The sequence below is a fragment of the Vombatus ursinus genome, unplaced genomic scaffold (genome assembly GCF_900497805.2).
Source record: "Vombatus ursinus unplaced genomic scaffold, bare-nosed wombat genome assembly UNPS02000580.1, whole genome shotgun sequence".
Lineage (NCBI taxonomy): Eukaryota > Metazoa > Chordata > Mammalia > Diprotodontia > Vombatidae > Vombatus > Vombatus ursinus.
In genome coordinates this window covers 31,121,379-31,193,467 of record NW_020940358.1, presented here as the reverse complement: position 1 = coordinate 31,193,467, position 72,089 = coordinate 31,121,379, and the positions used below count along the sequence as shown (strand labels likewise).

General features: G+C 42.6%; 2 protein-coding genes across 4 annotated transcripts in view; both read left to right on the top strand.

The window, feature by feature from the left end:
• EPHX2 (epoxide hydrolase 2) overlaps nt 1-2,398 on the top strand; it is a 72,437-nt gene extending 70,039 nt beyond the window's left edge. Inside the window, exons 17-18 of the mRNA XM_027852996.1 lie at nt 902-960; nt 1,567-2,398. Of these exons, the coding sequence (XP_027708797.1) occupies nt 902-960; nt 1,567-1,645 (138 nt within the window). The 3' untranslated portion in view covers nt 1,646-2,398. The remainder of the gene's footprint in view (nt 1-901; nt 961-1,566) is intronic.
• A 13,936-nt stretch (nt 2,399-16,334) lies between these two features.
• On the top strand, nt 16,335-69,771 carry LOC114034520 (L-gulonolactone oxidase). 3 transcript variants are annotated; one of them, XM_027850263.1, is made up of 12 exons: nt 16,335-16,471; nt 18,285-18,386; nt 20,829-20,954; nt 22,858-22,952; nt 27,825-27,915; nt 36,283-36,468; nt 47,279-47,386; nt 49,054-49,130; nt 54,305-54,427; nt 58,239-58,403; nt 67,404-67,494; nt 69,600-69,771. In XM_027850263.1, exons 1-12 carry the CDS (start codon nt 16,466-16,468, stop codon nt 69,726-69,728), a joined length of 1,299 nt encoding a protein of 432 aa, XP_027706064.1. In that variant the 5' UTR covers nt 16,335-16,465; the 3' UTR covers nt 69,729-69,771. The 3 variants fall into 3 exon arrangements, with proteins under 3 accessions (XP_027706064.1, XP_027706054.1, XP_027706072.1); XM_027850253.1 differs by having other exon boundaries at nt 54,305-54,454; XM_027850271.1 differs by lacking the exon at nt 54,305-54,427.
• The last annotated feature ends 2,318 nt before the right edge of the window (nt 69,772-72,089 follow it).

The following is a 72,089-nucleotide window of genomic DNA, read 5'->3' as shown; positions in this document are numbered from 1 at the left end:
GATTAGCTTTATGTGGCTCAAAAACGTCCATAGTCATTCATGTCTTTTGTGATCATTGGTCATACTTGCTGCCCCAAGTTCGAGACCAAACTGAACCAAGTCACACATAGAGAGAGGCGCATACAGATTTGTGGAAAGAGATTGTTATTGTTCAGTTGTTTCCGACTCTCCGTGACCCCATTTGGAATTTTCTTGGCAAAGATACTGGGGTGATTTGCCATTTCCTTCTCCAGCTCATTTTTACAGATGAGGACACTGAGGCAAATAAGGTTAAATGACTTACCCAGGGCCATATAGCTAATAAGCATCTGAGGCCAGATTTGAACTCAAGTCTTCCTGTCTCCAGAGTCGACCCTCTATTCACTGGGCCATCTAGCTGCCTCCCATAGAAAGAGATGCATCCTTCCTAAAGGCAAGGTGGGGGGATGCTATGGAGGAGGTGACGTGTAGGAAGAAGACCTGCCTGGACCTGAGTGCCTGGAATAAGAGTTAGGGCCTGTTATGTTAGATACACAGTCTATTTAATGGCAACTGATGCTTATTTGGACCTAATAAAGAAAGATATGCTTTGTAAGCAGAAATGAAAAACACTCATCTTGCAGTGTAGACTAAACCAAATTAAAATGTAATTGGGTAATGTTTAGCAAAGTAAATAAAAATATAATACAATATAGATAATGTTTATTTCTGACTTTCTAAGTGAATATACCACCCTAGGATCTGTTTCTATTTGAGTTTGACACCTCCAGGCTACAGGGACTAGAAGGGAATGTGTCTTCTGCCATACTAACCTGCCCCTGCCTCCATTGCCTGTCCCATAGTCGGGAATGCAGATTTATGCCCAGGTTCTGCATTAAAAGATAAAATGGCTTCCTCTCACCTTGGTGGTTCTTTGTTTCAGATCCCCAATCTGACACGGAGAAATATTGAGGAATGTGGACACTGGACTCAAATGGAAAAGTAAGGAGATACTGGACAGCCCCTTAGGTGGGATTCCTTGGGAGGCATCTCTGGCATAAAGTGGAAAGAATGCTGGATTTGGGGTTAATCCGTACCATTCCCCCGCCCCAGGTTCAGACCCTAGGTCTGGCACTGACTAACTGTGTGCCCCTGGACAAGTCACTTTGACCTCTCAAAGCTTCAGCTTCTCCCACTGTGAAGGAAGTGTTTAGACTAAGTAATATCCCTTCCAATTCTAATAATCTATGAAAATTGGGATAATATTATTTACATCATTTGGTTGTTGAAAGGATCAAGTTAAATAATGTATATCACGTACATAGTGTATGATATAGGATGTCCCAAAAGCCATGAGGATGGGGGGGGAGTGGAAGAACTGCACTAAGACTTTTGGGACATCCTGTATAAGGGGCAGCTTGATCATTCAGATGAGGGTAGAGTGTGTAGAATTCTAAGTTCCCAATTCTTCACTCAGTTTCATTCAGGTATGAATTATCTTGACTTTGGTCTTTGCTATGCCAAGTTCTGGCTTTACCATTTACAGCAGATCCAAACTAGTGTAAATGGCACCAGCAGAATTCTTTACAGCTTTTGTTTCCATTGCAGGCCAAGAGAGGTGAATCAGATCCTCATTGAATGGCTGCAAGATGTGACCAAGAATCCACCATTGCTCTCTATGCTCTAATGTGGGGCATATATGTATGTGCGTGTGTGTGTGTATGAGATCCTGCAAACACCTCTATCATTTCACATGGGGAGATTACTCCTGTCAAATGATGGCTTTCTTTTCCATCCACCTCCTTTAACGAACAGCATTATGAGAGCCTGGTGGGATGCACCAGAAAGGCAATGATGCTTCCTTCTCCTCTTGCTACAGCACACACCACAAATAAGGGCTTCAGTTCTGGGGGGAGGGAGGGAAAGGAGATGAGTCTGTTTAATGAGCATAGATGGGAAGCTATTTGAATTACTCCCATTAACACTTTTTTCCTTATGATAGTAATTAAAATAGGTGATAGTTATTAAATAATAGTGATTTAATTTAAAAAGTCAGATTGGGAAAGGGTAATCATTATCAACTGGCCCACAAGTCAGATGCTCCTGGGTTCCAGCTCAGCTGCTTATTAGCTGAATGACCTTGGGCAAGTCATTCAACCTTTCTGAACCTTATCCATCCAGTGAGAGTTGGACTAGCATGAGATAAACTCTCTGGCCTCTTCCATCTCTAGCATAAAAGAGTCAATCAGGAAATTTAAAATGGGGCAAATTTTGCAGGATAAAGAAACCACTAAATGAGGAAGGTCTTCAGATTAGTCTTCAGGTGTGAGATGGGAGAGGGAAAACTGGGGTTTCTAATTTGATTGAATGTTTGATAGTGTTGCAAATTGATTTGTTAGTCGTGGTTATGACTACAATAAAAAAAAAATTTTGTGAAATACAGAGTGGCGTTGAGTTTGCTTTGTTCAGGAGGTAGATGCCAGACTCATGCTTGGAATAAAGTCAGTGATGATGAGCACAAGGGAAGGAGGAGATTTCTTCTGTGAATTTGGATTAGTGGAGGGCCCTTGGGAAATTCTGCCTGTGGTTATGGGACACTAGAAAGTAAGTGGAATTCAAAGAAGACTTTGAGACTCCTGGGATTCATGTCACGCAAGAGGAAGCCACCTCAACTCTGACCTGAGTCTGGCTTGGCCTTGCTCAGAAGCCTATTCAGTGGCCATCTCTTCAGGACTTCCTTCCAAGGTATTCAGCTTACTCCAGGCTGTCCTCCAGGTAGGGGCTTGAGGGCCCAAGGAAGATCATGTTGGGCATCTTAATAATGCAGTGACCAGAGCAGGGCAACTCGGTGGCACCAGAGTGCACAGAGCCCCAGGCCAGGCGTCAGGAAGACTCCTCTTCTGAGTTCAAATCTGGCCTCAGACACTTACTAGCTCTGTGGCATTGGGCAAATAACTTCACATTGTTTGCCCCAGTTTCCTCATCTGTAAGGTGAGCTGGAGAAGGGAATGGCAAGCTACTCCAGTGTCTTTGCCAAGAAAACCCCAAATTGGATTGTGGTAAGTTGGATACGACTGGAAACAACTGAATAAATGGCAAAAGCCTTGATTTTAGGGGCCAAAGGACCTGGGCTTGAAACCGAGCTCAGCTGCTTGCAGTATGTAACAGTAGACGCATTGCTTCAACCTCTTTGCTTTCTTACTTGTAAAAAGAGAAGGATTAGGCTAGATTATAGGGTAATAGCTTATGAGCTAAAAGGGTTCTCACAGACCATCTAGTCCAGCTCTGCCATTTTATAGATGTGGAGTCTAAAGGTGCAAGAGGTCAAGTGAGTTGCCCAGGTCACACAAGCAGAGCCAGGATCCGAATCCAAGGCCTCCAGCTCCAAATCCAGTGTTCTTTCCACTATATTGTGCATCTTCCCTGTTTCCTCCTTAGATGATCTCTAAGGTCCTCAGAAGCAACCAGGAAGCAAAGTGGGGAGAGCTCAACGCCTGGAATAAGGAAGAGATGAGTTCAGATTTGACTTCAGATACTTTGAGCTTTGTGACCCGGGAGCAAATCACTTAATCTCTGTCTGCCTCAGTTTCCTTAACTGTCAAATGAGGATGATAATAAAAATAAAAATATTAATATAAAAATATTAAAAATAAGATATTTTAAAAGTGCTTAGCACAGTTCCTGGCACATAGTAGGTACTTAATAAATGCATGTTTTCATCTTCCTTTCCAATACTAGATCATATGAATTTGTTAGCCTTCCCACACCCCTCTCATTTTTATGAGTATCCAAGGTATGACCCTGAAAGGGAAAAGAGGAGGCGACAACACAAAAAGGCAATGTGCATCTGGTTGGTTGTGTGAAAGGGGGGAGGGAGGTCAAACATCTGGCCTCATCATGCTGATGATGACTTTTCAATACTTTAAAATAGCTGTGGTTTCTTTGGAGGGAGATGCAGATCATAACCCCCTCCCTTCCCATGCCTTAGTGGGAGGCTTAAGGAGTTAAGGAGAGCATCACCTGGTGGCCAGCTGATGAGCTTCTCTGAGTTTAACTGGGCTGGTCCTCAGAGGACGTACCCAGTCTTTGTACCACGGGTTCTTTACTTCTATGGCTCTTTAGCCATTGCCTTACAGGTTCCCTAGGTTCCCACCAACCTTATGCCGTTCCCAACCTATGGATCCTCATCCTCCACCGTCTGATTTCTTCACTCTTGGTTCTGAACTGCTGAGCACCATGAAATAGCATCACAAAATTGAGCTGATTTCATTTGGTGCAAGTTTATGGCGCATCACATCAACAGGGTCGTCAGTGCTGACCATCGATCTTTCTTTTATGCTCCTGGTGACTCCCCATTTGTTGCCCCTTAATGACTATTCCAAAACCTCTTTCTCAGAAACAGATTGTGGAATTAACAAGTGCCCCAGAGGCCATCTATTCAACTCATACATGCAAAGGAATTCCTACTATACCCCATCAAAGGAGCCCCCGCTAACTCCCCTACAACGAGGGGTCGTTCAGCTTCTGCTTGAAGGCCGTTGATGAGGCAGAACTCGCCTCCCCTCTGGACAGCCCAGTCTACTTTGAGGCAGCTCCAATTGCTGGGAAGGTTTTCCTGATATCCTGTCAAAATTTATTCCCTTTGCAACTTTTACCTATGACTGCTAATTGGAACTAAAGGAAACAAGTCTGATCCTTCTTCCATGATAGCCTTTCTAATACTTGAACACAGTTAATACATCCCTCCTCAGTCTTCTGCAGGCTAAATATTCCCCGTTCCTTCAAGTGACCTTTAGATGACACGTTTCCAAGGCCCTTCACCTTCCTGGTTTTTGTTCTCCAGCTTATCGATGTCTTCCTTAAACTGTGAGGCCACCAACTGAACACAATACTCCAAGTAAGGCAGAATCACCTCCCTGTTTCTGGAAGCCATACTTCTGCTAGCACTGCCCAACATTGTATTAGCATTTATGGTTACCACATCACACTGATGACTCATGGGAATGTAGCCTGCAGATCCTTTTCAAACAAACAGTCTAACAACGCCTCCCATCCTATCCTTGAGAAGCTGATTTTTGAACCCAAGTGCAGGACTTGTTACATAGATGCCTATTGAATTACATCTTATGAAATTCAGGTCCAAATTCTAGGCCCTCCCAAGATCTTATTAGCTCTCACTCCAACCCTCATGATGTTGTGGGTCCTCTTCCAGAATGAAGGACAAACGACATCTGCAGATTTGATCATTGCGACATCTCTCTCCTCCTGCTCCCAACCTCACACTTGCCCCCCAACACTTTCAGCAAATGATGACCTTTTCCACTGAGGCGACTGAGGCCATCTAATGTGAGTTATCTTCAACTATTCCTCAGAACCCCTCGGTATCACCCCTTGCTCTCTCCTTTTTCATAGTAATTAACAATAATATTAATAATGATGATGATGGCTAGCTAACATCATATAGTTCTACTGTATGCCAGGCACTGTGCTAAGCACTTTACAAACATTATCTCACTGAAACCTCACAACAATCCTGGGAGGTAGGTGCTGTTATTATCCCCATTCGAGAGTTGAGGAAACTGAGGCAGATAGAGGTTAAGTGACCTGCTTAGGGTCACACAGCTAGTAAATGTCTGAGGCTGAATTTGAACTCAGCTCTTCCAGACTCCAGGCCCAGCACCTCGTCCGCTGTTCTACCTAGCTGCCTACTTACAGGAGAAGTCGCTCTACTTCTCACTAAGGCTAATATCTCTACCTGAACCCATGATCCCACCAAACCTTTCCCTCCGCCAGGGGCACATCTCCCGTCGTCCTGATCTATATCTGGCCACTGGATCCAGATGGCTCCAGAGGAGAAAGTGAGGCTGATGACTTTGCACAGCCCTGCCTCGCTTAAATCCAATTCACTTGCATGTCATGGCATCACCTTCCTGATGTCATGGTCCTCTTTGAGAAGGAAAGACAAAACAACAACAACCTCCTCCAGGACCTTTCTCCAGCAACTTTTCTTAAGCATCATCCATCCCCCGATCTATCAGCTCCTTCCCCAACATGCTCAAGTCTGCCCAATCCTAAAACTGCTTCCCTTTGACCCCTTCAGCTCATCCTGCCACCTACTATCCCATGTATCTCCTCTATTTTATTGCTCGATTTTTTGCAAAAGCCATCTGTATCCACTGACTCTATGTCATTGAGGCCCAGGAAGAACATGACACTTGGGCAGTTATGTCAGTCCTCTGCTTCACTTTCCTCACCTGCAAAGTGATAGTGTTGAACTAGACAATTTCTGAGGTCCTATTCTGGGATTTTATAAGCCTATTAACAAATTTGTCTAATTGCCAATGCCCAAATTAGTTTTGATGGACTAGATATCAATCAATGTAATGGTTTCTGTTTTTCTTGCTTTTTCAACGGGACGTGGAGGTGGAAGGAAGAGAATTTGGATCTGAAAAGAAAATTGAATTTATAGAAATTGTCTATAGGATAATCCCTAGGGAGGACAGGGTCCTAGAGGAGCCATCACGGAGGCAGCCTGAGAGTACAGAAGAACTGAAGGAATTTTAGAAGCATAGAATCTCAGAGCTGGAAATGACCTTACTTAGGTCCCCTAATCCATTCCCAATCTGAAGCACAAGAGTCCCCAGTGATAACATGCAATTCAGTGGCTGAAAAGGTTATGGGATGTAAATGTAATATAATTTTATCATCCCACAAGAAATGAGGAATATGATGGTTTTGGAGAAATATGAACAGATTGGTAGGAGCTGGTTCATTCAGCAAAACCAGGAGAATAATTTACCTAATGACCTCAATAATAAAATGAAAGGAAAAAGCTTTGAAAGACCTAAGGACTCTGACCACATCAGTGACCAATCATGACTTCACGGGACTGATGACGAAACACACTGCCAATGGTGGGGAGGGGGCGTGGACTGGAGGTACAGAATGAGATGTGCATCGTTAGGCTCCGTCCTTGTGTGGATTGGTGTGGCTCCACCATCCTTATTTGTTACAAAGGAGGGCTTCTATTGGTCCAAGAGAAAGTAGGTTAGTAGGTGGTGATAGACATAAAAAATAAACATCAATAAAATATCTTTTTAATACACAGAAAAAAAGCACAGAAAGGGCCACAAATAGAGCAATATTATTGCTACCTTGCTTGTATGCCCATATATGCATCTATATATATAACATATTTGTATACAATTCTTGGCACATGGTGCTTAGTAATTTTTTCTTTGATTCATATACATATATATGTCTTCAGAAAACTTTTATAGAAGTTTATAGTTTCTCATACGATTCTCTTCCCTGTTTTTCAATGATTGAAATGTTTGTGTTTGGCGGTGATGATGAAGTTCACAATAAGAATGGCTCTCTTTTCCCAGGGCAGCCACAGGTGGTGTATGTCAGAAGAGCGACTGAGAGTGGGGACATCCATCACCTCTGTTAGTTCCCAGATGGCTTCAGGAACATTCAAGTATTGTTGTTGTTCAGTCGTTTCAGTCATGTCTGATTCTTCGTGACCCCATTTAAGGTTTTCTTGGCAAAGATACTGCCTTTGCCATTTCCTTATCCAACTCATTTTACAGATGAGGAAACTGAGGCAAACAGGGTTAAGTGACACGCCCAGGGTCACACAGCTAGAAAGTGTCTAAGGTCGTATGGGAACTCAGGAAGAGGAGTCTTCCTGACTCCAGGCCTGGCATTGTATCCTCTGCACCACCTAGCTGCCCCATCCAAGTGTATCTTACCTAAACCTGAACCAGTAGTGTCAATTCTATGAGGGGCGAGGCAATACCCTCCAAGCCAGGTGCATCCTTTTAAAAGTGATGCACCATTTTATTTTTGGTTAGACTTAGAAACCCCATCTTAGTGCCTGGTGATCCCTGATGGCAGACAACAAAATCTTCCATCTTTCCCTCTCCTTTTCAAGACAAATCTTTCCACTTGTGCTTTTGACCCCATTCCCTCTAGAAATTCTATTTCCTTTCTCACTCTGGACCCTCTTCCTGTTTCCATTTGGTAAGTACCTCATCTGGCCTGCTGGGGGGACCCCAGCCATGCTTCACTTTACTGCCCCCATGCTCCCCAGTCATCCTTTTACCAGCCTCAGGCATAACTGTCTCCTCATCACCTCCGCCCTCCTTCCCCTTTCCAGTTCTGGAACCACAGAGATAGGGAATAGGATCAGAGGCACCCCTGGGAGGTTAGGGAAGGGCGTGGGAGGTGTTGTGTAGGTTCATTTTACCAATGAATGCCTGCTCGTTTTCTGCAACTTAAAAGCCTTCCAGCATTGCCTAGAACACTGAGACATTATAAGTGATTTGTTCAAGATCATGGAGTCGATGTATCAGAAGTGGGTCTTGATCCCAGGCCTTCCTCACTCTGTTCCTAACTTCCTCACCAGATATTTATCTATTACTCCAGACTGCCTTTCTCTGGGGCCCCAGTGAAACTAATAATGTCAGTGCTTCTGTCAATCCACTTCCTCATGGCTCCACTCACCATCCCAGTAAATTTCCACATGAAAATATCCCTTCATGGTCACCACAAAGCTTCTTGAGGGCAGAGAATGTCTTTCTTTGCAAATGTATTTGTATTTCCAGTGTCAGACACAATGCTTGGAACATTAAATAAATGCTTCATTCATTTTAGTCTCTTAAATCATTACTTCCTCCCTCTACTGCCTACTGTGATCTCCCCCCATCCTGATCTCCCACTTTCAAACATCTCTATCTTGAAAAAACACATTGCATGCTCCTTCTGCTTTGCTTGACATCCTATTTTCTTCCTTCATTTCATGGCCAAATTTTCCAATGAGTGTTCTCCACCTGCTGACTCCATTCCTTCATTCCTCACTCCCTCCTGCATTCCCTCTGAGATATGGTTCATAAATATTCATTGATTGGATTGGATTACATTTTCTACCATTCTGCTGAAACTACAAGAGTGCAAGTCACCGATGACCCCCTTGCCAAATCCTTTGGCCGTTCTCCCGGTCTCTTTCTCCTTGACCTCTTTTTCTTTCAAACTGGTCCTACCACTTCTTAAAATTCTTCTCTCCTTTTGTTCCAGTGGTATAGCATTATCCTGCGATCTCAAAGGTTTTCTCACCTCTTGAATCATTCTTCTGTCTCTGCCAGGCCAGACAATATTCCACAAAACAATACAATTTCACTACCTCTGCTATCAAGCCTGTGTGGCTGACTCTCTAATCTCTTCTTAGCTGTGGAAACTTGTTCAGTCAGTCAGTCAATAAACATTTATTAAGTACCTACTATGTACCAGTCACACTACTAAGTGCTCGGGATAAAAAGAAAGACAAAAACAAAAGTTCTTACCCTCAAGGAGCTCACAGTCTAACCAGAGTGAAAAAATGGAACCAACTATGTACAAATAAAATATCTACAGGATAAATTGGAGATAATCAATAAAGGGAAGGCCCGAGCATTAAGCCTTAAGGAAAGGCTTCTCCTAGAAGATGGGATTTTAGCTTGGATTTGAAAGAAGCCAGAAGGCAGAGATGAGGAAGAAGCGTGTTCCAGGCACAGGGGAGAGCCAGTGAAAATCCCTGGAATTGAGAGATGGAGTCTTGTGAAAGGATCAACTGCCAAATTGTTATTCCCAAAGCATAAGTCTGACCATGTAGTTCATCTGCTTAAGAAGTTTCATCGGCTCTGTATGGCCTCTAGAATAAAATACATTCTCCTCTGTTTAGCGTTGATAGCTCTTCACATTCTGGCTCCTGTCCATCCTTCTAGGCTGATTTCACTTTATTCCTCTCTCACATATTCTATATTAAAGCCAAACTGGCTTACATGACGTTCCCCATTCATGACACTCCCATCTATAGTCCTGCTGCTAAACCTTCCTCATCCTTCTCACCTGCACTTTTTGGTAACCCTTCAAAGCTCAACACCAGGGCTGCTTCTTACAGGAGGCCTTTCCTGATTGCCTCTCTTGCTCCCTTCCCTGCCACCAAAATTACTTTGTTGTTGTTCAGTCATGTCTGACTCTTTGTGACCCCATTTAGAGTTTTCTTGGCAAAGATACTGGAGTGGTTTGCCATTTCCTTTTTTTTTTTGGCTGGGCAATGGGGTTAAGTGACTTACCCAGGGTCACACAGCTAGTGAGTGTCGAGTGTCTGGTCTGACCCTGGATTTGAACTCAGGTCGTCCTGACTCCAGGGCTGGTACTCTCTCCACTGCGCCCCCTAGCTGCCCCTGCCATTTCCTTCTCCAGTCCTTTTTACAGGTTAGGAAGTTGAGGCGAACGGGGTTGAATGCCTGAGGCCAGATTTGAACTCAGAAAGAGAAGTCTTCCTCACTTCCGACCTGGCACTCTATCCACAGTGCCACCTAGCAGCCCAAAATTACTTCGAAAGAGATTTTGCATTCACTACTTTTGCACATGCTGTTCCCTTTTCCCATTAGAATATAAGCTCCTGAAGGACAGAGACTTTTCATTTTTGTCTTTGCATCCCCAGAACCTAGCATAGTGCCTGCCACAAAGCAGGTGCTTAAGAAATGTTTGTTAAATTCACACACACACACACACACACACTCACGTACATGCTCCCTTGTAACTCTGCTCATTCATGACGTTGCCGCCTTTGAAGTGGAGCTGATCAACAGCATTGGCCTTGACCAGCAGCAGGGTCACAGGACAGGAGAGGATAATGAAACTCGGGCCGAAGTCAGTTCAGTTCTTACTGGTCACCACCTACACTGACCCTGGTTGTATCTGACAGACTACACAATGCTAGCTATCTTATCAGAACAGAGCCAGAGAAAAGAAAGCGAAGCAGAAGCCAAAGCAAGACCTCCCAGTAAAAGTAAAGAAAATGTTCAGAATTCTTCTGTAACCTCTTCCTCCTTATGAGGCATGAAGGCCACATCCAAGCCAGTTCCTCCCAACACAACCCCTCCCCAGATGCTCCTAGGCTACAGGCTTCTACCACAATCTGGGGGCAACCTCCTCCAATTAGCAGGATAAACTTTGCCCCTTTGGATCTCCCTCCAAGAAGGAATTCTTGTATACTTTGTCTCTGACTTTGAAAGCGCACAGTATAGAGGTTTTTATTCTATGTCTTAAAATCAAATGAAACTTACCCAAAAAATGAAGTAGACATACTCTGGACATGAATAATGAAGAAGGGAATCAATGACTCAGGTAAATGTAAACAAATCTTCAAAGGAAAGCTAGATTTGAAATCAGAAAACTTGAGTTCAAATTTTGGTTCTGGTACTTACTCCCTGTGTGAACATGGGACTTAATCTTTCTGAGCCTCAATTTCTTCAAATATAAAATGTCTGGGTTGAGCAAGATGATTTCTAAGGTCCCTCCAAACTCTGAATCTTATGATCCTAATCCTTTTTTTTTTTTTCAGAAATATAAACGAAAATTCTGCTGACTTGATATCACAGAGGCAATGAGTACAACCTATTCAGAATAACAAGGGTGTGTTAGTAATGCCTAAATTTCTCATCTTCCCTGAGCTCCAATCCTGCAATAGCTACTGCTTGCTGGACATTTGAAAGTGAATGTTGGGGCAGCTAGGTGGTACAGTGGATAGAGCACCGGTGGGCCCTGAAGTCAGGAGGTTGTGAGTTCAAATCCAGCCTCAGACCAAACACTTGACAAGAACTAGCTGTGTGACGTTGGGCAAGTCACTTAACCCCAATTGCCTTACCAAAAAAAAAAAAGAAAGTGAATGTTCCATAGATGTCTCAAACACAGCACGTCCTAAAGAGAACTCACCCTCTTTCCTACCAAACCCACCCCTGAGTTTCCGTATTGCTGTCTAGGGAAAGCATCACAACCTTGGCAGCATCCTCCAGTCCTCGCTTTCATTCACCTCATGCATCCAGTCAGTTGCCATATCTTGTTTCTATCTCACAATATCACTCTTATAGGCACTTCCCCACCTGCTACCTGCCCCTCCACCCCACTCACACAGCTACCACCCTAGTTCATCCTCTTCATCTTTACCTGTCCTGATGCAATAGCCTTCTAATTGATCTCCTTGCCTACCTTGGCTCTCTCCTCACTCCAACCCATTCTTTACACAGCTGCCAAAGTGATTTGTGTTTGTTGTTCAGTCATATCTGACTTTTCATGACATCATTTGGGGTTTTCTTGGCAGAGATATTGGAGTGGTTTGCCTTTTCCTTCTCTAGCTCATTTTTGTTATTGTTGTTCAAGCAGTTTGTCAGTTATGTCTGACTCTTTGTGACCCCATATCTTAGCAAAGATACTGGAGTGTTTTATCATTTCCTTCTCCATCTCATTTTATAGATGAGGAAACTAAGACAAACAGTTAAGTGACTTGTCCAGGGTCACACAGCTAGTAAGTGAGGTCAGATTTGAATGCATGGAGATGAGTCTTCTTGTCCACCTTGGCACTCTATCCACCATGCCACCTAACTGCCCCACACCAGAGTGATATTATTTTATTTTTTTAAAGTATATTGTAAAATGTATTTTACACTGTAAAACGTAGGTCTGCCCATGTCACCGTCCAACTCAATGAACATCAATGGCTCCCTATTAGCTCCAGGATCAAATGTAAAGTCCTTTGTTTGGCATTTAAAATTCTTCAGAACCTGGTCCTTTCCTAACTTTCTAGTTTTCTTATACTTTACACCACTCCTTACACTCTACAATCCAACCATATTGGTCTTCCTTCATCTCCTCACACAGTCATAAAGCATTATGTAAACACTAGTTTTACCATTATGATCATACCATGCAGCTTTTCACATAGTAAGCATTTAATAAATACTTCTTGACTGGTGGTCTGAGAACTCCACTTAGTGGAGAAGTCTTAGAGGGTTATCTCAGGCTCAGAAGATGTATGCAACTTGCCCATGATCCCCTAGCTGGTATAAATCCCAAAGGCAGGACTTGAACACACATCCTGATTCCAAGTCCAGCACTCTATCTTCAATACCATGATGGCTCTTGTAAGGGTAATGCCTAATGTACAGGTTAATGATACCTGTGGATATCCAGGTTTTAATTACCGGCTCCTCCCCACCCACAGCTATTGAGCACATGATCATTAGTCATAGCTAGTGAGTTCTTGTACTTATTGTAATTATTATAATTAGTATGATTTGTAGACCTCCAAACCAAATTTTTAGGATTTTTTTTGATTAGTGCTTCAGAGTTTCTGACCAGCATGCATGTTGATGGTTTTATTGGCTACACTGATAATTACTCTTTCAAAGGCAAAGGACTGGGACTGGGCTTCCCTTATGTCCCTACTCATAAGCAGGAGATATTCTTCAGTCTCCTTCCTCCTCAACAGGAAGAGCTAGAGCCCTGGAGGCTGTTGTATTTATTCCAGGTAGTAACTAACAGACCAGTGTAATTGTAAGTGGGGAGTAAGAATCTACCCCAGAGCAATGCCTCTGGATGGGGAGAGGACAGATTGAAGATGGAACCTGGACCCACAACATCTTGGAGTCTTGAGCCAGGAGGAGAGAGACTGGATGATAGTGGGAGAGACAAACACCAGCCACCAGCCGGATAGTAGAACCTGTATTCTGGCAGGGTGGACTTTGGGGCCTAGACCTGTGTTTCAGAACCCCAGATCCCAGACTCCAATCCCCAGGAGCTCTGGAGATCAAGCTTTCCACACCTCAGACTCTGAAATATGTCTATGGTACGGTGGGGAAAATACCACTCTGGGAGACACAAAAAAGGCTTGGATTCTAATGCTGGGCTCAGGATTCAGAAAGAATGGAATTCAAATCCTGCCTCAGACACTTGCTACAGGAACCTAGACAAATCACTTGGCTTCAGTTTCCTCTTTTGTAATATGGGGATAATAACAGTAACCACTTCACAGGATTGTTGTGAGGATCAAATGAGATAGCACTGAAGGACTTTGTATACCTTTTGTTCAGTCATTTCAGTTCAAAGAAGCAGGAGGTAGAGGGCACCAAAGGTAAACTCTATTTACTTCTCGTTGCCATGCTGGAAATGGGGCAGGCAGATAATTTTGTCTCTGGAGGATCAATATCTGTGCCAGTGATTTAGCAGGAAGACCTGAGTTCAAATCCTCCTTCCGAAACTTCCTAGCTGTGTGACCCTGATCAAGTCACTTAATCTCTATTTGCCTTAATCCACTGGAGAAGGAAATGGCAAACCACTCCAGTATCTTTGCAAAGAAACCCCCTGGACAGCATGGTTCATGGGATCATGAAGATTTGGACATGACTGAACAACAACAATCCCTCCAGATTGTTGGGTTTTTTTGTTTTGATTTTTTATTCTTGGGGTTGAGGGTTAGGGGAAAAAAGGCAGAGAACTACTTTATAATAATGATGAATAATATCTCCCACTCTCCCATCCCTTTCTTATTTTGTTGAACCTTCCAGGACTGACTTACAAGGACCTATTTTAAGGGAGAGACCCCTTTTGCATTATCCAGATGCTCTACTCCATCTAAAGTCAATCTGCTTATACTACTGACTAGGCATCTATTCAAGTCAAGTCAGGTGGAATCAACAAGCATTTCTTAAGTCATAGACAAATAATGCGAAAAGGATACATACAGGATAAATCGGAGATAATCAATCTGAGAGGGATTCCTTCTATTTCCCCCTTTTCTTTCTGTCCCCTTTTTTATCTCTTCTCTTTCTCTCCCCTTTTCTTCTCCCCTCCTTCCCCTTCCCCTTTCTTCTCTCTTTCCCCCTCTTCTCTTACATACATACAACTGCCCACTGATCACTTTACTCACATACCAAAAGCCAAACATCACACTTTTTATTCATTTTCTTTCTAACTCAGCCATTCTTCAACTGATGGACATGCCTTCAGTTTCCAATTTTTTTTACCACCACAAAAAAAAAACTGCCATAAATATTTTTACATAAAAGACTTTTTCCTATTTCTTTGATCTTTTTCGATCTAACAGCACGGCTGGGTCAAAGGGCATGTACTGTTTAGTAACTTTTTGTGTATAATTCCAAATCACTTTTCAAAAGGTTTGTATTCATTAACAGGTCCTATTTTCCCACAACCCTTCCAACATTGATCATTTTCTGTTTTGTCACTCTGATGGGTGTGAGAAGGAATCTCAGAATTGATTTAATTTGCATTTCTCTAATTAGCAGTGATTTGGAACATTTTTTCATATGGCTATAGATAGCCTGGGTTTCTTCCTATAAGAACTGCCTGTTCATATCCTTCAACCATTTATCAGCCAGGGAATGGCTCTTATTTTTATAAATGTGAATCAGTTTCTTATGTAATCTTAGAAATGAGACCATTTTCAGAGAAACTTGCTGTAAATATTTTTCCCAATTAATTGTTTCTCTTTTCATCTTAGCTACATTGGATTTTTTTGTGTAAAAACTTTTATTTTACCCAAGTTATCTGTTTTATCTTCTGTTATCTTCTCTATCCTTTGTTTGTTTATGATTTTTTCTTCTCTCCATTCTTCTTGTAGGAATTTTTTCCCATGTTTTTCTTTGGATAACTCTGGGCTAGACCACTCCCCTAAGTAACAAATGTGGGTCCAGTGCAGTCCAGTGCAGTGAAGCATCCTAGAGCCTTATAATGGGCCATTTCCTTCCCTGTTGTTCAGGAGTGGTTGCTCAGAGTACCTTTCAGGTAACTCACTAGGAGCACTTTAGCTGCGGATGCTCTATAGCTTAAATTACCAGGGATATTGTGCTTTGTACATACCTAATGTGGTACAGTGAAAAATATGCCGGACTAAAAGTAGATACAAGAGGGGTGGAAGGTAGGGAGGAGGAAGAACTGAGTTAGATGTCAGAAGACTTGTCTTTACTAGCCCTGTGTCCCTGGACAAGGCACTTAACGTATCTGGGGGTGTATCTCCAGTTGTCCTGATCTTCCCACTGGACCCAGATGGTTCCAGAGGAGAAAGCGAGGCTAGTGACTTTTTACAACCCTGCCTCACTTAAATCCAATTCACTTGCAAGTCATGGCATCGCCTCCCTGATGTCATGGTCCTCTTCCAGAACAAAGGACAAACAACAACAAAACAAAGGTCTTGGTCAAAAAGCCAGAAAGTCCAGGAGCATTCTTGCTCCCTGGACCTCAGCCCCTGGGCTTAACCTGGGGAAGATGTACATTTGGAAGAACTCCCCTCCCTCCCTCCCTGCCTTGCCTTCCCTCACACCAAAGAAGTCTTTGGAGATTGGGATAAGTGATCTGAAAGATCCTACAAACTCTAAATTCTATGATCTTGAGGTCTATGCAGCAATTTTTCTCCCCCAAATCCCAGTGCCCTGGGCTGCAGCCTATAATCTCATCTCCCAAAATGGGGAAAGGGGTCAGTTACATATTACCTAGCCCAAAATCCCTGAGGGCTGACTCAGCAGTTGAGGCGGGGCTGTTGAAACCGGGAGAGGGCTCCTTGCTTCTCTCCTTTTAAAAATCACCTTTCCTTTGAGATCTCTGCCCAGGACCTTCTCATTTCCAGAGGGGAGATAGAAACACATCAGGAGCACCTGAATAGCTGCATATGATGGTAAGAAATTTCCCATGATAGAATTGGCATTAGTCAGTTCCAGAAGTCTGACTTAAGTCTGGGACCCTTTAGAAATTGGGATAAGGGGGGTCAAGGGTGCTGGGCACCAGGATTATGGGCAGGGGACCCATTCAAAGGCCTGAGGACTTGCTATTTATGCATGTACTGGAATTTTTAGGCACTGCATTTAGAACACAAGGATGGGATGCCTTCACAGGCATTGTGATTTCTGATAAGAGACTAGACCCAAGTAGTAATAATAATGGATCTGCGATTTCATTGGTATGGGGAGCTGCCTGATCAAGAAACTTCCCCTACAAATAATACAGATCAGCACCTTCTCAGCCTCTTAGCGAGTTGTCTAGATCATCAGTGTCACACTCAAATAGAACCTTGGTCATCAAACTTACTGAAGGATCCCCGCTGGCTGGCTGCGTATTGGCTTAGAAAACCACATATTAACATTATCTACTTTCTATTGAAGTCCTATTTATTTTGTCAACTATCTCCCAAGGCCGTGCATTTGACACCTCTGGTCTAGGGCACTAAGGGGTTAGTGACTTGCCCAGGGTCCCACAGCCTGTATGCTTCAGTGTTGACACTTGAATTCCGGTCTTTCTGGACCTGAGGCCAGATCTCTATCCTCAGTCTCTTAAGAATCATAGCTAAATTGTGCTTTATGGTTTGCAAAGTACTTCATGTATCCTTTCATGTTTGATACAAGGTTTGATTTCATTTGATCGGGACGGCAGCACAATACAGTGGTATGAGCATTAACTCTGGAATCAGAGGTTGTATTTGTTTGTTTTCGATCTTTTTTTAGTCTTGCTAACTCTTCATGACCCTATTTGGGATTTTCTTGGCAAAGATAGTGGAGTGGTTTGCCATTTCCTTCTCCAGCTTATTTTACAGATGAGGAAACTGAGGCAAACAGGGGTAAATGACTTGCCCAGGGTCACATAGCTAGTAAGTGTCTGAGGCTGGATTTTAACTCAGGAAGATGAGTCTTCCTGACTCCAGACCTAGCATTTATCCACTGCACCACCTAGCTTCTCTGGAATCCAGAGGACCCTGGTTCAAATCCTTGCTCTGATACTAACTACCTATTATCTTCCAAACTCCACTACAATCTTCCCAAATCCATGCTTTTCTTTCCTCACCAACTTTTTGTCAATTACAACCTTAATGTGTTCTGTTCTCCCTTCCCACTCATGAGCTCTGTCAGAAGATACTTCCCCTGTTTCCTGATAATGGGGAACCCGCAGACGCCCCTCTGGCCACTTCTGACTGTCTTCAAGCAGAGCTGACTTTAAGGAGCCATCATTCAGAAAACCCTAACCAGGCCTAGAAGGGGCTTATACCTGGCTTTCAAAAGAGAGTCCCGACGAGGGTATAGGAAATCTTGGTCCTCTTCCAGTTGGGTGCTGACTTGGGTAAAATGTTTCCTCTGCCTCTGTTTTGTGGTAGAGTGGAGAGAGAGCTACATTTGGGGTCAAGATCTGGGTTCAAATCCTGCCTATTACCACCTCTGTGACATTAGGGAACTGGTCCTCGGTTTTTTCACCTGTTGAATGAAGGGGTTGGAACAAATAATGTTTGAGGTCCCTTCCAGCTCTAAATTTATAATCCTATGAAGTGTAAAATGGAAACAACCTTCCTATACCCTTGCCCATCTGCCAGGGCAGGGTTGGAAAGTGGAGTGGGTGGGGGTGGAGTGGGTTGGGATCAGTTCTGGAAAGCAAAGGCGGTTTCTTGGAGAGTTTGAGGCCCCATCATCTAAGTGGCTGTTCATCTCACTTTTTTCACAACTCAGGTGCATGGACATAAGGGATTCAAGTTCCAGAACTGGGCAAAGACCTATGGCTGCCACCCAGAGATGTACTTTCAGCCCACATGTGTGGAAGAGGTCAAACAGGTGAGTAGATTGCCAACAGTGGGAAGCCTACCCCACGCCTCCCTCAGGGACCACCCACAGCTCTGTCTGGTTCCATCCATAGGGAAACAGCATGGTACAATGGAAGATATGCTGGCTCTGGGTTCCAATCCTGCGTCTGGCACTTACTACCAATATGACCTTGGACAAGTCATTTATTCTGCCTGAGACTTAATTTCCTCTTCTGTAAAATGAGGGAGTTGGAATAAAATGCCTCTGGTGTCCTTTTTAAACTTATTTCTATCAGAGTACGAGCCATGACAATTTCTCCTTATAGCAGAGACCCAAGAGACTGTCTTTCCTGGACCCAGAAAAGCACCAAATTTCACAACAAGCCATCAGTGGAAAAGAGCTAGCTAAATTCACTCTCTGAGCCATGATGGCTAGTTGCATTTCTTCCTGCCTGAATATGCAAAGGTGGAGAATTTCCTTTGTGGGAACTCCATAACTCAAGACTGTAGGTGACCCTTTGGGTCAAAGTAAGGTCGGTTCTGCTATAAGCTTGTTTTGAAAACATGAATTTGTTCCAATTCAATTGATATATTACAGAACAATTTGAGCAGAACATGAATTTTGAGTTTGTTTATGCTCAATTTCTTCCTCAAGAAACAGCAAAAAAACAAATAAAAAAAACTGCCCAGCTGAACAGAACCTTGTAGGAGTATTCCAAAGTCATACGTCTCAAACATTTACCAACTACCTCAGTTCCTTTCATGTGTTATTCTACAAGGTTGGGTTTTGCTCTTCTTTTACATTTATGAACTTTTCTATATACAACAAAATTCATTCAACATCCTAGACATGTCTAAGTACCATATTAATTGTATCTTCTGGTACAGGTAGAGATATGGGCAGAGAAGGGTTGGTCCCTATCCATATAATCTATTCCCTATCCCTACCCCAGTCCCAGAATCTCCTAGACAGAGCAGCAGCCTGCCACTGTTTATTGTCATATTTATGTATTTCTTTTTTGTTTGGTTAGTTGTTTTTTTTTTTTTTGCAAGACAATGGGGTTAAGTGACTTGCCCAGACTCACACAGCTAGTAATTGTCAAGTATCTGAGGCGCATTTGAACTCAGGTCCTCCTGACTCCTGGGCCAGTACTCTATCCACTGTATCACCTAGCTGCACGCCCCCCCCCATATTTATGTATTTCTTAACCACTTTACCTGTATAAAACTGTGCTACCATTTTTCTTACTTCTCTATCATTTTTAGTGGGTAACTGATAAAGTTTCTGAATGTTTGTACCCCAACCTAATTTTTCCCATAAGCCTTGTTTCTTGATTGCTCAATTTGGCATAGACCAATGATCTTTAGGAATGTATATATCAAGTTATGGCAGAACTGACTGTAGTTAAGGCCAAAGGGATTGCCGTTCTCAGTCACAAAACTGACAGTGTGAGAGGAAGGATTGGAAGCCCAACACCTACCCATTAAGCCATACTACTTTTATTTCTTTCCATCTCCACTCAATTTCTTCCCCATCCCTAGATGCATCCCTACTTGTTTCTTTCCTCTCTCTAGATTTAGCCCTCTCTTGACTTCCCTCACTCCTCTCTTTCATCATGTCCTTCCAAGAGAAAGCTTACTACTAGCATGATGATTTTTTGGCTTTTAGCCATGGTTTCTTCTTAGTAGAGGTCACCCTCTTTACAGAGGTAAGGAACTATGAAGGTGGGTAGCCGTATTGGACTGTGTTGGATTGTTGAACTGCCTGTTGAGCTTTCTTTTTTTATTCTTTATTATAAGGGATGGCTCTCTGGGTTGGGGAGGGTACATGTATGGAGAAATGAAAGCTACGTAAAAACAAAAAATATAGATAACATAAAAAAAAGACTCAGTTAGTGGGAATGGACTAGATTCACTTTTCATGTGTTGGTGTGCAACATTGTTCTTATCCTGGTTTTCTGAATGTTGTGAAATGTAGAAAGAGATACTGGTAAGAGAGGGAAGGAAGAAAGAAAAGAAAGAGGGAAGGAAGGAAGGGAGACAGGGAAGGAGGGAGGGAGGAAGAGAGAAAAGGAATGAGGTAGGAAAGGAGAGAGGAAGGGAGTAAAGGAAAGAAGAAAGAAAGAAAGAGAAAAAGAGGGTAAGGAGGAAGGAAGGAAGGGATGGAAGAAGGAAGGAAGCAAAGTGGGAGGGAGGAAGAATAAAGGAAGGAGGTGTGAAAGGAAGGGAGAAAGGGAAAAGGGAAGGAGGTATGAAAGGAAGGAGGGAGGGAGTAAAGGGAGAAAAAAAGAAAAGAAAGAAAGAAAGAAAGAAAGAAAGAAAGAAAGAAAGAAAGAAAGAAAGAAAGAAAGAGAGGAGGGAGGGAAGGAGGGAGAAAAGGAAGGGAGGAAAGAAAGAAGGCAAAAAAGAAGGAAGAAAGGGAAAAGGGGGGGAGGGAGAGAAGGTCCTAAGCCTAGTCTTGATGTCTCTACAGGTGTTGGACCTAGCCAGGCAGCAAAACAAACGTGTGAAGGCAATTGGGGGAGGCCATTCACCCTCAGATATTGCCTGCACTGATGGCTTCATGATCCATATGGGAAAGATGAACCGGATCCTCAAGGTAACCCCATAAACCAATAGATTTCTAACCTTCTGAGAGCCCCAGAGTCTGACAAGCCCTGCCTTCCATCCCAAGGGCTTGATGCTAAGATCAGACACCCTGGGGAGAAGGCACAGCTGGGGAACCGCCGCTATCACTGTCACTGTAAGGATCCCGTTACGCTCCGAAGTTGTTGTCTCCAAGCTTTCCTACAGTGAGAGTGGGTGCAAGGTCCTCTCTTATTCTGAGCTTCTGCATTCCTTGCTGAAAAAAAAGAGCCTCAATTTAGAAACGGTCTTAGAATGGTCTCTTCCCACTACACTATAGACCCCACGGAGGGTTCTTAAAAAGACCTTCCGGTTGTGATTTTTGGCAGAACCAGCCTCTAACTAGTTCTCTTAAACCAGATGCACACTTTCTTATCAGCCTCTAAGAAAGAATGCTGGATTTGGAGTCAGGAGACCTGGGGCCTCATTCCAGCTCTGCTCCTTGCCTGTGTGTCACTCATCAGTCAACTCAAGTCAGCCTTTATTTTAAGCATTGACTATGTGCCAGGCACTGGCTAAGTGCCGAGGATACAAAGGAAGGCAAAAGATGGTTCCTGCTCTCAAGAAGCTTACAGTCTAATAGGGGAAACAACTAAGTACAAACAAGCTATTTACAGAATAAATTGGACATAATCACCAGAGGGAAGATCCTAGTGTTGAGGGGGATCAGGAAAGGGCCCCACCTTCTTGCAGAAGGTAAGACTTTAACTGAGGCTTGGAGAAAGCCAGGGGAGCCAGGAGGTAGAGTTGAGTCAGGAGAGAGTTCCAGGAAGAGGTAACAGCCAAGGAAAATGCTCAGAGTCAGGAGAGAGGATGCTGCTTTCCAGGGACACAGCCAGGAGGTCAGTGTTCCTAGATTGAAGAGTATAAAAGATGAGAACAAGGTGTAGGAGTCCTTGAGCAAGTCAATTCCTTTCTTTAAGCCTCGGTTTCCTCATCTGTAAAATAAGAAGGTTCTGAAGATGACCTTGAAGGTCCTATTCTCATCTAATTCCATTGGTTAACCATCCAGGCCCATTGGTGTTAGCCTTTTCCTGAAAATTCCATCAAGAAATCAGCCGTGGTGGTAATTAAGAGTGACTAAATTAGCAGAATTATACTAATTGATTTCCCTAAAGTATCTGCTGGAGCATCCAGTCACCCTTTTTTTCTGTCCATCTTTTCTCCTGTTGCTTCATTAATTAAAAACTCAGTCTAGTTTGGGAAGAAGGCAAAGGGAGTTCAGAGTTCTAGTGAGACGGAGGACCCTTTGCCGCTGTCATAGTCCCACGGGGTCAGTGACCTGACAGCTGCCCAAAGAAACCTGGACATGCAGGGTAATGGGTGCCGTTACCTGGACATGCCTGTGTAATGAGCCCTGCTAGGATTGGGAGTCAGAAGCCCTCCCCCTGACGTTAACTATGGGCATGCTGCTTAACTGCTCCAGGCCTCTATTCCCAAATTAGACGATCTCCTAGGTCACTTCTTTCTCTCTAGTCCTTTTCTAAACCTCTCAACTTAGCTACATATAACCCTTAGTTTTCCAGGGCAGTTCAGCTGGTCTGGGGGCATTCCCACCACAAATGCAGCCTGCATCAGAGAAGTATCATACGATCACAGAGATAGAGCCAGAAGGGACCTTGAAGGCCGTCAAAATGAGATTCCAACCCCCTCGTTTCATAGATGAGGAAATTGAAGCATGTAGAGGTTAAATGACTTAACCAGGGTCACAAACCTAGTAAGTATGAAGCAGTATTTGAATTCAGGTCTTCTTGACTCCAAATCTGGTACTCTATGCACTGTGACAACCAACTGCTTTTACCTTCAGTTAAGCATGACTGTCAAGGGCTTCTCTGCAAGGTAGAGTTGCTCTCCAGCCCAACTCTGTTCCTTTGCAGGTAGACAAGGAAAAGCGTCAAGTCACGGTGGAAGCTGGCATCCTCCTGAGGGACTTGAATGTGGAGCTGAGCAAGCATGGCCTGGCACTTGCCAAGTAAGCAAGACCCTCCTATCTTAGTGGTGACTTCTTGCCTTAAGAGGGGGGACTGATTTCCTGGTTCTCTCTTATCCCCAGGTCATAGCATTATAGACTTTAGAGTTGGAAGGGACCTTAGAGGTCATCAACTCCAATCTTTTCATTCTACAGATGAGGAAACTGAGGCCCAGAGAGGCAACAGAACTTGAGGTCAGGATCTGTTTCTCTTTTATCTTTGTTTAACAGGACCTGGTAGGCTCTTCTTTGATTGCCCAAGGTCACACAGAGAAATGAGTAACACAGCTGGGATTAGAACCTAGATCCTCTGACTTTGGGGCAGCTACTTGGCGCTATAGTGCACAGAGAGCCAGGCCTGGCATCAGTAAGACACATCTTCATGAGTTCAAATCTGGTCTCAGAAACTTACTAGCTGTGTGACCCTGGGCAAGTAACTTAACCCTGTTTGCCTCAGTTTCCTACTCCGTAAAATGAGCTACAGAAGGAAATAGCAAACCACCCTGTATCTTTGCCAAGAAAACCCCAAAAGAGTCAGAAACGAATGAACCACAAAAACCTCTGAGTCTAAAATCCAGCTTATTCTCTTCACTCCTGCCAAGTTGTCCAGTTGGACACTTGGATTTCTGGGAAGAGCAAAGGAGAGCTTCTACTAGTCATCCTCATCATAGCAGGGAGGTTGACCTTGGGTCCTCAAAGGTTATGCCAGCAGAGCTTACACATGGCGGGTCCTACCAACCTGTTAAGGCTTTGAATTTGGACCTTAGGACTGACAAGGTTTGTGTTCTGAGAACCAAAAGGTTAGTGACAATGATGGTATTTGGCCACAACAGCCCATGAAAACTACTAACAAAGGCGCAGCAGGACGGCTGTATTTCAGCATCCTTTAGGAGAGGGTGATAACAAGAACTCGTCTGTACCTGGCACTTTAAGGGTTATAAAGAGTTCTCCTCACAATGGTCCTATTAGGTAGGAAGTAGTGGAAGTATTAGCATCTCCACTTTACAGATGGGGAGATTGAGGCTCAGAGAGGGTTGTAGGATCATAAGATCATTCATACAGAACTGGAAAGCACCTCAGAGGCTAGTCCAACCTTCTCATTTACATAGAAGGAGCCAAGTCTCAGAAGGAGACCTGCTCAAGGTCACACAGGTAGTAAGTTGTAGAACTGGGCTTTGAACCCAGATCTTCTGTGACTCCAAATCTGGCACACTTTCCAGTTTATGTGACTTTCCCATAGTTACATAGCGAGACAGTGTGGTACAGTGGAAAAGAGTCACAAGATTTGACTTCAGACCTCAGCCTTGTTCCTTGGGTAACCTTGAGCCTTGATTTCCTCATGGGTAAAATGAAAGATTTGGACCGGATGACGTTAAGGTCACTTTCACCTATAGACTCACAGCCCTATAAGTTGCAGAACGAAGGTACAAACCCAGCATCTTCTGCCTGCTCCCTTTCCAAGCCACCCACACTGGTGATATCTCAGCAATTTTGAAATACTGGCATATAAACAAGCAAATCACATGCTCTGACAGAAAGAGCCTAGGAAAAGATGAAATTTTAACCTGTGAAGGCAGAGATGGTAAGGCATTTGGCTCTCCCAGGGCACTGGCATTTTGATGGGGTCCAAAACTAAGCCAAAGGAATGAATCTCTATTTGTGGGATTTTAGGTAGCAGTTTGCAGAATTATTTTGGTTCTGTGGCCCTGCAAACGTACTGCATTGATAGCTATCTGTTCTATCAATGCCTCAAGGTCAGGACTTTAGGTCTCTGCTCACTGGCTCTCAGTAATCATTAACACCCTAAGGATATGGCCCCCAAACAGGGAGGGAGGGGTTGCCTGCTGAGTTCTGATCTCAGTAGGAACTTTTCACACCAGAGTCTGTGACCAATGAGGACAGGAAGACATTTGTTCTTATTAATTATGAGCATTAATTTCTGGAGTATTAGAATTTCTCTCACCCTGTTCATGATAAGAATGTGGTCATGGTCTCTATCCTAGGGGAATGCACAGTCCCTGCCATATTCTTAAAAACAGATTTGTTCCAGTCTGGTGGGCTCCATTTCCCTTTCTGGAGGCAGCTCAGGAGTGGGGATAGGAGTTAATGAGATGAGCACCATTCTGCGCTGAAATCCTACTTCCAATACTCACCAGCTCTGTGACTTTGGGAAAAATCACTTAACCTCCCTGAGTTTTAGTTATCCTAGTCTGCAAAATGGAAATAGTAGCATCTACCTCTGAAGGATATTAATAAGAGCAAAAATTAATATAGCTCCTACTATGTGCCAGGCACTTTTAGAAATATTATTTTACTTGATTCCCATAACCCTAGGGGGGTAAGTACTATTGTGCTCATTTTACAGATGAGGAAACTGGGGCAAACAGGGTCAAATGACTTGCCCAGGGTCACACAGCTAGTAAGTGACTGAAGCCACTCGGGTCGTTCTCACTCCAGGCCTAGGGCTCTAACCACTGTTCCACTAGCTGCCTGAAGGGTAGTTGTGAAGATTGAATGAGGTAAAGTATGCAGAGTGCATTGTAACCTTAAGGGGCTAGAATATTATATATATATATATATACACATATATATAAATAATATCAATAAATAATGAACAATTAGGTGGTGTCAGGAAAACTCATCTTTCTGAGTTCAAATCCGGCCTCAGACTTACTAGCCATGTGATCCTGGGCAAGTCACTTGACCCTGTTTGCCTCAGTTTCCTCATCTGTAAAATGATCTGGAGAAGGAAATGTCAAACCACTCTAGAATCTCTGCCAAGAAAACCCCCAAAGGGGTCACAGAGTCATATATGACTGAAAACAATTGAACAATAAAACTAATAAATAATACAAATATATTTACATAATAAACATATAACAAAATATAATGATTTATATGATAAAATAAATTTATATAATAAATACATGTTAAACAAATATATTTATATAATAGAAAATAAAAATTAAATTTACATAATTTTTAAAATAAAAGTTTAATATAAAATAGGTAACAATATATATAATAAATAAAATAAACAATAAAATATAATTTGTATAATAATATAAAGAATTGTCAATAATCATTAATCAAGGAAAGCTAGAATTTTCTCCCATTCAGTCTCCTGGGGATTATGAAGGTGAGCCGCCTCGCTCATGCTTCCCTGCTGAGTTTGAGCGTCTCGTTATGTTATTCGGTATCTGAACTCAGGGCAACTCAGGTTCCTGACTCTGCCAATGTCTTTCTCCTCCCTTCCACTCCCTTAGAACAAATGATAGTGAGTTTAAAAAAAATGGATAACTGTGTCAATATTGTTGGTTTTCTTTGTAAATCTATGTATTTTATTTTACGCATTTAAAACCATTCTTCTGAGATGAGGTCCCTAGGCCGTTTCACTAGACTGCCGAAGGGATCCGAGACACACAAAAAGGTTAAGAAACTTTGCTTCAGAGTCCCCCCATTTCGAGCTCCAAGGGCCCTTCAACCTCATCTCTTCCAACCTTCTAGTTGTACAGTGGATTCAAGTGACTTAGCCAAGAAAGTCAGAGCCAGTGAGCAGAGCCAGGAGCCCTGGGTCATAGATCTGGAGATAAGGAGGGCAGAGGAAGCGGTTATCAGTCTATCAGGTGCAGAGATTCTAGGTGCCAACGTGTCAGCGCCATTCAGTAAGCTCTAGGGCCTCCCCGTTGCTGATCTGGCTCTTTGGCATTTAAAGTCTTTTACAACCCGAGTCCAGCCTATTTTTCCAGCTTTATCATTTACTATTCACTCTGCCGTCCTGCTGCTCCGCACGCACAACACTCCATCTCCCATCTTGGTGCCCAGAATGCTCTCCCTCTTTTGTTGCCGTTTGGTCATGCCCCACTCTTCATGACCCCATTGACCATGTTGTCCGCTGTGTTTTCTTGGCAAAGGTACTGGAGTGGTTTGCCATTTTCCTTCTCCAGTGGATTAAGGCAAACTGAGGTTAAGTGACTTGCCCGGGGTCACGCAGCTAGTAAGAGTCTGAGGCTAAATTTGAATTCAGGTCTCCTTGACTCCAGGCCCAGCACTCTATCCACTGCAGCACCTAGCTACCTCCAAGGTGAACAGAGGTTAAGTGACTTGCCCAAGGTCACACAGGTAGTAATTGACTGAGGCTGGATTTGAATTGAGGTCTTCTTGCCTCCCCAAACCTTCCAAACTCAGCCCAAGCACTGCCTTCTACCAGACACCTTTCCTGATTTTTCCCCCGATTGCTACTGCCTCCCCTCCATTATTACCTTTTATTTACCTTGTCTATAATGATATACGCACATGTTGTCTCCCCCAATAGAATGTAAGCTCTTTGAGGGCAGGGACTTTTATCTCCGTATCCCTAGAGCTTAGCCCAATGCCTGACACAAAGTAGTTGCTTAAAAAAATACTTGTTGACTGATCACAGGATTTAGAGCTGGAAAGGACCTATCTAGTCCAACCTCATTCCTTCTTAATTAAAGAAGACATTGATGCCTAGGGACATGAAGTGATTTACCTGAGGTCATCAGGGAGTAAATAAGTCAGAGAGTCGGGATTTGAACCCATCGTCTGACTCTAAATCTAGGGCTTTTCTCACTCTACCATATTACCTATGTTAGAACTCCTATCCTAGGATTTGAACTCTGACCTCCCCAGGGCTTGGGATAAACATGTTGCTTTAAAAGGAGAACCAGGATGTTAGAATCGGAAGGGAAAAGGACAAAACACAGCAGCCAGGCTGAGACTTGAGTTCGGTATTCTGGCCTAGGTCTGCACACACCTATCCAACTGTTTCATGGAAAAGTAATCTATCCTCCAAAGGAAAATTAACTGCTTCTGACCTTTCTCTTTTTCCGCCTCCTTGTCTGGTGGGCACAGCTTGGGAGCCGTGTCAGACGTCACTGCTGCTGGTGTGATTGGCACAGGGACCCACAACACGGGAATCAAGCATGGCATTTTGCCGACTCAGGTGAGAATGGAGTTCCATGCCAGTATCACATACTAACTGCAGGTAATTCACAAAATCACGGGCTCAGGCAGAGGAGTGAAAGTTGGAAAGGATCCATTCTTATTTCCAGGGGAGCCAACTCTTCCTAGGAGAAGGAAGAGCTCAGTTCCTTGGCTGAAATCTGTCAAGGATTAAGGCTGCTACCCTGAGCCAGGGTTTACTAGGGAGCCTTGATCCTTCCTAAGATGGCAATTTCCTATGAGACTTCAAGGAGATGAAATTAATCCTCAATGCCTTGGTTACCTTGCAAAAGGTAAGTTTGTGATAGAATCAAATCATAATTAGCACTTCATCAGTTGGGGTAGAGTGCTGGTTTTAGAGTAGGGAAGACCTGGGTTCCAATCCATCCCACATCTGACACTACCTATATGACCGTGGGTACATTCTGTGCCCTCTGAACCTCAATTTCCTAATCAATGAATTGGGAATAATACTCTCTATAATATACACCTCACAGGGTCATAGTGAGATAATTTATATAAAGCAATTGGCAAACCTTAAATCTCTATAGAAGTTATTATTGCTATTATTATTACCAATATTGTTGCTATTAGCATGAATAAGTGAAAAAAAAAGGCATCTGTTAGGTACCTACTGTATGCCAGTACTGTACTAAGTACTGAGGATACTAAAAACAGGCCAGCCTCTGCCCTCTCTCAGCTTATATTTTAATAAAGAAAAGCAATAAAGTAGGAGCATGGTGGCCAGGGAGGAGTGTTTCGGACAGAGAAGGCACAGGGATAGTGAGTGGGATCGTAGAACAATTGGCTCATCATTTCCTGGCATTGGTTGTATTGATCTGATTACTGCTCCCAGAGCTAGAGTTATAAAGGGGTGGGAGGAAGGGAACCTAACATACGTTGTGGCATGACAGGAAGATGCTTGGGAACAGCAGTGTGGGGCAGGTCTGGGTCAGACCACCAGCAATGGTCAGGTCCCACCACTCAGAAGGGCAATCTGCTATAAAACAGATTCACTAGACCATGCCTACTCTTTTGTTTTGTTTTTTTTTTGGCTAGGCAATGGGGTTAGGTGACTTGCCCAAGGTCACACAGCTAGTAAGTGTTATGTGTCTGAGACTGGATTTGAACTCAGGTCCTCCTGAATCCACTGTGCCACCTAGCTGCCCCTCATGCCTACTCTTTTGGAACATAATCCTTCAGGGAGCCTGCTACTCTCAGGGCCAATCAGTAATAGAGTTGGTTCCTTGGAAAGTCCTGGGTTCTTCCATAGCAAAGCTGGATAACCAGCCATCACGGGTGGCATATTACTGCATGGGGTAGGAGATTGAACTAGATGGCCCCTAAGTTCTCATTCACCTCTGAGGGACAGTAAACGTAGTGGAAATGCTGGTGATCTTCGAGTCAGGAGTCCTGGCCCTGACCCGGCCGAAGCTGTTTGATTATGGATAAGTCCATTAACTTCTCTAGGTCAGTTTCCTTACCTGTAAAATGGTTATTCATTCAGGAGGCAATTTTAAGCATCTACTGTGTGCTAGGCACTGGGGATATGATGACAAAAATAAAACATTTCCTGCCTTAAAAACACTTAATGTTCTACGGGGGAGAGGGGTGGGGTACAACATTTGCTCAGAAAACTTAATATAAGATACATAAAAAGTAGGTACAAAGACCTTTTGGTGGAGGGATGGGGGACTAGCAACCAGGGCAATCAGGATAGGTTTCCCACAGGAGGAGGGCCTTGAGCTGAGCTCTACAAGAAGCTAGGATTCTGCGAGGCCAAAGTGAAGACTGGTCTGTTGTCAGGTCTGTAGATACGCCCCCTTCTCTCCTCTGACGCTGCCCCGACTCTGGTGCAGGCCCTCATCCCCTCAAGCCTGGATTATTGTAGTAGCCTGCTGGTGGGTCTGTCTGCCTCTAGTCTCTCCTCACTCTAATCCATCCTCCATTCAGCCACCAAAGTGATTTTCCTAAAGTGAAGGTTCCGGCATATCACACACACACACACACACACACACATACACACACACACACACCATCCCCACTCCATAAATTCAGACCCGATCATATCACTCCCCCACTCAACGAACTCCAGGGGTTCCCTATTGACTCCAGGAACAAATACAAAATGCTTGGCTTGGCATTCAAAGCCCTTCATGACCTAGCCCCCTCTTGCCTTTCCAGTTTTCTTACATCTTGTTCTCCCCATGTACGCCAATCCATTGACACTGGCCTCCTTGCTTTTCCTCAAACAAGACACTGCATCTCTTGACTCTGGGCATTTTCTCTGTCTGTCTCCCATGCCTGGAACACTCTCCCACTATCTCTGCCTCCTGCCTTCCCTGGCTTCCTTTAAGTCCCAACTACAATCCTATTTTCTACAGGAAGCCTTTCTCAGCCCCTCTTAATTCTAATGTCTTTCCTCTGTTAATTATTTCCTATTTATCACCTACATAACTTGATTGTATATATGTGTTTGCTGGTTGTCTCCCCTATTGGACTGTGAGCTCCTTGAGGGCAGGGATTGTCTTTTTGTATCTCCAGCATTTAGCACAGTGCCTGGCACATAGTAGGCGCTTTTGTTGTTAAGTTGTTTCAGTCATGTCTGATTTTTTGTGGCCCCATTTGAGGTTTTCTTGGCAAAGATACTGGAGTGGTCTGTTATTTCCTTCTCCAGTTCTTTTGACAGATGAGGAAACTGAGGCAAGCAGGGTTAAAATTTGAACTTAGGAAGAGGAGTCTTCCTGACTCCGGGTCTGGTACTCTTATCTACTATACTACCTAGCTACCTGTAGGTGCTTAATAAATGTTTGGTGATTGACCAACTGAAGAGAGAGTACATTCTGGACATGAGGGACATACTGGGAGTTAGAAGACTGTGTGTATGGGCTCCTTGTAGGGTAGTTATGTGGCTCAGTGGATAGAGTGCTGAGCCTGGAGTCAGAAAGACCTGAGTTCAAATGTAGCCTCAGACACTGTTATCCCGGGCAAATCACAAACCCTATTTGCCTTAGTTCCCTCATCTGTAAAATGAGCTGGAGAAGGAAATGGCAAACCACTCCGGTATCTTTGTTAAGAAAACCCCAAATGGGGCCACAAAGAGTTAGGCACGACTGAACATCCTGTTAAAACAAATGACCTGACTCCAAGTCCAATACCATATCCAATGTCCCCCTTAGCTGCCTCATAGTCTAAAGTTCAGTTGGGTTCCTGAACCCCAGAATTAGAATGGGACACCACAATTCACTCATTTTCTATGTGAAATCTTACCTTTTTAAAAAAGCTTTTTCTGGATCCTTCCTATCCCCAGCTGGCAAGAGGCCTTATTCTACCCCACAAACTTGGACTATGATTAATCAGAAATTAGTTCAGCGTTATCTGTTCTTTCACCCTGAGCACAACAGCATCAGCAGTACTTGTCAAAAGCAATTTTCCTCCAAATCAGCAGGTAACAAAGTGTGGAGGAACATTTGAAGGGGGAAACAGAAGAGAGTTTTAATTTGGAAATGAAGGCCATAGGGGAAGTTACGGTTAATTTCCCAAGTGCCACCTGCAGTCCTGGGCTCTCTGCCTTTTCCCCAAAACAAAAGGAAGCCGAGGAATGAGTGGAGGTGAGCATGGATTTTCCAGCCCACCATGACATAGGATCACCATCATAATAATTAATATTACTTAAGATCACAAAGTTAGAACTAGAAGGGTTCATCAAGGCCAACCTTGTTATTTGACAGATGAGGAAACTGAGGCTCAGAAAGATGAAAGGACTTGCTCTAGATCACAGAGGTAGTAGGTGTAAGAGGTGGGATGATAACACATAGCTCAGAGATCCTTTGTCCAACCCTTCCTCCCATTTTATATATGAGGAAACTGATGCCCAGGGAGATAATTTGCCAAGGTCCCACAGGGAGTAAGCCCCTGAGGCTGGATTTGATCCCAGGCCCTCCAATTCCAGATTCAGTGTTCTTTATAATGCATTTCCTCTTCATTTTACAAAGTTAACCTTCATGATCTCATTTAATCCTCATAACAACCTTGTGAAGCAGGTGTTAAGGCTGGGAGGGCTGCTGGAGGTCATCTGGTCCAACTCTCTTTTAATATATTTAATTTATTATTATATTAATATAGTATTTAATATATTTATTTTTTGTTGTGCTGAAAAAATTCAAATGTTTTTTCTCCTTTTTTAGGTTTGGCTTAAAAATTGGTTTGTTTTTTTTTAATGAACACACATCCACTTTCTTTTCCTACCTCCTCTCCTCTTTGAAAAAGAAAGAAAAAAGGCTCTGATTCTTATAATCTAGCCACTGCTCAGATTTTCACAATCTAGCCAATAGCTCACGGATGCTCAGATTCCTTAACAGTCTAGCTAATATGGCGAATCTTCAATAAACCTTGTTTTTGGCTGAAAAAACAAAAGGAAAAAGAAAAAGAAAGAAAAACAAAACCTTTAAAACGATTTTTACAGATGAGGAAACTCTGAGACTCAGAGGGGTCAGGTGACTTGTGGTCTCATTATTCAGTCCCGTCCAACTCTTCATGACCCTACTTGGAGTTTTCTTGCAAAAATACTGGAGTGGTTTGCCTTTTCCTTCTCCAGCTCATTTTACAAATGAGGAACTGAGGTAAACAAGGTTAAGCGACTTACTCAGGGTCACACAGCTAGTAAGTATCTGAGGCCAAATTTGAACTCAGGAAGATGAAAAGTCTTGACCACTTAGTTGCCCTGTGACTTATACTCAAGGTCAAGGACAGCCTAAGTCCAAGTCCCCAGTCCCCTAGAGGCAGCTACATAAGGCAGCCAAGTAAGTAAAGGCTGGACCAGTAATCAGGAAGACCTGAGTTCAAATGTGTTCAAATGAGACACTTAGCTGTATGATCTTGGGCAAGTCACTTAACCTCTTTTCATCTCAATTTCCTCGACTGTAAATGGGGATAATAATAATAACACCTCCCAGGTTTGTTTTGAGGATCCAATGAAATGATATTTGTAAAGTGCTTAGCACAGTGGCTGGTACACGATAGGTGTTTAATGCATGTTTCCTTCCTTCCTTTTTTCTTTCCTTCCTTCCATCTTCCCTCCCTCCTTTGCCCCCTCGATAACTGGAAATATCTCTTACCCAAGAAGGGTCCTCTCATATTTCATAGCAATCCTAAAAGACAAAATTCCACCACACAAAATGAAGGTATATAGTTTGATTTTGGGTTGTTGTTTTTTTTAATCTACCCAACAAAGGCAACAATGAGGTAGATGTAGGGGGCCCCCTTAGAGAGTTATCTCTCCCAACCCAATCACTGCCTCTTTATCTCCGCTAATTCCCCTATTCAATCTAGTCCAAGGTGTACAAAGAGAAATTTCTCTTAATTGAATTAAACAAGAAGAGATTATTACTCATTTACAAGACAAGCTCTGAGTCTCAGGAAATTAAGATCCCTCTCTGAAGCTGATTAAGTTTCAGGAAGACTGTTTAGGTCTTTACAAGTGAAAATAAGAACTCTATATGTAATATTTTCCTAATGTTATTTCTTAATATTTTAGGACATGAATAAGGCCTTAATCTTATACGCTCAATCCTCATTTGTATATATTTATTGCATATTCATGTATTTATTTTCTGTTCACTCTATTAGAATGCCAGCTTCTGAAGAATAGGGATTAGGGATTATTTCATTCTTTGTACTTGGATCCCCAGTGCCTGGGGAAGAGGTTGCTTGAATGTTAATTGGATGTTTTCAGGGACAGAATAAGAAGGTATTTGGTTGGTGGGAGTAGTCCAAGGTTGGGCAATGATCCAAGGTATGACCTTTGATTGGACAAGGGGGCAAGTCGAGAGGATAGGGTCCAGTCAAAATGGTTTACTAAGGGGTCAAGATAGAGAAAGGAGGAAAAGGTAGATGCTGCAGGAGTTTTGGCCTGGGAAAAACTTAGGATGGAGGTACTGGAAGTCATGATGAGGATGAAGAACAAGGTTAGGGGTCATAAGGTAGGGGGAAAGATGGAGCGATATCTGATCTTATGATCAGATAAGGCAGCAAAGTGGCACAATGAATGGATTGGTGGGCCTAGAGTAAGGTGGGCCTTGAGTTCAAATCCAACCTCAGACACTTACTAGCTGTGTGACCCTGGGCAAATCACTTTACTATCAGTCTCAGTATTAGAGTAGTCTCATTGTTTGTTTGCCCAACTATAAAATGGGGACAATAATAGCACCTACCTCTTAGGGTTATTGTGAGAATAAAATGAGTTAACGTTTGTAAAACACTTAGCTTAGTACCTGTCACATATTAAGCACTACATAAATGTTAGCCGTTATTATTTTATTTTTAGATAAAGAGATTTCAAAGTTCATGAACATGGATGTGGAACAGTTATTGGTGATGACAGGATCAATGATCTGACCATTTCTGTGGGTAACTGAGATGGAGAGGAGGAGAATGTCATGGGAATTGAGTAGATTGAGAAACTAGAAAGTGAGGATATTGGGGGAAGTATCGATATATATGTTGAAGTCTCCTACTATCAGGGGAGGAGAGAAAGACTGTGAGTAAGTCACAGAACTCATAGAAGAAGGAACGAGGGTGACCTGGAGTCATCGTCCACTGGTCTATGATTGGATGTGTAACCAGAGTAGCTAGGGGTGCAGTTTTATCAGAAGGGAGCCCAGAACTCAATGAGAGCTAGAAGATAGAAGGAATAAGAAAGAAAAAGGTTTAGGATGCAAGCAAATTTGTTAATTATTGAACTAGCATGCAGAAGGGTTAGGTAGATATGGGGTTGGACATTGGGGCCTGGATAAGGCGGGAGATAGGGTATCAGGCAGTTGGGGATTAGGTATTAGGGTGTGTACTTCTGTAGCTGGCGATTCAGAATCGTTGGGATCGGGAAAGTTTGATGAGGTGAAAATATGCTAACCATTGAGGAATGAGACCAGGCAGAGTATCAGGGACTGGAGAGAGGTCTACTGAGGGAGGCAGATGATTAGACTTTTCAAGGATCTCCCTAAGGTCCAACCTTGGAACAAGTAGTGATCTGTCAAGGTTCAGGAGGCCTGTCACACAGTAGGCAGAAGCAAATGGTTGAAAGTGGGTCAGCTCTAAGAAAGGCCTCCACAGAACTGTAAAAATCTCTGGAGCAAAAAGGCCCTCATCTATGGCCTAGATACAAGATGAATTGGGAGGCTCTGATGAGGGGGGAGACAGAGGCCAAGAAGCAAATGGATTGATGCAGGGCTCCCTAGGGCGAAGACAGAGTTCAGGATGTGAGTGACCTGGAACAGGGTTCCTGGGGAAGTCTCAAAGACACTGGGAATCAGGTGACCAGGACTGAGGCCAAGGTTCCTGTGACACTTTGCCCATAGTCACACAGCTAGCTAGCGGCAGAGTCAAAAGCTAGGAATCAAACCCAGCTTTATTGATTCTCAAAGGTCTGGCGCTCACAGCAGTCTGTTTATTTTTCCTACTCTGACTGGGGCACATGTGTATGTGTACTTCTGTGTATACACACACACACACACACACACACACACGCATACACACTTAGGCACTTGCTTTGTATTTCGCTTTTCCCAGATACATCTTTGTGTTGGAAGAACTGAAATTCTTATAACTCTTCTGTATTAGTAGAAAGTATTACTGCCTATGGGATATGGAAAGAAACTGAGGCACAAAGAACCAAGTCCTATAGTGAAGCAATAGGGCTAGGGGAAAAAAACCAGGATGAGACCATGAGACCTCTTCCTTTGAAAGTAAACCTCCCTGTGGTTGTCACACTTCATCTAGAGAAAAGCCCAGGGGCAGCTAGGTGGTGCAGTGGATAGAGCACCTCCCCTGGAGTCGGGAGGACTTGAGTTCAAATCTGGTCTCAGACCAGATACTTTACACTTACTAGCTGTATGACCCTGGGCAAGTCACTTAACCCCAATTGCCTTGCAAAAAAAAAAAAAAGAAAAAAGTAAGAGAAAAGCCAAGAGTCCAAGGGGTTTTGGCTTTTTCTTAGGGTTAGTACCAGCATCTAGAATGTCCACATTTGTAGCTGTGTTTTACACCTGATATTTGACTTTTAACCGGAGACAGCTGAATTTATCACCTCCATGCCCCAAGCTGGGATGCTGCTCCCTCTTTAGGGCTTCCAGAGGCTTCATGGGATTGGAGGTTCATGACCTCATTTAAAATGTGGTGCTGGCCATTCGCCTCTTAGCTCCTAGCTCTCCAGAGAAGCATAAGCTACCCCTCCTCAGATACTACCCCCTTTTCTAGTCCCCAGTCTTTAGGTTCACTCCCTCAGGTACTGTGAGCTTGGGCTTGAATGATTAATCAGATCAGGAAGTCTGATGGGTCTGAGATGTGGTTTTTCTTTTTCTTGCCGTTCCAGGTGGTGGCATTATCTCTGCTGACAGCAGCAGGTACAGTAATCGAGTGCTCGGAGACCAGCAATGCGGACTTATTCAAGGCTTCCCTCGTGCACCTGGGCTGCCTTGGTATCGTCCTCACCGTCACCTTCCAGTGTGTGCCGCAGTTCCATCTGCAAGAGACTTCCTTTCCTTCCACCCTTAAGGAGGTACGCTTCTCTCATTCTGCCTCAATGTCCCACAGAAGCCTTTTGAGAGTCATGCCAGAGAGGGACTGAGAATTTGGGCTCCTTGGACAAACATTAACAAAAAAAAAAAAATGCCTCCAGATCAATTTCTGGAGACAAATGCCATCAAGTGGATGGGGAGAAAAGATACCAGGATACCACGTTATAGTGGGGAGACAAAAATCCCCCTATACTCAGGCTACTCCAAGGAGCCTAAAGAGGGCAGGAGTATGCATTAAAGAGAGGAGACCGAGTTATGAAGGGATTAGGGAGGAACTCGTTTGTAGTATATGAAGAATGCTTCCTGTTTTTAACCTACTAATTCCCATTAATGAGGCACTAAGTTTGTGAGCTATCCTGTTCAAAGATTGCAATTGCTAGTAGTGCCATCTGATTTTTCAGTGCCTTGGAAGCAAAGCCCCTGTCAATTCACCCTAATTCTGCCTCTGGGTCATGCTGGTGTGAGTAGTCCTTCACTACTCTTAGTCCTCTTAAACCATGGATTGCAATAGCAGGAACTTCTCTCAGCAGCTTTATTTACAGCCTGGATGGAAGAGGGAAGGAATTGAGGCAGGCAGATAGATGATGTCAGGAGCTCGGGTTCTGGAAAGAACTGACTTCTCTGCAACGAATGTTAATTTATATTACTTCTTTAACACCGGAGGGTCTAGTTACTGTTCAATTGTATCCAAGTCTTCATGACCCCATTTAGAGTTTTCTTGGCAAAGATATTGGAATGGTTTGCCATTTCTTTCTCCAGCTCATTTTACAGATGAGGAACTGAAGCAAACAGGGTTAAGTGACTTGCCCAGGGTCACACAGCTAGTAAGTTTCTGAGGTCAGATTTGAACTCAGATTCTCCCATCTCCAGGGCCAGCACTCTGTTCAGTGCACCACCTAGCTGCCCCAATCTCATCTCTTGGGTTCAAGCTAATGAAGAGCAGAAGCTCCCATGAATACTAGGGCCTTTGTCCAAATCCTACCTAGAAACTTCCTTGCTTGGGATGGACAGCAACTATGCCCCTAACCAGAGACCTCTCCCCTGGGGAGGGCCAGAGGGCTTGGCTGCTGGGCACATTGCCGGTTAGGCTACATTCTCCGACTGGCCTTTGTTCCTCCTAGAGCTGGCTGTCTTTGTCCTCTGCGGTGCTTCAGATACACTATTGATCTAGCTGTTATCAGTTTCCATCATATACTCCTGACAGTTATCTCCATTGCAAAGAAGCAGGGCCATAAATAAAACTGGTTCATGGTGAGCCTGGGCTGGAATTTTCAACCATTTGATTAAGGGAATTTGCTCAATAAATAACAGCCTGGAGGTGTGGTGTGGCGGCTGCTTTGAAGGTTCTCTGGAACGAAGCATTAGGTACTGCTAGGAGTAGGAGATAAATCAAGATGGACAGATAAGAGGACAGATTCCCTTTTCTGGGTTTCCATAAGGTCAATCCATTTGGAGTAATGGGGCACTTAGATAGTATTTATTGCACAGTGAAAAGAACTCTGGATTTGGAATCATGGGTTCAAACCCCAGCTTAACCACTTACTACCTTACTACCGAACAATTCAATTCAACAAGCATTTGCTAAAGGGGTAGGGAGAAGGTAAGAGAAAATAGATTTTTGTTGGTTGAAAAAAATTTTTTAAATTTATTTTTAATAATTTTTTAAAATTAATTTAAAAACATTAAATATTTTTGTTTTGTTGTTGTGCAGTCTTTTCAGTAGTGACTGATTTTTTGTGACCCCATTTGGGGTTTTCTTGGTAGAAATAGTGGAATAGTTTGCCATTTCCTTCTGCAGCTCATTTCACAGATGAGGAAATTGAGGCAAACAGAGTTAAGTGACTTGCCCAGGGTCACCCAGCTAGCCAGTGTCTGAGGCGAGATTTGAATTCAAGAAGATGAGTCTTCCTGCTCTAGGCCCCGCGCTCTATCTGCTGTACCCCACCCAGCTGCCCCATTAAGTGATGACTGTATGCGAAGCACTGTGCTAGTTGCAGAGGATACAAAAAACAAATAACAAGCAATCACTGCCCTCAAGAAACTTAAACATTCTGCTGGAAGGAAAATAATCCATGTAGAAATAATTAGATACAAAATATGTACAAAATAATGGGGAGGGGTGCTAGCAAGGAGAAACTGAGCCTTGAAGGGAGCTAGGAGTTCTAAGGGATGAAATCTAGGAGGAGATCATGCCTGGCATGGGGTGTGGGGGAAGGGGAGCCGGGGTGGGGGGCAGTAACCTCTGCAAAGGCACAGAAATGGAATATATGATATTGTGCAGGAGAATATTAAGTAGGTGGTGCAGTAGATAGAACTCCAGGCCTGGAGCCAGGAAGAACTGAGTTCAAATTTAGCCTCAGACATTTACTAGCTGGGTGACCCTGGGCAAGTCACTTAACTCAGTTTGCCTCAGTTTCCTCATCCGTAAAATGAGCTGGAGAAAGAAATATCAAACCTCTCCAGCATCCCTGCCAAGAAAATTCCAAATGGGATCATGAAGAGTCAGACACGAATGAAAAACAACAACAACAACAAAAACAAACTCTGAGTTCTTCTCTATGTATCATCTTGAGATAGTAGTACTTCAGAATGTTGTTTAAGTTTGGCTGCTGAATTTAAGAAGTTGAATATTAATGAGAATGGGCAAAGAGAAAAAATCTCAGCCCTGCCTTGGCCCTTAGCTAAAAGTCGCATCTTGGTATCACCAGACTAAGCTAATCTCTTGCCAGGGCTGACCCCAGCCTAAAATGGCCGGTCAGGAGAGAGCGGAGATGATGTCCTGGATCACTCTAGTTGAGACTTGACTGCCAGGGTAAGGCGATCCTGAGGTCCTTCTTTATCCTCTCAGAGGCAAAGAAAGTAAATTCAAAACTACTCTGAAATGGGTACTATTAAAACTGATTGATGTCAGTGGTTCTATAGCACCTGGAACTGTCCTAGGCTTCAGGGGTAACCCATGATTAAACATGACAAAATCTGGGAATAATCAAGTCCAAACTGGCAGCTTCAAAAAAATGTGTGTATAAATACATATATATATATATATATGTATATGTGTGTATATATATTTGTACATGCATAATTATATATGCATATATAGATACATATATACATATACATGCAGATACATATGCATACAAAGATACATAAATATACATACACACACACACACACACACACACACACACAGAGTGGTTCAAGAGCGCCTAATCTTAAAAAACTCAGTGACTTCCTGGAAAACTGGTCTGATTATTATCCCCATTACATTAAAAGGGGGTTCTGAAGGGCAGCAGAGATAGGTGTGACTTATCTCAGAATGGAATCCTGAGTGAGTAGGAAAATGCTCAAACAGAAACTCCATCCAGATTATCAAGATCATTAGGTTTATAGATTTAGAGTGGGACGAGCCCTCAGAGGTCATCTCTTCAAATCTCCTCATTTCACAGATGATGAAACTGAAGTCCGGAGAGGTTAAGCGATTAGCCCCACTCACTTTCTTGTTTAGGAAGCTTCAGTGGCTATCTGTTGACTCCAAGATAAAAGTACAATTCCTCTGATTAGCATTTAAAGCAGTTTATAATCTGGTGCCAACTAATCTTTCCAAGTTGATTTTATACACCATTGCCCCTCACACCCTAGTCATGCTTGTTTAGTCGTTTTTCAGTCGCGTCTGACTCTTTGTGACTCCTTTTGAGGTTTTCTTGGCAAAAATTCTGGAGTGGTTTGCCATTTTCTTCTCCAGCTCATTTGACAGGTGAGGAAACTGAGGCAAACAGGGTTAAGTGATTTGCCCAGTAAGTATCTGAGGCCAGATTTGAATTCAGGAAGATGAGTCTTCCTGACTCCAGGTCCAGCACTCTGTCCACTGCACCACAAAGCTGTACTCCCAGAGTCAGAAAGGACCTTACATGACAACCCCTCATTTTTTATAGATGGGGAAACTGAGGCCCAGGGAAATTAAAGAACTTGCCCAAGGCTACAAAGCTAATAAACTTCAGAGGTTGCCAAAGCCTTTGACCCTAAGATTACCAAGCTCGCTTAGACTCCTGACGCTAAGAAAAGCAATCTGACAAAATCATCCAAAGCCAGTGGGAACAGGTCAGACTCTAAAATCACCAAATCCAGTGATTCCAAGGCTCACTGACCCTAAGGCAGCCAAACCCAACCTTGCCAGGGCGAAGACTTCTGGGACCTAAGCTACTAATCCCAAACCTTCAAAATAGATGCTGCAGGAAAGAAAGACTTGTTTCAACCCGAAATTTTCCCAGCCAAATTTTCCCAACCCAATCGATGTTAATTATTTTGAAATAAGGGAATTATGAGTCACAAGGAAAAAATAAATTAAATAAGAACCTGGGTAATTACTGGTCCTTCCAACTGTGCTACCCCTTGAGGTCAGGGCTTGTCCCCTAGCCTCTCCCTTCACTTTGAATTCTACTACCTTAAATGATTGGAGAAGAAAATGGCAAACCACTTCAGTATCTTTCCCAAGAGAACCCCAAATGGGGTCACGAAGAGTTGGACACAACTGAAACGACTGAACAACAGCAAACACACTCCTTATTCCAAATGGAGAATGGTTTTCCTTTCTTCTCTGTTAGTCTCAGTCTTAATGACCTTTTGAGACTTAGCTAAAATCCTAAACTTCCCTGAGAAATTCATCCTACCTTCTACCCGCTTCCTTCCAATCCTTGGTGAAAGGACTTATTTTGGTGACCTCCTCTAGCACTTATTACCTATACCTTGGTTGACTACTTAGTTACTTATCTTTGTATTATTTATGATTTTTTCCCATATCCGTCTTACATCCCCAACTAGACATGAATATCTGAGGGCAGGACCAAGATGGGTATTATATGCATCATGATCCTATGATCATATCTTGTAGGTATAAGGAAGCCCTAGAAAGATTTTGAGGTGGCAGAGCGCAAGCCAGAGGGAGAGTGGCAAGCTTAAAAAGAGTGTTTTACTTGTTCTACAACAGTTGGCATGAGTATCTCAGTCTTCTGGGTACTCTTCTCCTTTCACTTCCATGATATGCTACTATTCTGGTTCTCTTTCTCTGGTTGCTTCTTGTCTATCCTTATCTGGCCACTCATTCTCCTCCCGTTCCTTAAATTTGGGTATCTTCAAAGGCTCTGTTCAGAGCCCTCATCACTTTTATCCCTGAACTTTGTCTCAATCGGGAATCTCATAAACTGCCATTCTTCCATATCCTTTCTACATATCACTTACAAATCTTGATCTCAACCTTTCACCTCTATCTACAGCTCAAGTCCTTTCTTTTCTTTTCTTTTCTTGGAGGTGGTTGGGGTTAAGTGACTTGCCCAGAGTCACACAGCTAGTAAGTAGCTGAGGCTAAATTTGAACTCAGGTCCTCCTAACTCCAAGGCAGGTGCTCTACCCACTGTGCCACCTAGCTGCCCCAAGTCTTCTATTTTCAATGGTCTCTTCCATAGCTCCACTTGGAAGCTCTGGTACTACTTAAAACTTAGCATGTCTGAAGTTGAATTCCTCACCTTGATTCAGAAAAATCTGGGTTGGAATCCAGCCTCTGACACTTCTAAACTGTGTAACCTTGGGTATATAACTTACCCTCTTGAAGTCTCAATTTTCTAATTTGTAAAATGAGAATAATATCATCTACTTCACCGAGTTGTAGGGATAAAATGAAATCATGTATATAAAGATTTAAAGAGTTTTGCAATTCTTAAGACTCTATGTAATGGAAATGGCTATTATTTGCTCCCCACCCCCTCAAATCCCTACCCCTCTCCTTAACTGCTCTTTTTACTGATGGCAGCCATCTTCTCAATCACCCAAATTCAATCTGATCACCTCCTATCATTGAACTAGCAGCCAAGATCTGTCTATTCTGTTTCCTAAATATTTCTCACATATATCTTCTTCCCAATCCTACCACAAGCACTAAGATTTCAGCAGATCTTGCCTTGATGATTGTAATCAACTCCTAAGGTGTTTCTCAGTTTCCATTCTCCCCTCTCTCCTATCGAGTCTTCATAGGACTTCATGTCATCCCCAATTACTGCTTTGTTCATGCTGCTCCTCTACTCAACACTCTTCATTGATTTCTCATTGATGACCAAATAAATTATAGACTCCTTATTAAGGCATTCAAGGCTCTTTGTAATATATCCAACTTACCCTTGCAGATTTCTCAGCCCCCTCCCTTTATATGTCATGCTTCAGCAATATCAGACAATTTGCTATTCCCAAATATTGTCCCACCCGCTTTCTTCTATGTACTTTTGCTCTCACAGTCCCCCATAGTTGAAATGGAATTCTCTTTCATTGCTACCTTTTGAAATCACTCCCTTATCCTATTCTGCCTTGTACCATAGTTTTTTTTTTGTTTGTTTGTTTATGAACATGGTGTCAAGCAAAGAGCCCTAAATTTGAGGTCAAAGGGATTCGATTCAAATCCCAGCTCTGGTTATTTAATACTTGTGTGACCTTGGGCAAGTTACTTGACTATGGACCTCATTGCCTATAAAATCAAGGGATTGAATGAAATGATCTCTAAGGTTCCTTTCAGCTTCTATGAATGTGTGGAACATCTTATCCCACCTTCGCATCCCCAGCAGGTAGGCCAGTGCCTTCCTTACTCATAGACAGGACTCAGGATTTCATTCCCAGTACAGATCAGTGTTTCCTCTTCAACTTGGAATCTTAGAGGATTTCTTGGACCACTGAGAGGGTGAGTGATTGACCAGGGTCACTAGACCAGTATGCATCAGCGGCAGGATTTAAACTCAAGTCTTTGTGACTCTAAAGCTCATACCATACTCCTTCTCGCCCTGCACGTAGTGATGAGTTAATAAACGTTTGTTGAACTGAGGAAAGAAGGAGATGTTTACATTAGGTTTACCCTTTGTCCTTTAACAAGAAGAGATAAAGTCAGGAAACTATTTGCCCTCCCAATGCACAAACAGAATATACCAGGACTATTTACAGACTGCTTTGAATTCCACTACTGTCTATTGCTCCTTTGGGTCCATTGGCCATTGCTCCTTTCTGACCCCCTGCCACAGGAGATAGTGGCCCCCTTATCAGGGAATGGGATCCTTTGATGTAGCAGGCCATCTGGCCCTGTATCTCCTCATGCTTCTCGGGAACAAACCCTACCTTCCAGTCAAACTGGACTGCTGGCCATCAGTCACATGATCTGGTCATCCACCAACCCCTTCCTGCTTTTATGTCTTTACATAGGTCATTCTTTCTCTCAGGAATAGATGCCCTCCATGTCCTTGCCTAAGGGCAGCTAGGTTGTACAGTGGAGAGAGCACCAGGCCTAGAGTCAGGAAGACTCCTCTTCCTGAGTTCCAATCTGGCCTCAGACACTTAGTAGCTATGTAACCTTGGGCAAGTCACTTAACCCTGTTTGCCTCAGTTTCCTCATCTGTAAAATGAGTTGGAGAAGAAAATGGCAAGCCACTCCAGTATCTCTGCCAAGAAAACCCCAAATGGGGTCACAAGAGTCAGGCACAACTGAAAATGATTCAGCAACCACAACAAAATATTCTTGTCTGTTGAAGGTCAAGTCGAGCTCTCCCTGATGCACTTTCCCCACTCCCCCCTCACCTCATGAAAGCAATTTCTTGATCGTCAACTTTCTCTTGGCATTTTGTCTTGATTCTTTGCATTCACAACACTCTACTGGTATCATATCTATTTTTAATTTTTTGTTGATGTCTTCTGTTTTCATATCATCCTCCCTTCTGAATCCTTTCATCTTCCCATCTTCCCTTGTAATAATGAATTAAAAAAAAACAGTGAAAAAAGCAGTTTAGCAAACTAGCCAATGATCATTCGAGCTTGACTATGCAATGTTCCACATCTGCAGTTCCTCACCTCTACAGAGAAAGCAGAGATACATTCTCTTGTCTCTCTCTTGAGGCCAGACTCGGTCATTATAATTACACAGCTTTTGTTTTCCAGTTTGTAGTTGGTAGTGATGGTCTTTCTGTTTATATTGTTTTGTTTTAAATTTTTCTTTTTTTCAATACTACAAACTTAACAAGCAAACATTTCAATATACAAAAGAACAGAAAAAGAGGATTGTATATGAAATCATGAATCAATTTTATGAACAGTTCAAGTTTTTTAAATATATATATTTATATATATACAAAATATATATATTTACATATTTTAAAGTATATATTCTAAATAGCATATTGTAGTATATAGTATATAGTAAATAGTGTATTGTAATAAGTAGCATATAATAGATGCTGTTAAATTACAGCACTGCCCTCCTTGTCTGTCCCCTTCTCAACTTTCTTCTGCTCTCTTGTCCATATTTTTATTCCATTCTCTTTCTTTTCTTTTGGTGCATCATTATCACTCCCTTTCCATTCCTCCTCCACAACTCTTTTCCCTTTCTCCCCCAAACAAATGCCCTCCCTTGCAATAAATATATATAGTTAAGCCAAACAAATTCCCTCATTGATTGGCTCTATCTGAAAATGCATATCTCATTTTGCACCTCTAGTCCATCCCCTCTCTGCCAAGGACACACTTTATCACTTCCGGAGTGATTAGCGATTATGAAGTTAATCAGTGTTCTTAAGTCTTTCAGAGCTATTTTCCTTTTAGACTGTTAAGAGCCACTGGGGATATTATATTGCTGGTATGGTTCACCTCACTTCTCTGAATTCTTAATGTTCATCATTCCTTATGGCACATTATACAGTATTGGTGCATCCACGTTTCATACACCCCCTCCGTTAGACTGTAAGTTTCTAAAGGGCAGGATTTGTCTCTTTCCTCCTTGTACTGAATCTGAGCCTTGTATTGAATCTGAGAGAGAGCTCATGACTGGTCTGGGACTGCTGGGATTCCCCCAAACCTACTAATTGGTGGCCTGAGGCTTCTAGCAATTTAAAGTGAATGCGACAAAGATAGATCTCCTTGTATTTCCTCTCAAGCCTTCCTTCTGCTCACCCTCTCATTACTTTAGGAGTGACCCCTTTTTCCCCTTAAACAAGAGAAGAACCTCAAAGCATCTTGGCTCCTCCGATGAATGAGTTTTGGCTTTCAGTATAGCCCAGATGGTCACTACAATGTAAGCACCACCCCTACACTGACTCCTTTCTCCTAGAAATCCTTCTACTTTCCAGCTAACAGAAGGCCATATGCCCTTTCTGACGTTTCTGGTTGGAGTTCTAGGATTTGAATTCTGCTATAGCGTCCCCCCTCCCAGACATACTTAGCAATATTTGTAACTAGAGAAAATAGCATGAAATCAGCTTTCAAAACCAGGATGCCTGAAGGGCTGTGGCCAAGTGATGGAGAGGAGGGGAAACGGAAGGAGTGGGTCCGGGGAAGCAGATCATTTGGTAGTTTCCTATTTTTTAAGGCAGCTACTTGGCACAGGGAAGGAGGAGAGGTAAGATGTGGAGTTATGAAGAGTTCAAATACTGCCTCAGGCACTTGCTAGTTGTGACCATGGGTTAGTCACTTAAACCTGTCCCAGTCTTAATTTCTCCATCTATACAATGGGGATAATAATAATAATAATAGTAGTACCTACCTCACAGAATTTTGGGGATAATCCTATGAGATAACATATGCAAAGGGCTTTATAAACCTTAAAGCACTATATAAATGTTAGGTCTTATTATTTTACTAATTCCTCTTGCTAACTAGGTACTGAGGTTTGTGGTTTCTTTGCTGCCAAATGACTACAAATGGTTACATTGCCCACTAAATTTAATGCCCTGGATCAAAGTTCTAGTCACCCTACCCTAGTTACAGCTCTGCATTCATATACTACAAACTTGTTTAGCCATTCCCCAACTGACGGGCTTCCTCTCAGTTCCCTTCTCAAAGATTCCTTCTCACTCCAACCTAATTGTGTGGCCCTCTAAATGCAATAGGGGTGAGAGAAAGGAGAGATCATCATAGGCTAGAATAAAGTGAAGGGGAACAAGGGAAAACCCAAGAGAAGGACTTCAAAGAAGTATCTATGAGTGGAAGTGGACTGTACAAGGATGGCACAGACCCCAGGCATGTACTTGATGCTGTATTGAAATAAAATAGGGTTATACATCATCATCATCTCCCTCCTCCTCCTCCTCCTCCTCCTCATCATCATCATCCAACCATAGGATTTACATCATTATTTAAGATTTACAAAGCACACTTTATAAATATTATTTCATGTGATCCTCACAATGACTCTGGGAGGTAGATGATATTATTATCTTCATTTTACTGCTGAGGAAACTGAGGCAGACAGAGGCTAAGTGATTTGCCCAAGGCCACCAAGCTAGTAAGCGTCGGAGGCCGATTTGAACTCAAGTACACGTATGTTCTAAGCAATGCTTTTCCACATTATCTGTATGTTGACTCAGTGCTAATTTTACATGTGTTTTCTGTATTTCCATTAATGTACATGGTGTTTCTCCGTTTAGAATGTAAACAACTTAAGGATAAGGACTGTTTGTGTTTTTTCTTTGTATCCTTAGCATTAGCACAGCGCCTGGCACTGTAAATGCTTAATCAATGCTTGTTGGCTGATCAATTGACTGATGCAGGAGATTAGTTTGTAGGGCCCATCGTTAACAGGTAGTCTATTAAAATTGAAATAATAATAACGTTTATAATAGGGTTATACTGTATCATCTTCTCCATCCTCATACGATTATTTTTTGCAAATAGGGAGAAACTGGGGTACGGATGGAGCCTTGTGATTTCCAGCATCCTATTAAAGAAGCCACCATATTAAACCATACCTTTCCCTTTCTGTCCTTCATCTCTTGCTAGGTTCTGGACAATTTAGACAGCCATCTCAAGAAATCTGAATATTTCCGATTTCTTTGGTTTCCCCACAGTGACAATGTCAGTGTCATCTACCAAGACCACACCAACAAGGTACCTGTATACTTCATTTTTTCAAAAAGAAGTAACTTTTGTTATGAACTTGATGATGCACAAATATGAAAACACATGTAGGATCTGTGATTTCATTGGTGTGGGGGTATTCCTAGTATAGAAAACTGCCTCCATCAACACAGATCACAGTCTATCTGTGGGCTTAGTAGATAAATCAGTATGGCTTAGTGGAAAGAATATTGGCTCTGGAGTCAGAGAAAGTGCTCTCATACCCCATCTGTGATGTTGACGACCTGTATGACTTTTGGCAAGTCACTTAAACTTGAAAGGTCCCAGTTTCCTCAAAATCCTGTTACTGAACATAGATATTCATTCAATAAGCATTTATTAAGCACCTACTATGTGCCAACCACTTTGCCAGGAACCAGGACTAGAGGGGGGAAATGAAATATTAGTCTCTGCCCTCAAATGAATTTGTAGTCTATTCAGGGAAAACAACATATATACAGACAAGTAAATACAAAATCTATAATAACAATAACAAAAACAGATAGCATTTATGTAGCATTTCAACATTTGCAGAGCACTTTACAAGTGTTATCTCACTTGACCTTCTCAATAACTCTTTGAAAAGGTGCTATTATCCCTGTTTTACAGGTGAAGAAACTGAGGTAGAGAGATATTAAGTAACTTGCCCAGGGCAATACAGCTAAATGTCTGAGGCTAGACTTGAACCCAGGTCTTCAACATTCCAAGTCCAGCACTCTATCCACTAAAGCACCTAACTCTCTCTCTCTCTCTAATAATAACAACAACAATAACAATAGCTAACATTTATATAGCACTTACTCTATGCCAAGCACTTTCCAATTATTATATCATTTGATCCTTTTACAACAACCTTGAGAGGTAGGTGCTATTATGATCCCCATTTTATAGATGTGGAAGCTGAGGCAAGTAGAGGTTAAGTGACTTGCCCAGGGTCATGAAGCTAGTCAGTGGCTGAGGCTGAATTTGAACTCAGGGCTTCCTGACTACAGGCCTAGTACACTCTACACACTATGCCACCTAGGTGCCCAAAGTAAATGTAATTTTGGAGGGAGGAGTACTAGCACCTGAGGGGAGGAGGAGGGGGATTAGGAAGTCAAACAAGCTACAAGCAATTATTAAGCACTTACTGTGTGCCAAGCACTGTTAGGTATTGGGGATAAAGAGGCAAAAAAGAAATGTGCCTTACCCTCAAGGAGCTTCCTAGTACAGGAATCAGTGCTTGAATTTGCTTCAAAGGACATTAGGGAGTCTCAGGTAAAGGTGAGCATTTGGGATTCATAAAGAAGCAAAAGTGATCTTCAGAGAGGTGGAGCAGACACTCTGAGGACCCTGCACGGCAGAGGTACAGGCCTTCTTCCAAATGTAAAAGAAAAATGACAGATAGAAAAGAAAAGGAGAGAGAGAACCTTGTTATGAAGCAGCCCACCCCAGAGGCCCTCTGCCATGTTCTGAAGAACCACAGCACATTCACCACAGCACAGCCATCTTGGACCTGGGGAGCAGTGACAGGTCTCCATCTAAGCAATAAGAAAGCTTCCCTCCCCTCCTTGCAAGATTCGCAGAAGGACAGTCTCTTCTCTGTTAGGATACTGGGCCACCCAGGTCAGTAGATTCCCTTCCTCTGCTCTTTTGTGACCACCGTTCTACTCCCCTAGCCACCCGCCTCGGCGGCCAACTGGTTCTGGGACTATGCCGTTGGATTCTACCTTCTGGAGTTCCTGCTCTGGGTCAGGTAGGACTGAGCTCATTGCTGGTTTGCAGAGTTTGCCATTTCTGCCAGGAATAGAAGGTCTCAAACCCCCGGCTCTGTTTCATCCTACTTCCTCCTGTCTGGCCATCTCCTGCACAGCCCCCCTTGGCAACTGCCTGACCACCCACACCAGAGACTCTCCTTCCCGACCTCCCCAATTCGCAGACCATCCCCTGTCTCTGGTTCTAGAACCATGAACCATGAGTAAATCTACTCTGCCACTGGTCTAGGATGGGGTGGGGTGTGTCCATATGCTTCCCCACCTTTACTTTCAAGACCAAAGTGCCCCTCCCTGGTCACTACCTTTCTAGCTGTGTTCTTTCCCCAGTTGGAATATAAGCTTCTTTCAAGCATGTGTCTTTTTTTGTTTTTGGATTAGTATCCCCAGCATTTAACACCCCATGGACAATATTGTCCATGGGTTTTCCTGGCAAAGATATTAGAATGGTTTGCCATTTCCTTCTCTGGTGGATTAAGGAAAAGAGAGGTTAAGTGAGTTGCCTAGGGTCATATAGCTAGTGAGTGTTTGGGGCTAGATTTGAACTCAGATCTTCCTGATTCCAGGCCCAGTACTGTATCCATTGCACCACCTAAATGCCTCCCAGGTAAACAGAGTTAAGTGACTTGTCCAAGGCCACACAGCTAGTAAGTGTCTGAGGCCAGATTTGAACTCATGTCTTCCTGATTCCAGGCCCATTGCTCCATCCACTGAGCCACCTCACTACTTCAGTCCTTAGTAAGCTCTTAATATCATTGCTTCATTCATAAATCTAGCACACCAGTAACCACTATTCCACAGTCAAGTTACCTGAAGGAAATACAGAGTAGTGAAAAGAACCCTAAACTTGGAGTCATAGGACCCATATTCAAATCCTGGCCCTGCTTATGTGACCTTGGGCCAGTCATTTAAGTCCTCTGGGCCTCAGTCTCCCCATCTGTAAAATGAGAGGGCTGGCTTGGTTGACCTAAGGTGTCTTGCAGTTCTTGATCTAAAATCCTATCACGGTTTTTATCTGTTATTACGGAGAAAAAGATACTAGGCTGACAGAGAATACGCTGGATTCTGCCCAGATTCTGCCCCACTTGGGGTTTGCTTCCTTTCTGTCTCCTTGTATTACTCAGTCTTTACTGACTGATAACTCAGGAAGGAGATGTGTACTGGATTTAGTGTCAGGAAGACTTTGGTTCAAAGCCCACCTCAGATACTAGCGGTGTCACACCAGGCAAGTCATCGCATCTCTTGGACTCAGTTTCCTCATCTGTAGAATGAGGCGGTTGGACTCTAAAGTCCCTTCCGGCTCTAAATCTATGGTCCTGTAACTCCAACTTTACTGGGGCAGGAGAGAGAACTGTCTCTACTTTTTGTTGTTATTGTTAACAGTTCAGTTGTTTCAGTTGTGTTTGACTCTTCATGTTTGCATTTGGAGTTTTCTTGATAGAGATACCAGAGTGATTTGCCACTTCCTTCTCCAGCTCATTTTACAGATAAGGAAATTAAGGCAAACAGGGTTAAGGGACTTGCCCAGGATCACCTGCTAAGTGTCTGAGGCCAGATTTGAACTTAGGAAGATGAGTCTCCCTGATTCCAAGCCCAGTACTTTGTGCACTATGGCGCCACCTAGCGGCCCAACTTTCTTATTTCTTTGGAAAACAGATTTGAGATTGGGTTTTAAAAAAAAGACTTTACCAGCAACCAAAGCAGGGGTTTTGTCCATGTTTGGTCATCTGGGAAAGTCAATGGACCTCTTCTCAGAATAATTTTTTTAATATTCATAATCAAAAGAAATTCTAAATTTCAGCTAGAGGTTACTGAAAAGAAAGATGTATTTTCCCTGTTCTAGTTCATAGATACCCTGAAATCTTTACATGGACCCCCAAATCTTAACTAAAGGGAGGAAAGAATAAATAAAACAAACCTTCAGAGAACAAGGTATTGGGTTTTTTTTTTAAATTTCAGAGCACGAGACTCTTGTCTGAGGAGCCCCAAATCTAGCCTTGCTCCTGGGGCATCAGCTCCTGGGGCTGATCAACATGCCCTTCCCATGTGACCAGCGTCTTTGGCTGGTCCTTGGTCTCAGTGGAAGGAGTTTCAGGAGGGTTAAGCACAGGCCCCCGAGCCAGGCTGAATGCCTTAGTTGTCTGTTCTAGGACAGTTGTCCTGTCCCAAGACATCCTGCCCCAGCTGTAGGGGGTCTCATTTCTTCATCTTTTCTTTCTAGCTATGACTGACCATCTACCCTTTAGCCAGAATCCAGTCTTCAAGCTAAGAGATCATACTGGGCCCATAGTTATCATAGAGCCAAGATTTTGTGAGGGTCTTTGGGTGGTCAGAAACTGCCCTGCTCTAATCAGGACTCTATTTGTGCATTTCTAGATTTGGAGCAGGAAAGAAATGTAGAGATGGCCCAGTCCAGCCCCATCATATTTCTGGTGAATACTTGAAGCCCAGAGGGGCTGCCCTAAAAACCAACCTAAGCAAAAATCAAAAATTTCTGGGAGAGAAAATGGAGCTGGCAGCCTTCATCTTACTTTCCACCAGCAACTAAAATCTACTGTGCTCCCTACCCTGACAAATTATTGGCACTTAAAAGTTACCTCCATTTCACAGGGAGGTCATTCAGGGCACCCAGATTATAGATTGTAAAAAAGGATGGAAAATGCCACATCAGAGTCTTTCTTCATGGCCACAAATTTCATTACTAACAGCATGACAGCTTTATGTGTTTGTGTCAGTGAAGTTAATGTCCAGGGAATAAATTAAGCCCTAAATCAAAGTTGCAGCCTTTCTATTACAGCCTTTCTGCTGAATGCAGTCCTTCTTTGGCACCCTCCTTTCTAAGTCTGCTCAGGAGCTAGTCCAGATTTTTTATGTCTGCCATCCAATCAATTAATTCTACCTGAACAAAACTCTTTTTTTCCCCTGAAATAAGATAGGAATGTGCTGACCCTTTATTTTTATTTCATCTCATTTTTTACTGTTATCTTTAACTGTTTAATCACCTTTATTTCTAAATATATCCCTTTCCCCATAATTATTTAAATTAACATCAACATTAGTAATTATGGTCATAATTAACAATGTTAACAGAATACTAATTATTCATTGCAATTAATAATATAACAGTAATTAATAAAATTAATAATATTAACTAGTTAAGTTAATATCTATTTTTAAAGCATTTTCAGCAAAACCAACCTAAAAATCAATTATGTCTGAGAGTATATGAAATATTCCACACCCATAGTCCCCCACTTCTGCAAAGAAGGAAGAAAGGGACATTTTTTTTCATGTCTTCTTTAGGGCCAAGCTCGGTCTTAATAATCACAACATGTTCGGTTTGGAGGTTTTATCCTTTCAATTTACATTAAATCATTGTGCATATTTTTTTCCTGATTCTGCTTATTTCACTATTGGTTCATATAAGTCTTGTTTAGCAAGACTTAGCACAGTAACTGACACACAGTAGGTACTTAATAAATGTTTATTGATTATTGATTACATCTCTGAATTCTTTATATTCTCCCCTTTTAACAGCACAGTGAGGTTCCATCACATTCATGTACCATAACTTATTTACTGATTACCTAATCGATCAGCACTTAACTTTGGTTTCAGTTTTTTACTACCCAAAAAAAGGGTCCAAGTTCCTTTAATAAAGTGTAGCTGAGCACAAAGTGGGTTAAAGACTTGCCTTCTCTTAGCTCAGGATAACAGATTGAGAGCTGGAAGGATTCCCAGTTTTATAAATGAGCAAACTGGAGGCTCCATTAATTTTCTCCACCTGAACAATAACCCCACGGGCTAAGTACAAGTTGTAGATGATGAAAGGCTGCTCCATCTTTAGTTAGCAAGTCCTCTTGATTCTCCCTCTGTTGTATCTATCACACCCATGTCCTATCTCTCCATTACTACTATACAGGTGAGTAGGATCCTGGAGTTATTGAAATAGAACTAGAATGTGGTGAGACCCAGAAAGAGGCTTGTAGTGCGGCAATTACAACATTGTGTTGGACTCCTCCATCCCTTGCATGTTTGCTGATACCTTCACAACCAAATGTTAGTTTATTATGGGAAGGAATATGGGAGGGAAAGGAAAGTGTAGGTGTTTGTGTATGTGTATGTGTGTTTGTGTGTGCGTGTGTGCACGTGTGTGCATGTGTACATGTGTGTAATGTGTGTACATGTGCGTGTGTATGTACGTGTGTGTGTGTGTGTGTGTGTGTGTGTGTGTGTGTGTAAGCTCTCAGGGGATCAGGACCATGCCATCTACTGCTTTCGTCCACCATAGAAACTTACACAGAGCTAAGTTCATTATAGACGCTAAAAAGTCTTTGCTGAATCTATGAATTGATATTTTATAGACAGCAGGTGGATAGAGCACTGGCCCTGAAGTCAGGAGGACCTGAGTTCCAGCCTCAGACCAAACACTTGACACTTTCTAGCTGTGTGACCCTGGGCAAGTCACCTAACCCTCTTTGCCTCAATTTTCCTCAGTAAAATGAACTAGAGAAGGAAGTGACGAATCACTCCAGTATCTTTGCCAAGAAAACCCCAAATGGGGTCACTAAGAGTTGGACACAACTCCACAACAATAACAACAACAAAGCTCTTCCTCTTTGTGTATCAGTGAATTAATGATGTGGAGGTGAGAGTTAGGGAAGAAACAGTAGAAGAGGTCCAAAGATTATAAGAGGGGGGCTGATCAATTTGATGAGTTCCCCCAATGAATTTGAGAAGATCACAGGACAGGAGATTTTGAAGGCATGTGAGGGGCACCTCTGCCATCATGGAGTGTGACTATGCCCTCTGGTTCTACTGGCTCCTTACTTAGGGTGATAATTTGCTGCTGTGGGGTCTCCCAGTTCCCTCATCTTGAAAGGCAGTGTGGTTTATTGGATAGAATGCTAGACTTGGGAGTTGGGAAAACCTGGGCTGGAGTCTTACCTCTGAGACATACCTGCTGTGTGATCAAGGGCAAATCTCTTAACCCCTCTGAGCCTGTCTCCTCATCTGTAGAATGGGGTCATATCGCCCACAGCACCTCCCTCACTGTGGTAGTGAGGCTCAAATGAATTAAGGTATGTAAGTGCTATATGATGTCAGGGATGAGTCTCAGGGTGATGCCTCCTGACAATAATGCCGCGTTTCTTCCCAGCACCTTCCTGCCCCGCCTCGTGCACTGGATCAATCGCTTTTTCTTCTGGCTTCTATTCTCCAACAAGGTGGAGAGCAGTGATATCAGCTACAAGATTCTCAACTACGAGTGTCGTTTCAAGCAGTACGTCCAGGACTGGGCCATCCCCATGTACGGTGCCGCTTCAGGATTAGTACATTCAGTAGAAGTAACACGGCTTGTTGTGTGTAATTGAGAAACCAGGAAGCTTGCTTCCCCGGGCTGAGGCATCGACGCTGGGGTGGATGGCAGTGGGTGGGAATGCTCCCTCACTGTGTTAAATATTCTCACACACCAATAAGCCGCCGGAAGGGGAACTGGAGGAAATCCAGGTAAACCACAGCGGTGAAACAAGAAGTGATAAATGTGATACCCATAGAAGGTTCTCTCCTTCCTTTCCTCTTAGTTTCTGATTTTCACTTGCAAAAAAATCTCTCAATTATTTCTTTGATTCTTACTTGGTTCCTAATCTCTCCTAACTTACTACATTTCCTGCTCACCCGTTTGAGCTGGCTACAATAGTGGAGTAACCCCAAAAAGCTTGTGATCGTCCACAGGAGAAATCATTGCTTTGCCATTTTCCCATCCCCGTTCCCAGTCTTACTCCTGGTGCTGAGAGTCTTTATCCAGACTTCTCTATTTCCCCACTATAATTGACATCCAACTGACAAGCAGTATGGGTCACTCATTTTTTACTCTTACATTAGGAATAACAGTAAGAGAGAAGGACAGAAAGCAAAGGGGAAGGGGGAGTGGCTGGAAAGGCTGATGGATCCAGGTCATGGGAAATTATAGCAGCAGGTGCGAATGATTCAGGCTGCCGGAGCTTGCTCAGGCCCCTTCTGCCTCACTGGGAGGAGGGCAAGCTGATTTTGGATGAATAGTTCAGTTTGAGGGGTATGGAAGGAAGGGCAGAGTTCACCTCACCTAACTGCGCTCAGGCTATGAGGCCTTGTCAGGTGTTCAGCACGCGAAGGACCCTGCCTGATGCTCCCGGGATGGTGGCTCCATGCAGTAGTCAGAATCTTTATTGAGAATGACTCTAGAGGCAGCTAGGTGGTACAGTAGATAGAGCACTGGCCCTGAAGTCAGGAGGACCTGAGTTCAAATCCAGCCTCAGACCAAACACTTGACACTTACTAGCTGTGTGACCCTGGGCAAGTCACTTAACCCCAATTGCCTAAAAAAAAATTAAAAAGTGAGTTTAAAAAATAGATCTAAACAGGATGACTCTACAAAGTCTGCATGGTATGATGATGGAGGATGACTTCTCAACTTAACTTCTTTTCTCTGTACACAAATTCCTTGCTGACGCATCCAGAAACCCACCACTTTCGTGATGTCAGTGACATTTGGGATCCTAGAAAGGCATCTTCACAGCTAGATTCCAATAAAGGATGGGGGGTGGAGAGGAGGCAAGAATAAGCATTTATATAGCACCTACTATGTGCTAGCCATTGTGCTAAGTGCTTTATAAACATTATTTCATTTTATCCTCACAATAATCCTGAGAATATTGTCCTCATTTTACAGACAAAGAAACCAAGACAAACAGAGGTTAAGTAACTTGCCCAGGGTCACACAGCTAGCACTTATCTAAAGCTGGATTTGAACTGAGGTCTTCCTGACTTCAAACATAGCACTCTATCCACTGTGCCACCTAGCTGCCCCTACTGAAGTTCTACCAAGTTGGAACCTCAGTAGATCAATCAATGAATTTATTAAATGCCTACTATGTGCCAGGCACTGTGCTAAGTGCTGGATGAGACAAATGTCATAGACTGAGGAGACCAGGAATACTTCCTCACCCTTCCTTTACCTCCCTCTGTCTTTCATCAAGTAAAGTAACCAGATTGCCACAAAGTTGCCCCTATCATCTCTCTTGCAACTGATAGTTTGCATTCAGACATTTAAAATTTGGTTATTGTTAATATTAATATTGATGTTTATCATTAATAATAGCTCACTTCTATATAGCATTTTGTGGTTCTATAGTAATTGTATATATGCTAATCACTCTGCTTAATCATTGCACCACCTCTGTGCTGGTACCTGTGGGGTATATAGTACAAGGATTTATTTTTTAAATGAGAGGCAGCTTGTACAATGGGGCAGCAAGATGGCTCAGTGCATAAAGTGCTGGATTTGAGTTCAAATCTGGCCTCAGACACTTACCAGCTGTATGACCCCAGGCAAGTCACTTAACCCCTGTTTACCTTAATCCACTGGAGAAGGAAATGGCAAACCACTCCAGTATTCTTGCCAAGAGAACTCCACGGACAATAGGGTCCACATGGTCACAAAGAGTCAGACTTGACTGAACAACAACACGGTACAGTGGAAAGGGACCCAGATGTGGAGTCGGAGAGTCAGAAGCCTGGCTCTGAGTCTTACCATCTCTGTGACACAGCCTCTCTGGCCTCAGTTCCCTCATCTGTAAAAATGAGAAGGCCTCTCAGGTCCATTCTAGCCCTCAATCTGTGATCCCAAGACCTGTGATTTCCTCCACGTGAGAAACTTTTAGTGTGGAAACTGCATTTTGCTGATGTACATCAGCTAAGTCTACGACTTAGTCTTCGCAAGTTGACTTGCTTGTCCAAGGTCTGGATGACTTGGGCTCTCTCTCCCATCCTGCCTCTGACACATCCTGACTGGGTGGGCAAGTCACTTAGTGCCCTCAGGCAAGTAAGACAGAAATGGCCAAGCAGTTGAACATCAGGGCTGGTGGAGGGAGTTTCCTCACTGGGAGTGACCTATAACAATGATGCTATAAGGAATAACAACAACAAAAAGAAAAATGTTGCAGCCACATGGAATGTGCACTAGATGAGGAGTCCTGGAAACCTGATTTCAAGTCCTTGGTCCAAATCCACTTCCTTGGAACAGAAGGAGGCAGTGTGGCATAGTGGACAAAGCATTGGTTCTGGAGTCAGAGGAGAGGGCCCAAGGTCAAATCCTGCCACGGACAGTCTCTACTTGTATGATCACTTAACTGCACTGGGACAAAGTGTCCTCATCTGTCAAATAATGGTGTCATGGGACGAGTGGCCACCGAGGTCCTTTCCAGATCCCCAGTGAAATCTGCTAGTTGGGGGACATTGGGTAAATCACTTAACCTCTGGCTGAGTCCATTTTCTTGTCTCTAAAAGGAAAATAATATCTGATCTGCCTGTCTCACAGGACTGTTCTGAGGAAAACACTATGCAAATCTCTAAAGGCTACAAATATATTTTCAAGGCTATAGAGTGTCCTCAATCACTTAACAAATATCAATTAAGTGCTTACTGCAAACAGGTGTTAAGAGAATTCAGGCATACTGATTGCCTAATACATCATTCAATTGTTTCCATCGTGTCTGATTTTTCATGACCCCATTTGGGGTTTTCTTGTCAAAGATACTGGAGTGGTTTACCATTTCCTCTTCTAGCTTATTTTACTGATGAGGAAACTGAGGCAAACAGGGTTAAGTGACTTGCCCAGGGTCACACAGCATATCAAAGTCAGTTCTGTATCCCCCAGCTCACCTTGCCTTTCTCTAAGTCCCTCCATTTACTTACCTTGTGTTCAGACAGACTCCCTATCTGAAGATGGTACTGGTGTCAGAGTGTCACCTCTGCAGCAATGTAAAAGAGGTGGGGGTCAGGTTTCAGGGTCCATGGACAGAAGCACTAGACCACGGGTGGGGAAACTATGGCCTCAAAGCCACATGTGGCCCTCTAGGTCCTCAGGTGTGTCCCTTTGATTGAATCCAAACTTCACAGAACAAATCCCCCTGATAAAAGGATTTGTTCTGTAAAACTTGGACTCAGTCAAAAGGCCACATGTGGCCTCAAGGCCCCACCCCCGCACTAGACCCTTGAGTCAAACTAACACCCTGTGATCTCATTCTATTTATTTCCCTGGGGCCTGGGTACAGTGAAAACACAGCGGAGGCCATGCTGGACCTGAAAACCATGCTGGAGAAGAATCCCAAGGTGGTGGCCCATTTCCCCGTGGAAGTGCGGTTCGTGAAGGGAGATGACATCCTACTCAGTCCATGTTTCCAGAAGGACAGTTGCTACATGAACATCATCATGTACAGGTACAGGGTGGTGCATTTGCAAACTCCCCCCACCAATGCAGGCTGGTAGGGATGAAGGGCCAGACCTGGGTCCTCCATCTATTGAACTGGATGACTGAGGAAACCAGCGAGCGAGTCTGCTGCCAGTCTGTCTAACTTTTCTAGCAAACCTTAGACGGAGCCCTGATTTTGTGACAATGAAGGAATATGGGTCTTCTTGGCGTATTTTTGCCTACGGTAAAACCATTGGATTGTATGCACTACCTCCCTGGAGCTGTCAGGGTCCAAATCGTAGACACACTGTAAAGCATTCCCTTATTTTGTATATATGAATAATTTTCCCCTTTCTTTGAACCCTTTGGGGTATAGGCCTAGTAGTGACATCATTGGCTCAAAGAGTGTGCATAATTAGGGTATAGTGCCAAAATAATTTCCAGAATGGCTAGACCACTTCATGGCTCTGTCAGTAGTACGCTAATGTGTGTCAACAAGGATTTATTAAGCACTAACTTTGATTAGTCATACAAAGACAAAAATAAAACAATCCCTGCCCTCAGGAAGATTACATTCTACCAAAGAGAAACAATTGTATACATATGAGTATATAAATAACATATAATGAGTATATAAATAATAAAATAAATACAAAACAATATCAGGGCATCACATAAGACATAGTGCTTGAACTCAGCTTTTTTTAAATTAATATATTTTATTTTTTCAAATTACATGCAAAGATAATTTTCAAAATTCATTTTTTGAAAGATTTTGAATTCTAATTTTTCTCCCTCTCTCCTGCCCTTTTCCCCTCCCCAAAATGGCAAACAATCTGGTACAGATCACACATATGCAATCATGTAAAACCTATTTCCACATTAGTCATGTTCTGAAAAAAGAAACAGAACAAAAGGAGAAAAAAAACATGAAAAAAAGTGAAAATAGTATGCTTCAATCTGCATTCAGACTCCATAGTTCTTTCTCTGGCTGTGGATAACATTTTCTATCATGAGTCTTTTGGAATTATCTTGGAATATTGTACTGCTGAGAAGAGCTAAGTTAATCATAATTGATTACACCTAATATTGCTGTTATTGTGTACAATGTTCTCCTGGTTCTGTTCACTTCACTCAGCATCCATTCATGTAAGTTCTTCCAGTTTTTTTCTGAAATCCACTTGCTCATCTTTTCTTATAGTATTCCATTATATTTATATATTACAACTTGTTCAGCCATTCCCCAATTGATGGGCATCCCCTCAATTTCCAATTCTTTGCCACCACAAAAAGAGCTGCTATAAATATTTTTTCTACATGTAGGCCCTTTCCCCTTTTTTATGATCTCATTGGAATATAGATCTAGTGGTGTTATTGCTGGTTCAAAGGGTATGCACAGTTTTATAGCCCTTTGGGCATAGTTCCAAATTGTTTTCCAAAATGGTTGGATCAATTGAATTCAGCTTTGAAGGAGGCTAGGAATTCAAAGGCACAGGGGATGGGGGGAGCAGAGAGAGAGAGACATAAATTCTTCTCACTACTTATTACTCCAAAAATGAACTCTTGCCTAAACCCACCATTATTTCAATCTTGAAGATAACATTGATGGGGGGTCTCTTTCTCTTTCTATCAGGTCAGCAAGGTAAAAATTTGGGTTTCCATATTCTCTCTCTCTCTTTCTCTCTCTCTCTCTCTCTCTCTCTGTCTCCATCCAAACCTTTCCTTATGGCCTCCATACCATATATAAAATGAATATATCATTAAAATCAATTTCCTTCTTGGGCATTATTGTAGATTTCCAATGTTTTCCTTTTCTCATTTTTCTCCTTTGCATTTTTGGCATAAAGGAACTTTCAGTATAAAGCCAATTCTCATGGTCCCTATATAAAGGAGCTCATAGGTCTTGATTCATTTATAGCCAAGTTAATACATCCCTTACATATGAAACACCACCCAGCTGGGAAACCACAAGGGCTTCCTCTCCTTCCCAAGTGCCTCCTCTTGGAATTTCTTTTTCTTCCCATCTCTTCACACTTAAAGCATATAAGGAATACATAATAGCTACTTCCAAATATATGAAGGGTTGTCTCCTTGGTCCCAGAAGGGAGAACCAGATAGGGCATTGCCAAATTGTGGAGGGCCTTGAATGCCAGAGAGGTGAATTTTGCTCAGTAGGAGATAGGAAGCCATTCAAGCATAGGAGTGAATTGTTCAGTACTATATTTTTCTGGCAGACCTGTGAAGGATGGATTGGAAGGCAGAGAGAGTAGAGATGAGAAGGCCTGCAGAAGTCCAAGAAGAAAGTAAGGAGAGCTCACCTATAATAAGATGGTGAAAATGGAAATAGAAAGGCCCTAGTTTCAAGAGAAGGTATGGAAGTGAAATTCCCAGAATTTGGCACATGAAAGAGAGGAAATAACTCTAAGATTTCAAACATGGAAGACAGGAAGATTGGTGGTGCCATAGACAGGAATTTTAAAGTCAGAGGAACAGGTTTAAAATGGAAGATCCCACATCCCATTGGGATGTTGAGCTTGAGGTGTCTATGGGACAGCCAGGAAGAGAGATCATGGAGGACATTGAGATGCAGATCTAGAACTCTGAAGGTTAGGACTATGGATAATAGGTTTTAGAATATACTACCTAGAGGCAATAGTTGAAACTATGAAAATTAATGAGATTGCCAAGGGAGGAGTGCAAGAAAAGAGCAGACTGGGGCAGCTAGGTGGCACAGTGCATAGAGCTCCAGCCTTGGAGTCAGGAGGACCTGAGTTCAAATGTGACCTCAGACACTTGACACTTAACTAGCTGTGTGACCCTGGGCAAGTCACTTAACCCCAATTGCCTCACCAAAAAAAAAAAAAAGCAAGAAAAGAGTAGACTCTTGGAGAACACGCACATTAGGGAATAGAGGAGATTAAAAAAAAAAATGAGATAAAAAAAATTGTTAAAAAGGTAGGAAAACCAGGAGAGTATGATGTCTCTAAAGCCAAGGCAGGAGAAAGGATTAAATGTCCAAGAAGATGAACACTGAATAATAGTGTAACACAAGCCCCAATATGAGGCCCTTTTGGTCATGTGCTGCCTTCCATAAGCCCTGGAAGACAATTTGTGTTTCTAATTACCTGGCAAGGGACGTTAGTTGAGTGCAATGTCTGAATTGCCCACCAGGTGGCCCTCTAATTGAGCCACAAGCCTTTTGTCAGTTCCAAAGGAATAGCCTTATCCAAAGAGGTTGCAATATCCCAGCTGGCCATGAGGGGGCACCTGTCTGAAAGGGCCCATCCTGCTCCCTCCCCCTGACGTTGCATTGTAGAAGCAGCTTTGTTGGCCATATTCCAATTTAATTTACGAAAGGAAACAGAGTATTGCTTAACATATAAAAATATGGAATCTGTTGTCTATAACTAGCTCTGAGGCCCCATCCTACAGTGCATTCCACTCTCTTCATTTACATTGCAATGCATTTATAAATTTAAGAGATTTAGCGTGTTGCATTCATATGCATAAAAATACTTGGAAAGGAAACTAGATCCCAAACTCCCATATGGAGACAGTTGTCTCCAACCATCTCCCTCATCCGGTCCTCCCCTTTCCCTCCCTGTCTTTTGATGTGGACTAAACACACATAATTTATAAACAGTAGAAGAACATTTGTTCCCCATCTTATGGTGGTGGATCAAAAAAAAAAGGGGGACAATAGTGAGAAGTTTCCCCTCCCCATCTCAGGATCCCAGATTAAAAAGGGAAAGCGCCTGAGAAATGAAAATCCATAATGTCTGTCATTCTCCACACTGCTGGACCTCTTTCCTCCTGGAGGCACCCAGTCACCATCTCTGCTCCAGAATCTGAAGTTCTCCTTGTGGTCCTGGTTTTCCCTCTGGTTGCCTCCTTCCTCATGGCCCCTGCAGATACATGAAAGTCATGGTTGTTTGTCCCTGGGCAGTAGTGCAGAAAGGTGTACCCTTCCATATTGTCTTTGCTCAGCCCAGCCTCTCCCATCTCTCTTCTCTCGCAGAAGTCCAAATGGCAAGGTCAGAGGAAAGAAGAGAGGAAATGAAAACAATGTTGCCGAGTATAGACAGCATCTCTCTAGCCTGTCCTATGACTTTTGTTCTCGGTATAAATGAGAGACTGGCCACTGTTTGGAGGCACCGTATCTGAGATAGCAAAGTTGTTGATCTGTTACTTTTGTCTGTAGTACAGTGCCCGGAGTTATAGCAATGGACTTAGGAGTGTTTAGTATTCACACGGAAGCAATGGGGAGACCCTTCAGATAGCCTGTTGTTTAAATACTTCCAGATACACACATCACAGAACCTTAAGCGGCGCTGGATGACTGGGACTTTTCCCTAGGGTGTTTAATTTAGAGGACACTGAAAATACATGCAGTTCTTTAGAAGGGGAAAGAAATAGTGCATTTATTCAGTGCCTGGCACTATGCTTAGTGCTTTACAAATATTATCTCCAATTTATCATAACAACCCTGGGAAGTAGGGACTATTGTGATCCCCATTTTACAGATGAGGAAACTGAGGCAGACAGCAGTTAAGTGACTTGCCTGGGGGGGGGCACAGCTAATAAGTAGCTAAGATGAGATTTGAACTCAAGTCTTCCTGACTCCAAGCCCAGCACTCTATACAGTGCACTACCTAGCTGCCTCACAATAGCTAGTATTTATATAGCACTAAAGTTTTCCAAGTATTTTACACATTTTATCTCATTTGATAGAAGCATAGAAACAAAAGAGCTTATCACTTAGCAAGATGAATGAGTTAAAATAGCATAACAACTTTCTTCTCCACAGTCACATCCCAGATGAGCTCCTTCCCTTGCTACCAGTCCCCCTTCTCCATCTCCCCTTTACTAAAAATAAAATAAAATAAAATAAAATAAAATAAGGAGCTATGAAGGTATGTTTAGTATATACTTGCTCCTGGGCATGGTTTACTCTATCCCATATGCAAATACTACTAGTTGTACAAGGCTCCTCTCTCTTCTTCTTCACCACATATATCCATTTGGCTGCCAAATTTTGTTGTTTTTACCCTCACAACATCTTTCCCACCATCGTTGTCTTTGCTCCTACTTAGGCACTCCTGAATGAAGTTGGAAAAATTATGAAATGATGCTCATTGGATCCATTGTGAATTTATGTTACATAATCTGAATCAGGCACTCACTGTGACAAGGCAATCCTTTTACACCTCCCTAATTAGCTCACCATGCCAAGCCAGAGCAGATTTTCCAGCCCTGTTCATCTCTCCTCCAAATGGCCATGGTTCCCCCTCTGCCCCTCAGCTGAGGGTCCCCTGCCTTGCACTTCACTAAAGAAGTTGAGGCCATTCTCTGAGAACTCCCTCATCTCCCCTCCTCCTCATCTCATATTACTCAGATACCTTCCGCCACTATTCCTCCATCACCCTTCTTTTACATGAGGGCTCTTCTCCTTGCCAAACTAGCCCCTCGACATGCATAAGTGATCCCACTCCATCTGATCTTCTCCAGCTCACTGTCCCTCTATGCTCGCCACTCTCATTAATCTTCAATCACTCCCTCCTGGCTTCTTCTCCAGTGCCTATAAACGTGTATGTGTCTTCTCCATCCTCAAAAAAAAAAAAAAAGAAAAACAAACCTTCACATGACTTATCCATCCCTGCTAACATCCTGTACCTCTCTGCATGACTAAGCTCCTTGAGAAGGCCATCTATAATCAGTATCTCCAAGTCACGTCAATAAGCATTTATTAAGGACCCACTTTGTGCCAAGAACTGTGTTAAGCTCCAGGGAGCTTTTGTTCCCATGTGCCAGGAAATATGCCTTTGTTCTCCGTGCCCCTAACCTCTTTCTGCTCCAATCTATCTTCCAAGCAGCTGCTAAAGTGATTTTTCTAAAGCTTGGGTCTGATCATGTTACCAATCCCCCAGCTTCAGTGTTTCCCTATTACTCCTAGGTTCAAACATAAACTCTTCCTGCTGACATTTTGTTTTCTTCACAACTTAGCCCCCTCCTACATTTTCAGTCTTCTCACACTTTATTCCCCTCCTCCAAACCTTGGCTCCAACTTCACCAGCCCAGTTACTCTCTCGCACGCACTGTGCTTGTTTCTGCACCTGCCTGGGCTCTTGCTCTCTCCCTCTCCTGGAATGTGATCTCTTTTTACTTCTTTCTGCCTCTTACAATCCCCTCAAGACTCAGCTCAATTGCCACCTGCTTCAAGAAACTTTTCCTGAGCCGTTACCTGCTAGCCCATATCGGGGTGTACGGTGTGTTCAGGGAAGACTAGCACCTATGGCTGCTTTCTACCTGTGGTGTCCACCTGATTCACCCAGCTCTGACCCGTAGCTCCAAGTAGCTGTAGCATGTGCGGTGGCTGCACCCTGGTAAACTGTTTTGGCAGACAAGCTAAACCAGGTCGAGGGTAACCTAGGAGTCTTTAAATTCATCAGTGAGTTAGGAGGGTGTCTGCCCCAAGAAGGTATCCCCTGGCAGAATGGGTAGATGATAACAAGTTGTTCCAACGGCTATGAAATTGGCTGAAGTGGGCGCTGTGGAGCACTTAGGGCTTGGTTAGACATCAAAGATGCCAAGGTCATCCACTACATCCCTGGTCATCACCCGTCATCCTGACTTTTGTCTTGCCACTGGGCTTTGATGATTGTGGAAGAGAGAGTGAGACTGGTGACTTTGAGCAACCTTGCCTCACTTAAATCCAATTTATGTGTGAATCAAGACATCACCCATACTATTGTAGCATTTTTATCTACTTCAGTGTCCTGTGGCAAAAGGCAAGTGATGAAGCAGCAGGTGCAGATACACTGGGAACTACAGTCACAACCCTGCATACAGGCAATCCAGGCCATAGGATCATCTTCTCACTGGACTGAAGATGTAGTGGGATTCGGCAATCCCCTGGGCATCTGAGCAGCCTTTTTGAAGGACTGTACCACTCACTTCCTGGCATTAGGAAGGAGCTAGAAAGGGTGCCCTAAAACTTGTCTGCTTCACCCAACCCTGGCCTGCATACTGTGGCAGGCAGGGATCCTACCCTGGAGTTGAAACACAAAAAATGGATGCCTCCATTCCTAAACTGAGATGGTATACATTGTGCTTAAACACCTTACTGGAGAAGGTTTCCATTATCTCAGCAAGACCAGTTAATCCGATAGGTTGCTTTTTTAATGTTGTGCTTCCATGCTGTTACTCTGCTCAATTGGGCTTTCTCCTTAACAGCGGCTATAGTATCTATCCCTTATAGTTTTAGATATAGCTGATGCCTTCAGCTGAGGAAGCACACTTCTTTTTTAGGAAATAAGCCATGACCTTTACTCCAAAGTTAGCAAAAGTTTCTCCAAGCCTACTCCTTTGCAGGATTCTTCTCCATAACAGATGGCAATGTAGAGAAGTATCTTCTGTGTTCTCTATTCTCCTCTGCCTCTCAGCAACAACACATAACAATGCAGGAATATATTTTCTGTCTCTTCTCGTTTTCTTTTCTTCTTTTCTTTTCTTCTCTTCTTTTTTCTCCTCTTTTCTCAGCAGCAAATCATAATAGAAAGCAGAATATATTCTCCCTATTTCTCCTTATCATCAGTAAGTCATAATAGAGGAGAGAGTATATTTTCTCCATTTCTTCTCAGCAATAGGCAATAGTAGTAGTTTCTCATTGGCCAACCTATGTGCGTGGCAACGAGTGACAGTGGAGAGGGAGTTATGGTGTGTTTTTTTTATGTAACTGAAATTTTATATAATTCTGAAACATAATTCTGCAAATTCTTTCCCTTCTGTCCCTTTTCTGTTACCTTTCTTGGTTCAACAGCAGTATTCTCTCAACAAAAGGTCATGCTTCAGTTTATATTTAGTAATCAAATTCTTATCCTCTGTCTATAACCAGAGGATAAGAATTTGATTACTAAATATAAATATATATTCTATAGATGATTCTATAATCATATGAACTATGCCTTTCCCATAATCACAGAACAGTTCTGGTATCCATGTTTCTCCAGGCATAGAGAACCTTTAGTTCTCTTTTTCCTCTAGTTACAAACCTTTAGCTCCCCAGTTCTTAAATCCTCCATACGGAAATCACTGAAGCCAATTGTATTTGCCATTTATTCCAAAGTTCCACAGCCTGTAAATGAGCAAGTACCATCTCAAACTAAAACTCCAAGCCAGACATAGTTTAGAACCTTGAGTCAGACTTAAGTCCCCACATTAATGAACTGTCAAATTGGACAACTCATCAACTGCTTTTTCTCTTAAAGTGAACTCTCAAAGATCACCTCCTTGTGTGTACCTGTCGTCTTTCCAATTAGAATTTAAGTTTCTTGAGCTCAGGGACTGTTTTTGTTTTTGTCTTTGTATCTCCAGGGATTAGTCCTGGAGATCGCACAAAATATGAGCTTAGTAAGTGGTAGTTGGTTCGTTGATTCACAACTATTTAACACAAAATCAGCTGGATTAATTATAAAATGCTGATACTATCAGAAGATTGATGAAAGGCTGTGTAATTGGAGGAAAGGGCTGGATAAGACAAAGAAGCTTGCATCAGAGAGTAGGTGGTAGGTGAGAAGATGAAGAGGTCAGCACAACAATAATGTGCTAGCTAAGGGATAGTTATCAGGAACTCAGCCCACAAATTCTGCCCTAGGGCTAGAGTTGTGTCAACAGCGTTAAACTACTAAAGTCCACTTAATCTGGTGCACAAAAGCAGGCCTTCATAAAAGAGTAATGCCCTAATCCTTTAACATCTTGAGAATGTATATTTTACAGGATATAGATTATAACTCCAGGAAATTGAAGCTCATAGTACATCAGCAAGAGTGAAGATCTCTAGAATTTTTTTTAAACTAGGTCTCTAATGGCTCATGATTTGGAAAGCATTTTTCTGTAACCACATCCTAAATAGTTCCTCTTGGTGTGGGACAAGAGGATTTTCAAAAAATATTCATTCTCCTGGTTCTGCTGAATTCCAACAAGAGTAAGAGCTGGGGTGTGTGCTCACTGACCTCAATGTGTTTTGTAGGCCCTATGGAAAGGATGTCCCACGCCTAGACTATTGGCTGGCCTATGAGCGCATCATGAAGAAGGTTGGAGGAAGGCCCCACTGGGCCAAGGTATGGACACCGTGCTGACTGAGCAGCTCAGGGTCTGAAAGCACTTCCTGGGAAACTTTCTGGCCCCAAGCAAAATGTGGTTTTGCTTAAATGAAAAGCAACTAAAAAATGTTAACTGAGTTTAAGGAGAACAGATGTCCCTTTGACCTCTATCCGACAACAACAAAACCCAAAACAGTACATCTAGAATAGCAGAATATGGCAAAAGGCAGAAGAATCTATTTGTTTTTAGGACCCAATTTCTCTTATCCATGTGACCCACAAGCACCAAGAGAGGGATGATAAGAAACCTTTAATGCATGATTTAAGGCTTCATTTTTGTTTTATGCCCTAAGAAGCCCTCCTCTTTGGAGGTAAGTAGAATATTGGACATGGGGTTAGGAAGACTTGGCTTCAAATCCTGCCTCAGATACCTACTAGCTCAGTGACTCTGGACATGTTACTTAACTTCTCATCACCTCAGTCTTCTCATCTGGAAAATGGGAATAATAATATCTACCAGTGCCTACTTAGGTAGGACTGTTGTGAGGCTTGAATGAGATCATCTGTCAACCTGCTTTCCAAACTTTAAATCATTATGTAAATGTCAGTTAAGAAGAGGCAGTGCTGCTTAATGGATAGAAGTAGGTCAGTAGGATCTGGGTTCAAGTCCTATGACATTTATGGTGAAAAGCACCTGAGCTCTCAATGCCCCCAAGCAATTCTCCCAAGACTCTATGGGCAGAGTTTCCCAAGCAGGAGTTCTCCCACACCAATGAGATCACAGATTCTGAACCTCCTCGCCCCATGTTTGACCTACTCCTGCTTCTTCTGTTGTTCTTGCTTTCACCTCTTGTTGGGGAATTCCCTCAAACAGGAGGAACAGGACTTCTTGGGAGAGGTGTACCCACCAGTGTTGGGGGGTAGGGTCTGATGAGTCAAAGATAGGAGGCCAAACCAAAAGAAAAGACATTTGTTCACATGCTCAGGAAGACCGCTGGCTTGATGATAGCAACCTCAGCTTCCTAGGGTATGGATTTAGTTTTTATGACCTTTCAGACTCACTTTAATAGTATTTTTTTTCCAATTACATGTCAAGATAGTTTTCAACACCCATTTTTGTAAAATTTTGAATTCCAAATTTTTCTCACTCTCTCCCTTCCCTCCCCCTTCCCCAAGACGGCAAGCAATCTGATATAGGCTATCCATACACAATCATGTTAAACATATTTCCACATTAGTCATATTGTGAAAGAAGAATCAGAACAAAAGGGGAAAACCACGAGAAAGAAAAAACAAAAACCAAAAAAAGTGAAAATAGTCTGCTTCGTTCTGTATTCAGACTCCGTAGTTCTTTCTCTGGATGTGAATAGCATTTTCCATCATGAGTCTTTTGGAATTGTCTTAGATCACTGCGTTGCTGAGAAGAACTAAATCTATCAAAGTCAGTCATTGCACAGTGTGGCTGTTACTGTGTACAATGTTCAGACTCACGTTAGGGTACGTAGCCCATCAGTTGCCTTGTGTGGCAATTTAGTATAGATAAGGAAAGCATTTCATGGGAGAAGGAGGGTAGGAAAAAAGAGCGAGCAATCAAAATAGAAAGTGGGGAGTATCTGGAATGCAATTGGAAGATTTATTATAAGAAAATATCCCCTGTTCATGGGCAGAAGACAAGAAGTGACCAAATACTTTTACAATTGTAAAAGAAGTCCTTTTAGACAAAACTACAGATTTCTTATCCTAGGACAATAAATACTTGTTACAAAGTGGATGGGAGCTTCATCAGGTCCTTTCATAGTTTATTATATTTTATTTTCTTTCAATAGGGATTGAGGACTTTCTAATATTAGGTCATTGGGTAGTTGGGAGATTTTTATATTATTAGTCCATCTAGATGTCTCACAATGATTGGTTCCTACTTTTCCTTACACAACAATGGGGTTGTTATGAGTCTCATAAAATGTTTGCAAGCTACTGCTATATATTTACATTACACTATTAGTCAAGTATTATTTGGTGAGACCTAATACATTCTGTGTGCAAATGTGTAAGCAAGTAGATGTGTATGACTGCTACAACTCTATCCCCTGCTAATGTCTTTTTGGCTCTCCTTCCCTGTCTAGGCACACACCTGCACCCGGAAAGACTTCGAGGAGATGTATCCATCGTTTCAGAAATTCTGTGCTATCCGGGAAAAATTGGACCCCACTGGAATGTTCCTGAATGCATACTTGGAGAAAGTGTTTTATTAAGAAAAGAGAGAATATGTGAAATAAATCTGGCTGCTTGCTCTAAGATATCCCAACTTTCCACTCCTACCGTCTCCTACTCCCCCTGGTATAGCACAGTATTAGACCAAATCTCAGATTCACAGAATTTCAGATGTTATCAGTTCCCTTCTATAGCATCTCCAAAAACCTGCAACTCTATCCATCTTCTACCTGACAACCTCCAGGGATGGGTACAGAGGCTGCCCATCCATTTCTGGACAATTCTAATTGTTAGGAAGTTTTTCCTTTTATTGAATAGAAATTGCATTTCTGCAGTTTCCACCCATTATTCATAATTCTGCCTTCAAGTAGAAAAGGTTTTCCATTTTCTACTTGTCAGTCCTTCAAACACTTAAAGATATTCCTCATGTCCTCTCCGTCCTCTAAACATTAAGTCTTTTCTTCTCCCTGTACCTAACCATAGGAAGGGACTTTAGAGGTCATGTAGTCTGACCCTATACATTATTTTACAGATGAGGAAACTGGGGCCCAGGGAGGTTAATATGACTTGCCCAAGGTTATATAGGTGGTATGTTGCAGAGACAGAATTGGAACATGGGTTTCTCTTTCTGAATCCAATGTTCTTCCCACTGCAGCAGGCTGCCTCCCAGCCCCAGTTTCTTCAAATGGACTGATTACAGCATGAACTGTGGCATGAACAACCAACCAGGTTGCCCTCTAACTTGTCAATATCTTTTCCTAAGATGTGGCACCCCAGAACATAGCATAAGCGACTCATTATCCTGATTATAAGGCCCCTAAAAGTCAATAAAGAAAGATCTCATACCCAACATGAACTTCACTTCTATGCACATACACCAGGTGTTTCTGTACCAGCCAGGCCAGAATGACCACAATATCAGATCTGCGTCAAGTGACTTCGTTTCTTATTATTGATGCTATAAATCAACTGTTTCAGATTAATTTCTCTCTCCCACCCCAATAGAATGAAAGTTCCTTGAGGGCAGGTCAGAAATTATTTCTCCTCCTCTTTCTCTTGCTCCTTATTTCTCCTCCTTATTTCTTCTCCTTCTTGTTATTCTTCTCCTTTGCCTCCTCCTTCTCCTCCATCTTCTCTTCCTCTTCTTCTTCCCTTTCTTCTTCCTCCTCCTCCTTTTTTCTTCTTTCTTATTTTTGGTAGCCTCTAGCACAGTGCCTGGCACTTTAGAAAGGATTGTTGAAGGAATGAACAAACATATAAGCATCACACACCTTCAACCACACAGCTTTCTTCAGTCTGATACTCATAAGCTTATCTTCCTCCATTAAACTTATTATTTTTTGCTGTCTTTTAATAAAATGCTTTATTGATGTCTTTCTTGTCTCTACATTGTTTTCCCCATACCACTTACCTTCAGATTCACCCCCCTTCTATTAAAGAAAAATAATTAAGCAAAAACACTGAATATAGACGTTATGTCTGACAAGGTATATAATATTCTGTCCTATTCATCCCACAACTTTTTGCCAAGTGGGAGGATATGTGTTTCATTATCTGTTCTCCTAAGTATTCACTGGTTTTTCCGTTACTCAGGATTCCACTTCCTTCTAGGGATATTTTTTATATATATAGTTGTAATTATTGCATATATATGTGATATGTGTACATTGTATATATATACATTTATGTGTATATATGTATATATGTGTATACACACATGTATGTGTGTATGTATGTATGTATGTATATATATGATGGCATGGCTTGAAAATGGCCAGAGAGTGGCATGCTGGTTCTGGCCATGTTAGACATTTAAAGATATAACTATTGACTTTGGATTCCTTTGCAAGATACTCCAGATTTTTCCTTTGTTTTGCCTTGTTTTCAATTTGTACCTGACCTAGGGTACTTTGAAAGAACGAATAAAGGGTAACTATGGAGAATAGAAGGAAGATATGCCCCTCACCAAGGACAAGTTTACAATCTATTTGGGGGAAATAAAACAGGTGAAACGTTATAGAATAATGTAGGGAGGGCAGCAATTGAAAGAGGTTCAAAGGGTATTTAGTCCCCATCGAGTCTCTTTCCGTCTTGTCCCTGGGAAAAGATTTGCACAGACCGTGATTGGCATGGTGGGAGTGGAAAGGAACTTTTAAAGTCTAAGTCAGCACAGAGGAGATCCGAAAGACAGACAAGTCCTAAAAGCTTATTTGGCTGACTCCCTATGAGCTAGATCTGAATCACAAATAGCTGAGGGAGCCCTTGGGACTATGAACTAAAAAAGCCGATATGTTCTTCCTCTAGGGCAAAGAGCAGCTGAAGACCATCGATGATAGAACAGAGCAGAGAATCGCCCAGCTCTGTGCTATTGCGTCCTATAGCTCAATGATGTCACCTGATCA

What these genes read in the sequence shown, in the direction of transcription:
- LOC114034520 (XM_027850253.1), top strand. An exon ending in ACCAAGACCACACCAACAAG is followed by an intron (nt 47,387 to 49,053) that starts GTACCTGTATAC and finishes CTACTCCCCTAG; the next exon opens with CCACCCGCCTCGGCGGCCAA. An exon ending in GAGTTCCTGCTCTGGGTCAG is followed by an intron (nt 49,131 to 54,304) that starts GTAGGACTGAGC and finishes GTTTCTTCCCAG; the next exon opens with CACCTTCCTGCCCCGCCTCG.